This window comes from Eleutherodactylus coqui, chromosome 13 (assembly GCF_035609145.1).
Source record: "Eleutherodactylus coqui strain aEleCoq1 chromosome 13, aEleCoq1.hap1, whole genome shotgun sequence".
In the NCBI taxonomy this organism is placed as follows: Eukaryota; Metazoa; Chordata; class Amphibia; order Anura; family Eleutherodactylidae; genus Eleutherodactylus; species Eleutherodactylus coqui.
In genome coordinates, this window is record NC_089849.1 from 101,873,403 (window position 1) to 101,945,491 (window position 72,089).

Genomic DNA, 72,089 nt, shown 5'->3' on the forward strand with positions numbered 1-72,089 from the left:
AAAATCTGCTATACCTGGCATACTGGCAGTCCACTGTGTGATCCATCAGCAGCACCCTGCTGCTAAACATTTATGTGAGAGATTGCATGATTCTCTGCGCTATGTAATTAATGCTGTTAAGATAAGCTCTGTCACGACCATGACGAAGAATTCTAACGTCTACTCCTACACACCGAAGTGAGGCGGTTGTCAAGAGGAAAGTGCTTGCGACACTTCTACAAACTTTTTGACACAGAAGTCGAGTTTGGCCCAAGCCTTTGTCATGCAATCGAACTACGACGTCTTGACGTTGCATTTCTCGCAGACATATTTGACAAACTCAATGAGGTCAACACAAAGCTACAAGGGGACAAAATGAATTTCATTAAGACTAAAGGTATAATCTCCTCCTTCATTGCCAAACTGGACCTTCATACCAATAACCTGAGTCGATGCAAGCTCTGTCAGCTTCCGAGTCCTCAAGAAATTGCACGCAAAGACGGAGACAAACTTCAAGATGCAAACTTAGATGTTTTTTGCTCACACCTCAAACAAGCCAAAGAAAACATGCAAACCGGGTTTCATGTTCTATGTACCCTTGAAATACCAATGTGGGTACTCAATCCATTTTCAGCAGATGCAGGAGAATTTCATCCCAGATTACAAGAGCAGGTGATCGACTTAAAACACGTTACCGAAGCCCAAGAACTTTTACAACAACGTGGCTATGAATGTTTTTGGGTAGAAGTGAAGAATTCCTATCCTATCATGTGGCAGGAAGTTAAGTTGCTCGTGTTAGCTTTTCCATCTACGTACTTAGTGGAGAGGGGCTTCAGCGCGGTTCAGCAGCTCCTGACAAAAGTGAGAAACAAACTTCAGATATGTATAAGGGGCGACATGAGACTACGGTTGACGAAGACAGAGCCAGATCCCGCAAAATTGGCCCAAGGCAGCCATTAATGTCACATATTGATTGTGGCAAACATTATTATTATTAGTCGAATTTCATTGTTGCATTTTAATTAGTTTTCTGCCCATTAAGGATTAAGGTGCATCTTGCATTTTCTTTATAGGTTGTACGTTTCTATCGAATGATAATTAGAGATAGTATTATTGCTTGCTTCACCCCAAAATTATCTTCTGCAATGAAACCCATTTATTATTGTATCCACAATTAACCTGTTTTTAAATATTTAGCACCTACATTTTAGCAGCTCAAATTTAGCTGACTAAAATACTTCTTTGATCATTTTTAGAGACTTTTTTCACAATTAATGCCCCCCGAATCTTTTTGCCCGAGTAGGCAGTGTCTCGAAAATAGCGATACTCATTCAAGTAATTGCCCTAAGCGAGCACGTTCGCTCATCTCTAATGCTAATCTGTTAAACACTATCAAACTTTCCAAAAAAAGTATTTGCTGTTTTAATTTGTACTTTTAACTTTGTTAAAGGGGTTGTCTCGAGGCAACAGTGATTTTTTTTATTGCCCAGTCCCCCTTCTTAAGCATACATTACTATGCAGCAGTGTAAACGGCTTTTAAGGCCGGTTTCTACTCACAGTTCTGATGTTTCATCAACTTATAAAACGGTTCCCAAAGATGGCCGCCGGTTCTTTTCCCATGGTGCACCGCGCTTGCTGTAGCCCGACGTGCGTGCTCCCGAGACGCTACCAGCTGTGTCTCCCTGACAACCAGACGTCCCGCAGCCGCCGACCGGACCCCACAGCCACCGACCGGGCCTCGGGATTGAACGCAGCCGACCGCGGCACACGCTCTTGGCCACAGTCACCCACCGCCAGCTGTAGGCTCCGGGGCCACAGCGGTAGGCTCCGGGGCCACAGCGGTAGGCTCTGGGACCACAGCGGTACAGTCCCCCCTGCGCACACATCACCCCCGACCCCTCACTTACATGGGCGGCTGGGCGGCTTCACGGCAGGGCTGCTGGGCGGCTTCACGGCAGGGCTGCTGGGCGGCTTCACGGCAGGGCTGCTGGGCTGGGCTGCTCAAGTTTCTGCACCCCTCTTTAAGAGAGGATGGTAGCAGAATGGCCGCTCCAGCGCGCTCCCGAGAAGTTACAGCTCGTCTGCGCATGCGCAGAAGAGCTGTAGCGGCGAGCACGCTGAAGCGGCTCGTGCTCAGAGCAGAAGACCGGACTGTGCAAGCGCGTCTAAAAAAGCAAGCCGCCAGCGAAATTAGATGGAACCATGGAGACGTGGACGCCAGCAACGGAGCAGGTAAGTGAATAACTTCTGTATGGCTCATATTTAATGCACGATGTATATTACAAAGTGCATTAATATGGCCATACAGAAGTGTATAACCCCACTTGCTGCCGCGAGACAACCCCTTTAACAAGGTAAACTTTGACTGGGTTTAAACTAGTAAGGCTTGGGGGGCGCTGGCAACCATTCCAATACCTAAAGGGGGCACTGGGCTGAAAAAGGTTGTTGTAGATGATAAGTATGTTACATGTCAGTTATGTAAGACTTTTGGTGCTGGATGTCGAGTATAGTAGGCGCTGAGAATAAATGATGTTGGGTGTAGTAAGTGATGAGTATTTTGTATGTTGGGTATATATTCGAAGAAGAGTATGTGAGATGTTGGATGTAGTAGAAGATGTATATGTTAGTATGTATATGTTAGTAGTTGATGCATATGTTAGTAGCTAGGCTTAAGTCAAATGTTAGGTGTAGTAGGTGATGGTTATGTTAGATGTTGGATATAGTAGGTGATATGCATGTTGGATATAGTAGATGATGTATATGTTGGATATAGTAGCTAGGGTTAAGTCAAATGTTTGATGTAGTAGATGATGAGTATGTGACTTACTTGATGTGACCGGCCACCCTAGGATGGGGGGCAGTCCGTCACACCTGAAGTCCCTAGTAGCTTATAAATTATCCCATAGGCAATTGTCATAGAATCCCTGGTCATAAGATCATCCAGAATTGGAGAGCATCAATGTGAACCTGATGTAGATCTCGGAAACGTGAAGTATAAAGCTTAAAATAAGTGACCAGTGACCAGCGCTTCAGCCATATAAATAAGGAAGTAGAAGTGAAAATAATCAACTTACTTTACAGGGGGTCTCAGTTGGGAACACCCCCTAATCCTGGTCTGTGATACGCCACAATGGTATTCACTGGGGCTTGGAGTCAATATTTCACTGGTGGAGATGAGATGTCCAAGGTTTATTAGTGGAAATATATATATATTTGAAAATATTAGTACATTAATGAATAAAAACCATAAGGTAGGTAACTGGGGGAAGTGTGCAACGTGTTTTAGAGGATAACCTAGCCTGCTTTTTCGTGTCCAAATGGCCAGCTAGATGATGCACTTATAGAGTTAGAAAGACAGTAGGCGTGTGTTTTAATTTCGTTTTGGCGTATAAAGAAGCTGTGAAAACGAACGTTCACTGACGTAGTGCATCTGGGCACAGATACCTTCACTGGAGCACACGTTTGGTGTTCCAAATGAGCAGAAACATTTATGGGATCCAGCGACTGGATATAGTATGTATATCAACCTTATTGTCTAGGACCAGTTATTAGATTTATGTAATGAGCTTGATTCTGGTAACGTATCTATGTAGTAACCTCAGTTTTGGCATTTAATCTGTATGGTAAGCTTGGTTCTAGTACTGTACCTATGTAGTAAGCTTGGTTCAGTTGTATCTATTTAATAAGCTTGGGTCTGGTACCATGTCTATGTAGTATGCTGAGTTTTGGTACTGTGTCTATGTAGTAATCTTGGTTTTGTTACCATATCTATATAGTAAATTTGGTTCGGGATTTGTGTCTATGTATTAAGCTTTGCTCTGTAATCGTATCTATATAGTAAACTTGGTTCTGGTAACATTGATGTGGTAAGTTTGGTTCTGGTACTGTATATATTTAGTAAGCTTAGTTCTCTTACCATATTTATGCAGTATTCTTGGTTGGGGCTCACTCACAAAGGCGTATATGGTCTGTGTATTACGCACATACCTTTACGCAAATACTACGCGGCAAATACGCATGTAACATGCAGATTTACGGTGTAATGAAGCACCCATAGACTATAATGGTGGCCACACACGGGCGCACATGTGTGCGTATTTGCGTCCACAAAATCTGCATGCAAAATACGCAGTGAATAAAACCCATTAATCTGCTTGGACCAGTGTGCAGTTACCCAAGAAGAGCGATGCTGGCTCGAGTAACTGCCTTAACCGAGCGTGCTCGCTCATCTCTAGTCGATACATGTGCGAAAAGCCTCGTTCATAGCGCAAGTACGCTGCATTGAGATCACACAAAAACACATATGCTCATTTCTTTACACAAGCACATGCGTTTTTGCGCCACCTCAGCGCAACATATTTGCACTATGAATAAAGTTTTTGCGCATGTATCGGCGCGTTTTATTGTATTTTTTGCCCTCAAACTGTGTTTGCAGAATTTTTGAAGACTTGAAGAATTTGGGTTGATTTCTATGTGAAACATCAAACAGCAGTAAATTCTATGTATAAATTTCACACCTAAAATCTGCAACAACATATAGAGGATTTATCACAGAGGCGTTCCGGGTAATCAAAGGTGCTTCAAATGAATGCTAATCAGATGTAATTATAGTTTGCAGTGCGGTTCTGCTTTGGATTTTGCGTCTGTAGCTCTAAAAACCATAGGGGCCCTTTCCCCCGGGACGGAATGACGCCGCAGGACGCAGCCAAGTCCGACAGGTCTAACTGCAGGCAGCTTTTAAGCCATCTTCAATTCCACATCATAGCCTGCATGACTTGCTTGTGTGAATGCACCCTAACTACAGTATATTGCTATTGTATTTCATCTGGTTCATTGTGTGCAAGCCTCCAGCTAGACTATGTTCCTTCTCTAGGGAGAGTCAGGGTTTCCTCAGGTTTCTTCCTTATCAGGGCGAGTACTCCATTTTTCGGTAGGGTCGTATTGTATTAGTAGTTAGGGTCAGATTTCGCATTCGCCCACTTTGTAATTCAAAATTGTTGTTCTCTGTATTAATATATTGTCTTTATATCCATCATTTTTGGACATTTGCATACGTCCGATCCGGACAAAGTGTTTAGCATCTGGCTCAGACGTAATGGTTACATTGTGTCAGTGTAGATACAATCTATCAGCCTGTTTACTTCACAGAGGGTTGCTTAGACTGGATATAATCGTATCAGACAGACAGGGTCAGGGTATCTTTGTTAACTAACTGCAGAGACCTGGAAAATAGGGAGAAATAAAAAGCTTATGGGCCATTTACATGTAACGATTACTGCTCAAAATCCCACGATCCAGCAATAAGTCCTGCTATCTAAACGCTAATGACCTTAGTGGTGATGACAGCGCTTGTGCAGTTGTTTAAACAACAGTCGTCCTGTGTAAAAGGAGCGTTACCTGTCGTTTCAGAAGACTTTCAGGATAAACTGCTGCGAGTGTACAAAGGGATTAATGCTATTTCCAGCCTTCTGTCCTGCATTTATCATTAGTCTTTCCCTCTGAAGTCTGTACCTATACTTCTCCTGGGGCTGGTGGATGGAGATGTAACAAAGTGGAGGGAACATTCTTATCTCAGCCAATTCATAAATCCTGCCTCCACAATGGGATGGCTGTGATTGGTTCTTTAAGTGCCTCAGTTCAGCCAATCAATGCGCTGCTCGAAGAACCAATCCGATAATCAGAAAGTGATCATGTGTGGGCAGTCGAGAACTGTGAGAACCGCGCCACGGCTCTGGAGAGCAGCTTGACGGATCTGGACTAAGTCTGCTAGGTAATGTATTCCTATTTTTAAGTAATGCAGCTATGGCTTATATTTCAAGCCTCTCCAAAAAATCTTGAAAAATCTGACTAGGACTTATTTTTGGGGTAGGTCTTGTTTTTGGGGAATCACGGTAGCAGGTGAAAAGCAGCAATAGAGGAATGAAGTGTGTCCAAACCTTTGAGATTCAGGACTCCTCGGGCCATGAGAGTAGAGGGAGTCTCTCTCCATGCAGTTATCCTTAGAGTAGTCTCATAAGTGTAGAAAGAGGCATTTTTCTCTTAGTTTTGCTTGTATTATTCATTTACAGAAAATAATTAAAACAATTACAATTTAACCCTCTTGTTGTCGCAGCACTTTTCCATTTTATTTTTTTCATCCTCACTTTCAAAAAATTACTTATTTTTCAGGCAAAATCGCTACATGAGGGCTTTGTTTTTTGTTTTTTTTTGCCACTACAGTAGTTGTATTTTGCGGTTATACCATTTAAGGTGACATATCATATATTGAAAAGTTTAAAACATTTCTAAGTGGGGTGAAATAAAAAAAAGCAGGATGGCGCTATTTTAAGGACATTGTTTTAGGGTGTTCACAGTGCAGTTTTGATGTCATAGTAACATAGTAACATAGTATGTAAGGCTGAATGAAGACAATGTCCATCTAGTCCAGCCTGTCTATCCTACTGTGTTGATCCAGAGGAAGGCAAAAAACCCCAAGAGCAGAAGCCAATTAGCCCTTTTGGGGATAAAATTCCTTCCCGACTCCCTAATGGCAATCAGATTGTTCCCTGGATCAACCCCTAATAGTTCCTACCTTCCTATATACCCGGATTGACACTTAACCTAAGATTTATATCCTGTAATATCCTTCTTCTCCAGAAAGACATCAAGTCCCCTTTTAAACTCCTCTATGGATTTTGCCATCACCACTTCCTCCGGTAGAGAGTTCCACAGTCTAACTCCTCTTACAGTAAAGAATCCCTTTCTATGTTGGTGATGAAACCTACTTTCCTCTAATCATAGCGGATGTCCTCTTGTTACCGTCATGGTCCTGGGTGTAAACAGATCACGGGAGAGATCCTTGTATTGTCCCCTCATGTACTTATACATGGTTATTTGGTCGCCCCTTAACCTTCTTTTTTCTAGAGTAAATAGTCCCAATTTGGATAGCCTCTCTGGGTATTCCAGTCCTGTCATTCCATGTATTAGTTTAGTTGCCCTTCTTTGAACCCCCTCAAGCACTGTGACATCTTTCCTGTCATGTTATCTTTATTCCGTGGGTGAGTTTGATTATTGTGTTGATGCTGTTCTACTTAAAAAAAATCAAATACCTTTAACCCTTTTCAATCCAATTTGTATCTTGGTTTTCCTAGGGGGCTTACTCTTTTTTGCCATTATACAACGGTGCTATCTGCTGGATAAAGCCAGTAGTGCATGAGGTGACGCATTGGATAGGCTCTGACAGCAGAGAGGCTGGCAATATATAGTAAGAGAACACCAACAGACGTCTTCAAACATTGGAGCTGTACAGCCTTAAATCATAATGTCTTAAGACGTCAGACAGTGGATTGGAAAGGGTTAAAAGAAAAATAGATTTCTGCCATGATCTTCTGAGCTTCATAACTTTTCTATTTCTCCATCAGTGAGCTTCTGTGAGGGCTTGTTTTTAGCAAGGTGAGCTAAAGTTTCTTTACACACCATTTTGGGGTGCCCAAAAATAAACCTATAATCCTGACATTCATTTTTTTCTGATAATATTCATCATTTGGAATAAATAAACAAACCGATATTAAAATTATGGATCAAAATGTTTTATTTTTCCATGTGATGACTGGGAAAAGTAGAGTTTTTTTTAAAACTTTTAATACTTTTTAAGTTTACTAATACTTTAAAAAAACTTTATCAAACTTATCTTTACTTTATGTTTTAGTGACTTGAACTAGTGACCGGCTGATCGCATAGATGATATTCAATGTTCTTCAGTATTGCAGTATATTATGCTTTTAACATCTTTATGAAAGAAATCCATGGCAGGCTTCACAAGGCCCCACAATACCATGGTAACACAACGGCATCCCATAATCTTGTTGGGAAGAAGGGAAATGCTGACATCCTGCTAATTTCTTGTTATGTTCTGGACACATGGGTTGATCAAGCTGGTTATGATCGCCTGCTGAATTCCGCTGATACATTCATAAAAGGGATTCGAATGCTGATCAATTCATGTATATTGGGCTGCATGGGAAGGGGAGTGGCAATCAGGGGACAGAGGAAGCCCTCTACTTCTGACAAGCCATTTAACCCTTTCCAATCCACTGTCTGACATATTCCTACATTCTGATTGAAGCTTGTACAGCTTCAATGTCAGAAGACATCCGACAGGGTATTCTTACCATCTATTGCCAGCCACTTCACTGTCGGAGCCTCTCTGGCGCACACAATCTGACTTTGGCCAGCAGATGGCACCGTTGTATAAAAGCAAAAAGAGAAAGCTTTTTAGGAAACCCTGAATCCAAAATTGGATTGGAAAGGGTTAAATGCTGATTTCAGTTCTGGCAGCAGTATTTAAATGGTTAAACAACTGGGATCAGAGTCATCGGACATCCACCATGTATGGAGTGGACTGGCTCAGCTCCCAAGCCAGCCACATACACCGACACCAAACATCCGCTCATACAGGTGCTTTTACATGGAATCATTATCAAAAAAAATTGCTGGATCATTCAAAACTGAACGATAATTGTACATTGTAAACACAGCTTGCTTAGCGTTCATCATTAATTCCATGCAAGCACGACAATCGTTGGCTCGTTCGCTGATCGTTTGGCTTAAATACTGATTGTTCCATCGAATTGAAGGATCCTGTAAAAAAATGAAAAAATAATTTGTGTTTAAGCTGAGCTGGAGCGAACGAGTAAACGGTGACACTGTTTGCTCATTCGCTCGATTATCGCTCCATATAAAAGTAGTTTATTAAAATGTCGCAAAGCTTTTCATTCTACAGTTATGACACTACTGACATGACATTGGGGATGGACTATGTGTTTTTGGTTTGGCCTGGTATAATCTATATTTGGTGTGCTCTGACCTTGGTGACTGCAGCGAGAGGGATCAGTACAATCATATATATTATATAGCAGTCTCTAGTAATAAGGGTCTCCAATAGCAGAACATGAAGTTCATCATCACTTGTAGGTGGTCACCTCATAAACCAGAGACTCCCAATAAATGTACATGAAAAACTGTTGGGGCCATCACTCCTTGTGGGCCCGGGTTGCGGGGCAGTTGTCTCATAGAGCTGAATGGTAAATCTACTAGGTTGTGTGTCAATGTGTTGGTAGGAAATTGACCATTTAGGAGTCTAGGAAAGCTGCTTGAATGTCCCAGTTGGAGTAGTAATGACATGTCATTTGTAGGGTAAAAGTACTGAAATATATTTTACACAGTAGTGCCGAGTGCATAGCAAGAAGTACGTGTACAAAAGGCACACATTGTAGTTTCACTGAGAGGGTATCAGATGCTAAGCATGCAGCTTTGTCATAATTAACCTTTGCAATCACACATTTTGTAGACTTTGAATTGTTTAACCTTGTGTGGCGATGTTACACTATATAAGCTCTTGAATTCAAACAATAAAGTAGAAAGAATGCCAGAAACTTACAAGTGTTGTTTCTGTATTGACTTCTCCGGTGCACTGCCCATAATGTGGATTCACTGACTGATGAGGCTTCGATACCCCTTGAGTATTACCTAAAAGCAGTAGTTCAAACATCAGGGAAGACTATTATTGGATTATCATGTCTGATCTTCTTAGAGCAGCCAGATTGATTTCCTGATGGTGTCACAATGATTGAGGCTTTGGTGTGGGGAGCGGGTCACTGGACATTGTAGGCTTCCTAGTGCCGATCTTTAAAAAAATGACTATTGCTCATGACAATTGTCTGTATGCCGGTGACTGTTAATATGTTGTTCTATTCCGTAATGCAGCCCTTCATGAGTGCTAGTGATAATGATAAATGTCATGCAGTGTTTTGCCATGTATATTACCTTTTTGCTCTGTTATATTTGCTGCTGTTGAGTGTTGCTGCTGCCACCATGATTTGGCTCTATCAGCCATAGAAAAGGGCTGACAACAGGAAGAGTAGAGCAGTAGAAATGTTAAGTCCAACCCTTTATGATGAGCTGGGTCTTTTGGTTTAGCTCACCCAAAAGCTCTTTTAGCTCCTGAAGCCTCTTTAATACTGGCTTTTCTGCTATCCTATTGTAGTGGCCCAGAGTTAACAGGGCCCCTCCATAATGTTATGTGTTTGTCCTGTGCAATGGTATTGTCAGTGTCTTCTATATAGCATGCATTTGACGTGTATTGCACCTCTGCAGTACTGAATGGGCTAATGTCTGGGTTATGTCTGAGAAATGTATCATATTGTATGTCATGTGACTATGTTTTTTATATGTGTCTGCAAGAGGTTCTGCAAGAGAGTCTGTCTGAGGAAGAGTCGGCATGTGTGTGGGACACACAGACACAGATTGGTCTGTGGGGAGAGGATGGAAGAAGCTGAGAGTTATCCATCAGCTTGGCCGGAGATTACTTCACCCAGGATGTGTCCGTGTCATTGCTAGAAAACCAAGGGAGGTGCCGCCAGGGGAGGAGATGGTAGAGCCACCGTGACAGAAGTAATTTTTATTTTCCCCGCCATCTCCTCAGCTGTGGGTCTCCTCCTTGAACGCTGCACTATTGTAGAGTCAAGAGAAGGGCAGAACAGCAGACAGGTAGTCCCTCCTCTACCCCTTCATGGCACAGCTCATACAAGGTACTATGACGGTGACAGTAGGGGATGCCTGTCTGCTCATTGTCTTGCCCTCCTCCTTTCAGATTAGAGGGCAAAGCAGTGACTTCTCAAGCCCAATATAGGAGTCATTGAAAGAGCCACTTTCGACTCACTGACTGGCTTCGGTTGCCATAGTTCATGAATGACCCATCATTGGAGAGAAGAGTGTGGATTCTGGCTTGGTTTTTAATTCCCAATCGTTGCTCTACAGACCTGTATAAAAGATCAGGCATTGATTTGAAAGGATTCTACCATCCAATAGGTGGCGCTATAGACGTATTGCTCCATCTTCCTTATTTGCCTATTATGCAGAGGAGCATGCATGGCCTTATAAGTCTCCTCACTCACCTTCTTGGTGCTCTCCCTAAGAAGAGATGTTACCCCTCCTGACCCGAGTATGGTAAAAACATATGTGCTGGTAGATCTTGCTGCTCGTATGGGAGTAAAGATAGCAGTGGTGAAGTGGTGGATGCTTACGTGGTGAAGAATCAGAGTCTGCCTGCTGCAGTGAAAGCTGGCAAGAGAGCTGCCTGTGAAAAGGGCGCAGTGCCTGGAGCATACACCAGGTATCGGAGAGGTGGTCACAGGGTGGACAGCATGGGAAGGGCCGCAGGGGGCTGTAGAAGAGCATCAACCCAACATCAGGACCACTATGTGCTCCTTTGTGCAAGAAGGAATAGGAAGAGCAGTACCAGAGCCAAACTGTCAGAAACAGACCCCATGAGGTTGGCATGAGGGTCCAACATGCCCTAGTGGGACCTGTGCTCACAGTCCACCACTGTGCAGCTCAGTTGGCTCTCCACAGAGAAAACCAGAATTGGCAGACCTGCCACAAAATGGCCATTCTCTACATAGGTGAGAGCAGGTTCACACTGTGCATGTCTTTCATTCCTCGTGATCCAATGGGTGATTTAACCCCTTGGGTGGCATGCCCGGAAGTTTTCCAGGACGAGCTCCACTGCCCATAGTGATAATGCCCGGAAGATTTCCAGGCTATGTATCACCATGGGAGCTGCAGAGCACAATGCCACAAGCTGTGGCAGTGTGCTCTGCCTGCACAGTCCCACAGAGAACCAGTGCAGGACTTTGAAAAACAGAAGAAGGAAGATATTGCTGATCTGCCGGCAATCTTCCGCTTCTGAACTCAAACTCCTGCACTGGTTTGTTTACAGGTTGCCATAGAGACCATTGGCTTGTCAGAATCCAGCCGATGGTCTCTGTGGCAGGGAGAGCTGGTGCTTGGCTGTCAGAGGAGCCAGGCACCAGCTCTTACAGCAGAGATCAGAGAAAACCTCCGATCTCTGCTGCGTTAACCCTTTAAATGCTGCAGTCCATGTGATTGCAGCATGTAAAGAGCTGTCACCATCAGACCCCCGGAATGTGATCAGGGGGTCCTGATGGGTCTCTGTGGAAGTCCCCTAAAGGGACAAAAACAAAAAAAAGTTTAAAAAAATATTAAAAAAATAAAAACAAAAACACTTGTCTTCCTTTACTTTGTAAAAAATTTAAAATAAAATTACACATGTGGTATCCCTGCGTCATAATGACCCAGAGAAGGAGGTTAATACATTATTTAACCCCTTAATGACACCGCCCCTTTTTTTCTTTTTCCCCATTCCTTTTTTTCCTCCCCCCGTTTAAAAAATCATAACTCCTTTATTTATCCATCGACGTCGCTGCATGAGGGCTTGTTTTTTGTGGGACGAGTTTTACAAAAATCTAAGTGGAGTAAAATGGAAAAAAAACGACATTCCGCCATCTTTCAGTGTGTTTTGTTTCTACGGCGCACAAGGTACAACAAAAATGACATGATCACTTTATTCTACAGGTCAGTACGATTACTACGATACCAAACTTGTATATGTTTTTTTTGCTGTAGTACTTGTATTTTTTTCAAAGACATTAAATTTTTTAAAATTATTTTCTGCTGCATCTTCTGCGCGCAATAACTTTTTTATTCTTCCGTCGACGTACTTGAGCAAGAGCTCATATTTTGCGGAATGTCCAGTAGTTTACGATAGTACCAATTTAGAATACATACTTTTTGATTGCTTTTTATTGCATTTTTTCTGGGAGATAGGGTGACTTAAAAAGTGCATTTGTGGAATTCTTTATTTTCTTTTCGGACTTCGTTCACCGTGTGGGATCAATAATGCACTACTTTGATAGATCAGACTTTTACGGACGTGGTGATACCAAATATGTATTTTTCTTTTATGATTTAGATTTTTTTATTATAGATATGACAAAAGGGGGGTGATTTAAACTTTTATTAAATTTTTTTTTTTAAGTGTGAAAAAGAAAACAAAACTATTACAATTTGGTATTGGCATAATGGTACTGGCCTGTAAAATGACTTTAATACATTATTTATACTGCTCAGAGAATGCAGTGAAAAATAAAAGTAAAAAACATGCCAGAATTACAGATTTTGTTAATCTTGTCCCTAGAAAAAATGGAATAAAAAGCAATCAAAATTTTACATGTTCCAAAAAATTAGATAAATGAAGACTAGAGTTCATCCTGCAAAAAACACGGCTGTCTAGAGCTCTGGCAATGGGGAAAAAAATGAATACGGCTCTTGGAATGTGGCGACACAAAAGCAAACCTTTAAGAAAAAAAATGTTTTAAATGTACAGAAATAGCAAAACATAAATAAACTGTATAAACTTGGTATTGGTGGTATCGTGCGACTCAGAGAATAACATTATCACACTATTTATTCTGCATGCTGAACGCCGTAAAAACGAAATCCAAAAAACAAATGGCAGAATTTCTTTTTTTCCCCCAATCTCCCTACTAATTTTTTTACAAAAGTTATGCAATAAATTATATATATCCAAAAAGTACACTTTGTCCCGCAAAAAACAAGCCCTCATACGGCTGTGTTAAAGGAAAAATGAAAACGTTATGGCTCTTGGAACGCAACTGCAAAATTAGTTGAAATTAAATGATTAGACCATTTAAAAAACCTGCCCTGGTGGGGACGACAGGGTGGTAAGAAACCTGCGACTGAAGGGGTTTAGTGACAGCAAGCTAGACATTTAGGAGGGTTCCACATGGGATTACGAAAGCCCCTTGTGGATTCCACTCAGACCTTTGGTGGGAGTTTTTTTTTTTGCTTTTTCTGACCACCTCTGGGCTGATAATTCTCCCTGGAGATGGATCAGTTGATAGGTCAGATCTTTGCTATCGGCTGCTGTTACTGGGGGTCAGATTTTGCTGCCCCCACTGCTAGAGCAGAGCATTGTGGTTTACAGTAAACCCATGTGACTTAGTAAGGTTATAGAACGTGGGGTCAAGGCTGGTGGCTGCCACTGCTCAGCAGCCTCGATTGTCAGCTGTAAAGAAAATTTTCCATTGCCCTTCAACCCATCAAGGACACGGCCTATTTTGGCCCAAAGGATACAATGATTTTTTTGGAATTTTCATCTTCTTTTTAAAAAAGTCATAACTTTTTTATGTTTCCATCGACATGGCCATGCGAGGGCCTGTTTTTTACATGCAGAACTGTAGTTTCTGTAAATTTTTTGACATTTTTTTAGAGGGCAGGGAGAAAAAACACAGTAATTGTGCCAATTTTTTACAGCGTTAGGCTTCATTCACATGAGTGCATATCGGCCAGCCGTTTTCAAACCCAGCCGATATGCGCTTTGATCTGATGCTATGGATTCCAATGCATCAGATCACTGGGTGTATTTGTGACACGTAAAAATGCCTGGCTGGCCAATATAGCACTGGGCGTTTTTATGTCGGACCCAAAACATAGTCCTGGAACTATGTTTTGGGTCGTAATGCATCGGCTACTGCATAGGCTCCTATGGGAGCCCATAACAGCAGCCATACGTAGGAGGGAGTTTAGCAGCGTGCAGGCTCACCTCTTTTCCTCGTTCTGTGCAATGGGAGGGGGTGGGATGGGGGCGGAGCTAAGTGCTGATGTGTCCCGCCTCCTCCCATTAATGGCTATGGACAAGTGCCCAACCCCTCCCCGCCTCTTGTCCATAGCCATCAATGGGAGGAGGCAGGGCGGACCAGAGCTTAGCTCCGCCCCCATCCCACCCCCTCCCATTGCACAGAATGAGCGGGGAGGAAGAGAGGTGAACCTGCACGGGAAAGGGAAGGGGAAATAGGAGATGGCCTGGTGGGGTCGGCCATATGAACAAGTGGACAAACGTTTGATTTGTGCACCCGTTCACCAATTTTTTCGCCCCCAATTCTTTGTGTAAAAGAAGCCTTAATCATGCAATAGAAATTATATGATAATTGGTTTCTGCGGGCCGGTACGATTACGACAATATCAAAAATATTATTTTTTTTTAGGTTTTTCCACTTCTGAGCCCGCGCCATCCACAGGATATAAGTTACATCCTGTTGCATTAAGTGCCCCCCCAGCCAGAACATAAACTTACCTCCTGTGGTGTTAAGTGGTTAATGTTTGAAGTTTTTAATCCTCATAGCCTTTTTAAATGGAGCTTGGGTAAAGTATTCCCTTGATGAAATTAACTATATTGTAAGTTTGTAGAAGTCTAAAGGCTAGAGATGAGCGAGCATACTCGCTAAGGGCAATTACTCGAGCGAGCATTGTCCTTAGCGAGTACCTGCCCGCTCGGAAGAAGAGATTCGGAGGGCGGGGGAGAGCAGGGGGGAATGGAGGAGAGATCTCTCCTGCAACTCACCCCTGCCGACACCCGAATCTTTTCTTCCAAGCGGGCAGGTACTCGCTAAGGACAATGCTCGCTCGAGTATTTGCCCTTAGCGAGTATGCTCGCTCTTCTCTACTAATGGCCCTTTTACACACAAAGATGATCGTTCAAAAGATGGCTTTTGAGCGATCATTTTGCATAAACTACTAATTGGTACTAATGCCAATGAGTAGTTTATTAGTGCATTTGAGCCGCTGGGAGCTATATTCAGAGAACAGTTGGTGGTCTGTTCTCTGAATGCATTCCCTTTGTTCTACCGCGGGGCTGACAGCGGAGACTATGCTATCAGCGCTCCCCACAGAGAACATAACGTGACGTCTCTACTGTCAGCTTTTCTGCCAAACGATAGATTTTATGCCGAACATGAAATCATTGTTCGGCAAAGAAGTGAAAGATGGGCACATTTACACGCACTGAAGATGGCTTTTGAGCGAATTTTGAGTAATCATTGTTGTGTGTTTATGGTCATGAAGTAGTTATTATTCAAATTGGTGTTTAAGCTTAAAGGGGTTCTCCGGGAACATAGTTTTATTCAAATACTTTGCTCATCCTGCAGTAGTAAATTTATACTCATACTTCCCCGCTCCCCCCCCCCCCCCCGCTGCCATCTCGCTGGCTCACGTGACCCAGTGTCAGGTCATCATCGCTCCCTTCCAGGAAGTGAAGTTCAACACGGACCGGAGAGCCGGCAGCGAACCGTAGAAGGGTGATTATGTATTCTATCATTTTACTACTGCAGGCTTGGTGAACTTTTTGAACAAAACTATGTCCCCGGATAACCCCTTTAATAAAGAAGGCTGGAGTTATTAAATATCCTCCACCTTTATTATTTTATGTGTATTATATTATTCTGGGTAAGCTTATGCTATAGTATGTTCTATAGTCCCGTGTTCCCTTAGCTGATATCACACACTGATTATACTGGTATCCGGTCTGATGAGGACAAATGTCTCTAAACTCGCTGTAATAAGCATCGAAATCAGGAGAGGCGGGGTTTACAAGAGATGTATAAGATCTGCTGGAGGTGACCACATGATAACTTTTGGGGTACAGGTCAATGATACCTCAAGAAATCTCATCTGGGACATAAATTGACCTGCGGTGTCGATTTTAAGTCCACAGCATGAAAATGAGGGAAACATCCACAATGAATCTGAATTTGGTAGATTACTGTATTTTGGCTGCCGTTTTGCATCCGTAATCCGAAAGTGCACCCTAGCCTGACCGCAGGTCACCTGACTCAAACTACAAGCAAGAAATGTATGATGCTCGTAGTTTGGTTCAGGAGACTCGCGGTCACTTCTATATGAGGCCCATCTTCTGGCAGCCATAACTTCTTTATTTTTCCATCGACATAGCTATGCGAGGGCTCTTTTTTTTGCAGAATGTCCTGTAGTTTCTATTGGTTCAATTTTGGAGTACATGTGACTTTTTGATTGCTTTTTTGTAATTTTTTTCTTGGAGACGCGGTGACATTTTTTCCAAGCAACATTCACCATGTGGGATTAAGGCCTCCCTCACACGTGCAACAAAGTCGTGCGATTTGATCGTGCTGCTACAATGCTACAACTTTCATGTATGAGAAGCCTATCCTTTCCTATGGGTTACTTCACACATGTGATGTTTTGTAGCATGCAACAACCTCGCGAGTCCAGCGATATGCACGCGACTCGTGAGGTTTTGTAGCCCATGTTTCCCTATGGAGCCTTCCTCTCTGTTGCATCGTGTCACACGAAAACGTGATTTTTCAGCTGCAGCTTCTCCCCGGGTCTTGGCACTGTTTCTCTTCATCATTTTCTGACAGTGATTGAAAAATTCCCGCCTCCTGAAAGCGCTGGCTGTGATTGGCTGATGCTTAGCCAATCACAGCCAGCGCTCAATGAACCAATCATAGACATTCATTGAGTGCTGGCTGTGACTGGCTAAGTGTCAGCCAATCACAGCCAGTGCTTCCAGTAGGCAGGAATTTTTCAATCCCCAGCCAGAGGATGATGAAGAGAAAAACTGCCAGGACCCGGAGAGAAGCTGCTGTGGCATCGGAGAGTGATTGTAGGTGATGTATGTTTATTTTTTTTTTTCTGCAGTCGGAGCTTAGCTTAGACTTTGGCAGTAGGATTTCCTAATGTCAAAGTTGCATTGGAATGCATGACGCAACAGAGAGGAAGGGTCCATAGGGAAACATGGGCTACAAAACCTGCAAGGTTTTTGTGTCGGGTCGTTGCATGCAACAAAACAATCGCATATGTGAAGGAACCCATAGGAAAGCACGGGCTTCACATACATGATATTTATAGCAACGCGACAAAATCGTGCGACTTTGTCGCCAATGTAAGGGAGGCCTGATAGCGATGATTTTGTTCGAGATTTTGTAGCCCATGTGAAAGAGGCCTCACTTTGATCAGACGTTTACGGACGCAGCAATACAAAATGTGTTTTTTTTGTTTTTGTTTGTTTGTTTTGATTTTTTATTATAAATTTGGGAAAAGAGTTAAAAAACAACAACTTTTAGGGCTAATGCCCACGGCCGGATTTCTGCTGCGTTTCACGTGGCTGAAATCTGCTGCGTTATGGCAATGTTCATGCTGCGTGAAAGAACCCGCTGAATGCTCTAATTGCCGTGGGAATACGTGCGGCTGGCCTCCATTGTAGTCAATGGAAGCCGACCATCACGGTATACTTTTGCTATAGCACAGCGAAAGTATTGCATGATTACATGTCCTCGCCCATCGACATCCGCGTCAACCCGCAGTGCCGGCGCGCTGCGTGCTGTACTGTGCATGTAGCCGGCTTGCCAGGCGGGACGTGCACAGTGGATCTGAAGAGGTGAGTATGGGGTCTTTGGGGGGCACCTTGACGGACTCCGCTGCAATATTCCGCTGGCAGAGTCCGTCACAGCCGTGGGCATGAGGCCTTAATATCTCTTAATTGTTCTAATAATTATTAAAACTTTTTTAAACACACTTTTTTTTAGTCTCCGTAGGGAACATGAACTTGCAATTGTTAGATGGCTCATGCAGTATAATGTAATACCATATCAAACTACCAAGTCATGCCACAGGGATGGCTTAATGGGCAATTAGCCATGGCAGCACTTGGGGGCTTCAGAAGGCCCCACGCTGCCATGGCAATGGAACGGCACCCCGCCATCTCATGAAGGGGGAGGGGCATTCAGTATACAGCAAAACCAATTAGGGTTTGTTAATGCCGCTGTCAAAACTGTGTGTGCTTTACACAGGAGTAGTGATGAGTGAGAATACTCGCTAAGGGCAATTACTCGAGCGAGCATTGCTCTTAGCGAGTACCTGCCCGCTCGAGAGAAAAGGTGCGGGTGCCTGCGGCGGGCAGGGAGCTGCGGGGGAGAGCGGGGAGGAACGGAGGGGAGATCTCTCTCCGCCCCCCCCCCCCCGCTCACCCCTGCTGACTGCTGCAACTCACCGCTCCCCTGCATCGGCACCCGAACCTTTTCTTCCGAGCTGGCAGGTACTCGCTAAGGGCAATGCTCGCTCGAGCAATTGCCCTTAGCGAGTATGCTCGCTCATCTCTACACAGGAGCCACAAGTGAATGAAGGTGGAGCCGCCGGGGATCATTTGACAGCTGAGCGATTTCTTTGCTTCCAGTGGACGACATTACACAAAAACACCAGAAATAAACAGTAGAGACCTGACGATACAAAGACCTCTAGGTCCCCCCCATTTCCATTCAGGGGTTCCACGTTTATCATAGAATCCTAGACTGGTAGAGTTGGAAGGGACCTCCAGGGTCATCGGGTCCGACCCCCTGCTCAATGCAGGATCACTAAATCATCCCAGACAGATATTTGTCCAGCCTTTGTTTGAACATTTCCATTGAAGGAGAACTCACCACCTCCTGTGGTAACCTGTTCCACTCATTGATCACCCTCACTGTCAGAAAGTTTTTTTCTAATATCTAATCTGTGCCTCCTCTCTTTCAGTTTCATCCCATTGCTTCTAGTCTTTCCTTGTGCAAATGAGAATAGGGCTGATCCCTCTGCACTGTGACAGCCCTTCAGATATTTGTAGACAGCTATTATGTCTCTTCTCAGCCTTAATATTCCCAGATCCTTTAACTGTTCCTCATAGGACATGACTTGCTGACCGCTCACCATCTTGGTAACTCTTCTCTGAACTTGCTCCAGTTTGTCTATGTCTTTTTTAAAGTGGGGTGCCCAGAACTGGACACAGTATTCCAGATGAGGTCTGACCAAGGAAGAGTCGAGGGGAATAATGACCTCACGTGATTTAGACTCTATGCTTCTCTTAATGCATCCCAGAATTGTGTTTGCTTTTTTGGCTGCTGCATCACATTGTTGACTTATCTTCAGTCTATGATCTGTAAGTATACCCAAGTCTTTTTCACATGTGCTGCTGCTTAACCCAATTCCTCCCATTCTCTATGTGCTTTTTTCATTTTTCTTGCCCAGATGCAGCCATTTATGACCACTCTTTGAGTACGATCGCTCAGCCAGTTGTGAATCCACTTAACAGTTGCCTTGTCAATCCCATATTTGGTTATTGTTTCAGTAAGTATGGTATGAAATACTTTGTCAAATACTTTACTAAGGTCAAGATAAACTATATCTACCGCATTTCCCTGATCAACCCAGTAGGGTTTTAAATTTCCTACCTTTAAAGAGACTGCCTTTTATGCTGCCACTTTCTACAATTTTCCCAGTAGGGTTTTAGACATAAATCCTGACACAATGTTTGGAAGTAATAAATAATGAAATGTGAATGGCCCTTAATAATTCTATATTTATTAAAGTTTACGCAATAATAATAGTTATATGTATTAAGGGTCCTTTTAGAAGAGCCAATTGATCGTTTGAATGAACGAACTTCGAATGGTGTCAGAGTTCGCTCATTCTCTCATGCAACCTGTATATACAGGTAGATACATCGTTGGTTCGTTCAGACGAGAAATTGTAAAGTCCTTAACATTCGCAGTATAAGTGAATGAGAATGACTGAATGAGCGCTGGTTAGCCTGAACGATAAGTGAACGAGCCAATGATGATTTTTATGCCTCCAGTGTTTTTACTATGTTTGTAGTAAAATGTGGCAAAAACGCACACAGTTTTGCAAATGCACTTTTTGGTGCATTTTTTTATTGCAACCGAACTGCCCTGTGTAAATGGAGCCTTAGGCCTCGTTCAGCCGAGCAAGTTTTTTTGCGCACAAATAGCCGCGCAAAAAGATCACATCTATTGGAACCAATGGTTTCCTATTAAAGCGTTCACATGAAAGATTTTAACCCCTTGCAATCTAATTTTGGATTCAGGGTTTCCATGGGGGTTTTCTCTTTCTGCCATTATACAATGCAGCTATCTGCTGGCTAGAGCCAGTACTGCGGTATGCAACATGCTGGAGAGGCCTGCGACAACAGTGGCCAGTAATATACAGTAAAAATTCCCTGCCGGACGTCTTCCGATATCAGAGCCGTACAGCCTTCAATCAGAATGTCTTCAGACGTCAGACAGTGGATTGGAAAGGGTTAAGACTTGCAAAATATTCACAACTGTGAAAGATAGGACATGTGTGGCTACAATGCACCCGTCTAAGGTGCGTGCTGCGAGAAAAGACAGGACTGACCTATCTTTGGTGCGCATTGCGCAGGAGTTCCCATTGATTCCTATGGGAGTTGGATTAAACACGCAGCATGCACCACGGATTGTGTGAACGAGCAAATTATGCGCAAATGTGGATCGCGCCGTTAGCTTCGTTCACGTGATTTTTTTCCCCCTGTGCGCTGTGGTCGTTTTGCGCAAAAAACGCGCTTGTTTGAACGAGGCCTTCAGCTGAACAATTATCATTCACTTTCACTCGTTTGAATGATTTTCTGAATGATAATAATGTATATAGAATTATAGTAATATTAATATGGAATGCATGCGCAAAACCAGGCGGATCGCACCTTTTCTTTTTGCAAGAGCGCCCATGTTTGCAGAGATAATAGGAGCAGATTGTGAGTGGCGCGGGCTATTATTTAGCATTGCTGCAACGGTCACACAATGGGAAAGAAAGGTCAGGTGTGCAGCAGTTATGCCCGCAGCAGTGATGCACCCTTCATTCTCTGCCAGTCTTTGTTTACATGGCAGCAGCAATAATGATGCCTCTAAGGATACTTTGACTGACCGCCGGAGTGAACGAGCAAACAATGTCACAGTTTACTCGTTCACTCCGGCCACCAGTTTAAATACAAAGTTAAAAATGTTAATGAATGCCAACAACTGAATGCTCGCTGTTTAAACGGAATGATCACGGAACGAGGCGACAAGGATCTTCATGCTTGCGTGAAATGAACAAGGAATGATAAACAAACAGATTATTCGATCAAGTGTTGGCCGTGTTTACACTGACTATTATCATTCCAATGCGAACAATCCACCATTTTTTTTTTATGCTAAGCGTTCCATGTAAAAGCACCTCAAGTTTGGCATCAGTAAGCATCCCTGCTTCTATGTAAACATAACATTGGCGCTGTCGCGGCAGGGTATGTAAATATTAAGAATTGTGGGTTATTTTTTATCATGCTACCAGATTTTATTTTTCTTTATTTGGCAATAACTTTATTTTTGGGGTCTTGGAGTTTCAAGAGCATTATATTGAATACCTGGCACTACTTTATCTGCGCTTACTCCAGGTTCATATTTGTATTCGTTTGTTTGCGGCCTCCCGGGCTTTGAATGGATCCTGTCTCTGTCCTCGTAGTCTGTCCCTCTGTATCTTGCCCTTGTCTGTGTGCGCTTGTTTATTGCCTTCCTGTCCCTGCACCGTTCCCATGTCTGTGGTTTGTATCGCCCTGTCCTGTGTCCTATCAGGGATAGTCAGGCTGAAAGGAAGACACTGGAGCCGTACTTGTTAGGGCGCCTACCCTGCTTTTAGGCAGGGGTGCCGCTGCCTTCCCGACTAGCAAAGGGTAAGATTTCCCCTCTGACCACCGAGGGTCAGCTGCCAAGCCTAACCGCTAGATTGCGACAGTGAGCCAGCACTCATAGTCCATAACACTTTGCATTGCTAAAGTTCTGTATTTTTGTAGCTCCCTGATAAAACTCCTTTTGAAGGACAAGTGGAAATGTATTACATTATGGTCAGTATTTCCCAGGTGCCCCCCCCCAGTCTGCTCCCCTGTTATTCTGTCAGGTCTGTTGATTGATATTAGGTCTAAAATGGCCATCCCCTGGTTGGTTTCCGAACAAGTTGGGTAAGGTAATTATGTTTATGTTTTCACAGAAATGTGTTTCCTTTAAGAGATCTGCAGGCTTCCCAGTTTAAAGTCCCCATAATAATTACCTCATTGTGATTTGCTACTTCAGTGCCTTCTGTTAGATTTGATTGGTTATAGAAAACTACAAGCAGAATTTTATTATTGTTTTCTCCTCCATGTATCTCTAGAATCATAGAATGGTAGAGTTGGAAGGGTCCTCCAGGGTCATCGGGTCCAACACCCTGCTTAATGCAGGATTCACTAAATCATCCTAGAAAGATAACGCCAGCCTCTGTTTGAAGCCTTACATTGAAGGAGGACTCACCACCTCCCGTGGTAACCTGTTCCACTCATTGATCACCCTCACTGTAAGAATTCTTTTTTCTAATATCTAATTTATGTCACCTCCCTTTCAGTTTCTTCTTATTGCTTCTAGTCATTCTTATCCATAGAGACTCCACATGTTTATCTCCCTCACATATATCTTCCCGTAGTGTGGGCTTTAAACAGGATTTTACATAGAGACAAATCCCTCTCCCTTTCCGGTTTCTGTGATCACTTCTGAACAGACCCTGTAAGTTCAACGTCCAGTCACAGCCTTTATTCAGCCAGGTCTCAGTTATTCCCACTATGTCAAAGTTTTCCACAGACATTATTACTTCCAGTTTGTGAATCTTATTGGTCACACTTCTAGCATTAGTCATCATATAGTTTACAAGGTTTTGGTTATTTTATATGTTAAGTGTATCCCTATTAACCATTCTGACAGTTGTAACTGTACTTACCCCTCCCTGGCTATATTGTTTCCCCCTCTACTCTCCAAATGCCCTCCCCCCACACATCCCTAGTTTAAGTCAATGGACTCCCAGCCATTCTCTCACATTGGTACTTGCTGGTGCCTCAAACTGGCCAGTGGCGGTAATCAGATGAGAGCAGGCACTGTCAGTTTAGAATGACTGTTGACAAATGTAAAATAATGCATTTGGGGAGAAGGAATCCTCAGACTATCATATCAGCTGTTCTGCGCTATCCAGGACTTCAGAAGAGAAGGATTTAGGGTTTCTGATTTCTAACAGCCTCGAACTGAGTCTACAGAGTGGTCAGACAGCAATGAAAGCAAGTAGGATGCTCTGCTGCAGAGCTAGAGGTATGTTAATATTAGAAAATATTATACTTAAAAGAGTAGTAGATTCTTGGAACAAACTTCCAGCAAAGGTGGTTGGAACATTGACAATAAATGAATTCAGGCATGACCAAGATAAGCATAGATCTATCCTAATAATTGAAGGACAGACTAGATGGATCATGTGCTCCTTTTCTGACGTCAATTTTCAGAGTTTCTATGTTTTAATGACTATTGATCAGAAGTGTGTAGCTACATCTGTTGTTCCAGATACCTCTGGTTCTTCAGCAGACTGTTGAGTGATGCCAGGATCTCTGCTGAATTCCGAGGCTCAAATGATGCTGTTTCTGGATTCAGTTTACTCCTTTGCGCTAGACCACTGTCTTCTGTAGTTGGTGAACTGAATGAATACACTTGATCGCCTTCATCAGAGCTGTTCATTTCACATTCTACGAGTGATGTTGACTTTGGTTGTCTCCTGGAGGAGCTCTGTAGGTCTGCTGCTCAAGTGGAAGATAGCCACAAGGTAATAACAGATTATGGAGCAGAATCCTTGATCTGTTGCCTCCTGGCTCTGGTTTCACCTAAAACACTGGACTGTTTCCATGTTTTTGTGATAAATTGTATCTTCTTAATAAGAGCGAAGCTTTCAAAGTCTTCCTTTTTCATTGAAGTTCTTCGCTAGGACATGTCTTCTTGGCACAAGGTCATTGTCTTTGTGGCTGAGTCAGTATCTGTGACATTATCATATCTGCAGGTTCAATCACTGTATTGTTGCCCGTATCAGCATCTTCAGCTATATCGGCAGGTGTAGGCTAATCTTGTATCCCTTTGTCTTGCAGGTCTCTATCTGCCCCCTGTTGGACCTGCTGCTCTGTGGGATGGGGTTCTGCAGCAGGAAAGCCCTGACGTTGCTTAGCAGTGTATTCGCAGTGTGTGCTCTGGGGCTTCTGGGGATTGCTGTCAGCACTGACTACTGGCTCTACCTGGAAGAGGGGGTTATCCTCCCCCAAAACCAGACAACCGAGATCAAGATGTCACTGCACTCCGGGCTGTGGAGGGTCTGCTTCCTAGCAGGTACAAGGAAGATGTCACACTGTATATAATGATATCACATCACTGTATATTGTGACATACCCCTGTATACTATATAGTGACATCACAGTGTATACAGTGACATCACACCTCTATATATGATGGCAACATGTGGTATATCATAGGGTATATAGTGACATCACACCCCTGTATATAATGACATGATGCTGCATGTAGTGACATCATATTTCTGCATAAAATGACATTACATCTCTCTAATTATATCACACTATATATAATGACATCATATTGCATATAGTGATATCATGTGGTTAGTAATTACATTACACTCTAGTGTATAGTGACATCACACCCCTGCATATAGTGGGACCCCCTCCTCTGAGTCACAGAGTCTGTGTTGCAGGTGAAGAGCAGGGGCGTTGCTTCACCATAGAGTATGTGATGCCAATGAATGTCCAGATGACCTCTGAGTCCACGGTCAGCGTCCTGAGTAAGTCAATACCTGAACACGGTTCATATTTAACCCTTTAGCTACCAGCCACTTTCAGGTTTTTCCTTTTTTTTCATCCCCAGCATTCACTGTGTGAGATAAATAATGTAATACTTATTGTTTTTTGGACTTGGCAATGCCAATTATATTTATTTTTATTGTTTTGATCATTTTGGTAGGGAAAATGGGAAAAGGATTTTAAAAAAATCAATTTTCCCCTTTTTTAATTTAACATTTTTTTGGTCCCCTTGGGCGCCTTTCATAGAGGCGGAATTAGTCTAGAAGATGCGCTGCAACGCGCAGTAAATTCTGCACCAAAATGGCTTAAATCTGCCAACAATTCTACAATAAAATACGCAGTTAGACCTGCAGATGTTCGTGCGGAATTCTGCAGCAGTAGCTTGAGATGCATCTTGTGGTGAGTCCTGGTGGAAATATTCCACTCATGTGAGAGGACCCTTAGGTCATTTGATGGCTTCCACAATACACTGCAATACTTCAGCAGGGCTTAAGGGGTTGTACTATAATTACAGGTTATCCCCTATCCACAGGATACGGCATAGCTTGCTGATCAGTTTTGGTTTCACCACTAAGACCCCTACCGATCTTGACAGCAGCGCTCCCGTGTCCTGCTCTCCTATCACTGCAGGCATTGCTTCTCTCTCCGCAGTGACGACACTCTACGTGGAGCACTGGTCAACGCACCATTCATTTCAATGGGGCTGATGGAAATTAAAAGTGAATGGATCACTGGTGAGCTTGTGGAACCAGCGCTTCATGCTCCTCCTCCCTGCTGGGGGTGCAGTAACCCCACAGTGAGGAGGACGGAGGACATAGAACCCAATTTTTGAGATTGGCAGGGGTCTCAACAGTGAGACCCCTACTGATCAGCCAGTTATCCCATATGCTGTGGATAGGGGATAACTTGAAATTCTAGTACAATACCTTTAACACACTTAAATACATGACAGCCCTGGGAGCCTTCACTAGCCTTAGAGCTGCCATGGCAACCATCAGCACCCCACGATCACATCACAAGGGTCCAATGGTGAGTCGAAGGAGGGATACCCCCTTCCGGCTGAGAGTTCATCATATGCCACAGTCAGGATTGACTGCACTACAGCGTCCGAGGAGCAGGCCCAGAGCCGAGGAGACAGCGGGGTAGAGAAAGGCCTTGTCACAAGACTCTACCATCTCCCACCCTGAGGGTAGCTCAGGACCTGACCGCATTACTGCTGGGGGAGATCAGAGGGATAGTAACCGGGGGTTACTTTAAGTCCAATTGTCGCTCATGACGCCACTGTTCTGTCCTCCAGATGGCGGATCTCCAGATGTAATAAAGTACTCTACACACAGGGCAACTTTCTGAACAAGAATCGGGAGCGGTCGATTCTGTTCGTTTACTGAACACTTCTGAACTCGGAACCAATTAAATAGTCTTTTTTACAGCAACAAATTGTAGTGGTGTAGCAGGGAGGACTCTCGGGGTATTTAGATCATTCACAGTCCAAGTAATCTGCGAACTTCCTTTCCTGGGAAACACTCTACCTTCTTCTCGCAGTCTAGCTGTTGGTCCTTCTTTCAGCATTCAGCAGAAGTGATGAGGGCTCCTGGGTCAAACGAGGCCAGACTGAGCATGGGGAAGTCACTCGGCCTCCTCCATGTCCCACACACACACAGACTGACTTGCTGACGTGCTCCTCTCAGGCTCCCTCCAGCCTCTCACACAACTCTCTCACATTGCATTCAGCAGAAACCTATATGAAGCAACATCACTGAACATAACTGATACACACAAAATGATACATCTCTCAGACAGGACAGCACATTCCAGACATTAATACTTTCATTCCTGCAGCCATGCAATACGCATAAACCTGATGCATGCCACGAACAAGACACTGACAAAACATTGGCACGAGACAGACATAGAACATTATGGAGGGGCCTTACCAATGTGGGCCACTACAGCACATGTAAGCTGTCAGCCACCTGCCATCTGAGCCAATTCTGACCACGGCTAGTTGTGGCTGGTGTTGACTTTCAGAAACAGCTGACACTTGCTGAGTCTGAAGTAGGGTCAGCTCCTGAGCCCGCTTCATACCCACCCTACACTTCTGTGATGTACATCACAAAGGGGTAAGGGGGTAAATAGAACATAGAACCCCAGTGTAAGGACATAGGGGAAGCGTCACTGGCACGGATCCATCTAAGCTGTGCTCACTGGAAATGATAGAATTAAAAAATCCTCCACAGGTATGCAGGTAGATATTTCTTTAATTTGGCTCATTGAGATCATTAGTTTGCTGTTTTCCTCTCCAGATTTCCCAGTTTAAAGGGAACATTAAGGTTGGGTTCACATGAGATGGAATTGCCGCGGAAATTCCGTGCAAAATTTCTGTGGCGCAGTTCCACCCGTGGCTTTTTAACCCAGGTTAAGCCAGCCATGTAGATGAGATTTAGCAAAAATCTTGGGTGGCCAATCTGTCACGGAAAAGCTGGGCGGAACCGGAGATGCGGCGCAGAATGTAATGCCGCGGCATGTCAATTCTTTTTTTTTTCTCTGTTGCGGCCTCTTTCCTCAATGGGGAGAGCAAGCTGCAATGAAATGCCGGCAGCAAGACCGATCCAAAACCTGCAGCGAAATGCAGCGGGTTTTGAAGCAGCACTTATCCTGCGGAAATCTTGCAGTTTTTCGGTGTCGCCAAGCCACGAGATTTCCATCCCGTGAGAACCCAGCCTAAGAGGGGAAGAGAAGCAGCCATCCTTTAGATTAGGGCAGCGGTTCCCAACTCCAGTCCTCAGGGACCCCAACAGGTCATGTTTTCAGGATTTCCTCAGTGTTGCACAGGTGATGTAATTATCGTCAGTGCCTCAGACATTGCCACAGGGGTTCTTACAATAGGATGTCCTGAAAACATGACCTGTTTGGGCGCCCTAAGGACCGGAGTTGGGAAACATGGGATTAGCATATGTGTAAGACATAAAAACTGAACTAGGGGGAAAGTAAGCCGCTCTCTTTAAAGGGAGCTTTCACACAGGACGGAATGTTCTGCAAAAGTGTTGCAGACTACATACTCTCCTGCGGAATATTCAATACCAAAGTCCACGCTGCTCCACATGTGCAGATTTTGGTGCGGAATTGAAAATAGGGGAATCCTGCCAGTAATTCCACATCAAAATCCATAGTTAACAGTGCGGATATTGGTGGGGAATTCAGGGATGGCATATTCCGTAACTTCCATCCTATGTTAAGGAACCCTAAAGCCGCTTTCCCATGCGCCTTAGTTTAACGCTCCAAAACACTTGTTTGTGCAACCAAAATGTGCAGGAAAATACTTGCATGTGAACAAACCCATTGAAATCCATGGGCTCTATTCTTTGTGTATTGCGTGTGCAAAGTTTGCGTGCAGAAATACGCCCTTTTGATGCCAGTCTTATGAAAGCCAAACAACCACAGCAGTCAATCAATATTGTTTGCAACTATTAGCAGTTGGGATGGGCAGAGTTTAAGCCCCAAGCATTTCTTCCTGCATGGGAACACAGCCTTATTGCCTTTGGTCGTTGACTAAACCTTCCCATTCACAATTACAGCAACAGTGTCACCAGCAGATTATAAGGAAAATGGCTAATAAATAATCGTACTGTACCCCCTCTATGTGGGGAGTTTTATCATTACCCTCCGCACAGGATGCAGATGACCTCTTCTCTCTTACTATTCCAGAAATGATCCGCTCTGCCACCCCTTTCCCGCTTGTCAGCCTCTTCTTCATGTTCATTGGGTTCATCCTGAACAATGTGGGGCACATCCGCCCTCATAGGACCATCCTCGCCTTTGTGTCTGGGATTTTTTTCATTCTTTCCGGTGAGTGCGTATAATAGGACTAGTAATCAGTAAGAAATTATATTGTACCAGTGTTTCTTGTGGCACATAGCACCACACAGCTCTGCTACATGCACATCACACACACACAGCCCCGCTACATGACATGCACATCACAGAAACAGCCTTGCTACATGACATGCACATCACAGACACAGTCCAGCTACATTAAATGCGCATCACAGACACAGCTCTGCTACATGACATGTGCGGCACAGGCGGAGCTCTGTTAAATGACATGTATGGCACAGACCAAGTTCTGCTAAATGACATGCGTGGCACAGACACAGTTGTGCTACATGACATGCGTATGTCACAGACACAGCTGTGCTACATGACATGCGCATGTCACAGACACAGCTCTGCTACATGACATGCGCATGTCACAGACACAGCTCTGCTACATGACATGTGCATGTCACAGACACGGCTCTGCTACTTGACATGAGCATGTCACAGGCACGGCTCTGCTACATGACATGTGCATGTCACAGACACGGCTCTAATACTTGACATGAGCATGTCACAGGCACGGCTCTGCTACATCACATGAGCATGTCACAGGCCCAGCTCTACTACATGACATACGCATTACAGACCCAGCTCTGCCACATGACATGCGCGTCACAGACACAGCTCTAGTACATTACATGAACGGCACAGTCACAGCTCTAGTACATGACATGCGCGACAGTCACAGCTCTAGTACATGACATGCATGGCACAGTCACAGCTCTAGTACATGACATGCATGGCACAGTCACAGCTCTAGTACATGACATGCGCGGCACAGACATAGTTCTGCTACATGACATGTGTGGCACAGACATAGCTCTGCTATATGACATGCGTGGCACAAACACAGCCCTGCTACATGACATGCGCGGCACAGACACAGCCCTGCTACATGACATGCGAGGCACAGACACAGCCCTGCATCATGACATGCGAGGCACAGACACAGCCCTGCATCATGACATGCGAGGCACAGACACAGCCCTGCATCATGACATGCGAGGCACAGACACAGCCCTGCTTCATGACATGCGAGGCACAGACACAGCCCTGTTTCATGACATGCGAGGCACAGACACAGCCCTGCATCATGACATGCACGGCACAGACACAGCCCTGCATCATGACATGCGCAGCACAGACACAGCCCTGCATCATGACATGCGCGGCACAGACACAGCCCTGCATCATGACATGCGCGGCACAGACACAGCTCTGCTACATGACATGCGCGGCACAGACACAGCACTGCTACATGACATGCGCGGCACAGACACAGCTCTGCTACATGACATGCGCGGCACAGACACAGCACTGCTACATGACATGCGCGGCACAGACACAGCACTGCTACATGACATGCGCGGCACAGACACAGCTCTGCTACATGACATGCGCGGCACAGACACAGCTCTGCTACATGACATGCGCGGCACAGACACAGCTCTGCTACATGACATGCGCGGCACAGACACAGCTCTGCTACATGACATGCGCGGCACAGACACAGCTCTGCTACATGACATGCGCGGCACAGACACAGCTCTGCTACATGACATGCGCGGCACAGACACAGCTCTGCTACATGACATGCGCGGCACAGACACAGCACTGCTACATGACATGCGCGGCAGAGACACAGCTCTGCTACATGACATGCGCGGCACAGACACAGCTCTGCTACATGACATGCGCGGCACAGACACAGCACTGCTACATGACATGCGCGGCACAGACACAGCACTGCTACATGACATGCGCGGCACAGACACAGCTCTGCTACATGACATGCGTGGCACAGACACAGCTCTGCTACATGACATGCGTGGCACAGACACAGCTCTGCCAAATGACATGCGCGGCAAATACACAGCTCTGCTACATGACATGCGCGGCACAGACACAGCTCTGCAACATGACATACGCACCCTCAGACACAGCCCTGCTACATGACATGCGCGGCATAGACACAGCTCTACTACATGACATGCACAACACAGACACAGCTCTGCTACATGACATGCACAACACAGACACAGCTCTGCTACATGCACGTGTGACACACACAGCTAAACTACATACATTCTTTGTCAGCCTGTGCTGGTGTAGGATCTGTGATGCTATTATGTGACCATGGACTCCTCCCACACAGGTGACTGATCACATGATGGTGACATTACAGGTCCCGTGAGCGCACGGTTGCTGGCAGGCTCTGTGTTTTATATATGCTTTAGGACCTGTGATGACTTCACCATCATGTGATCAGGGGCTAAGTGCTGGTGGCTGATCACATGATGGTGACATCATCAAAGGTCCTATGAGCACATGGCTCTGCATGTTTCATACTGTAGGACCTGGGATGATGTCACTGTTATGTATTCAGGGGCGGAGCATGAGAAGCAGTCACACACACTCAGGGACAAGTGGTCGTTAGTAGTTTGATTACCAATATACAACAGCAGCACAGAGTTTTTAAGGAAAATATTGCACATTAATTACTGGTCCTGCCCTACAATTCTGGCATAAGTTTCACCTTGTTTTTTTTAGTGCAAATCAATTTAGATCGATTTGTGCCAAAAAGAACAGATTTCACACCTCTGACTCCACTTTTCAGCAGGTCTACATCTCTAGACATATTTAACCCCTTCCCGCTGTAGGGCGTAAGTTTACGTCCTGGCAGCCTGGTACTTCCCGCAACAGGATGTAAACTTACGTCCTGGAGATAGCGCGGGATCATATGTGATCCCGCGCTATCCCGCAGCGGGAGCCGGCTGTCAGTCACAGCCGGCGTCCCGCTGCAACAGCGGGGGGGGGGGGGGGGCATCTCTAAGTAGATCACGGCAGGGAAAGAGTTCACATAGGGAGCGGACTCCCTCTGTGTCTCCGGCCGGCTCTCGTGATAACATCGCGAGAGCCCGGCCTGTCACCATGGTAACAGGACACCAGACACTGGCGTCCTGTATTGCCTATGCCTGAGATCGCTGTATAAGCGATAAGGCATGGCAGAGCGCCTTATGACAGTGATCATCAGGGCAGTGGTTAAAGTCCCTCAGAGGGACACAAACAGTGAAAAAAAAACAAAGATTAAAAAGATGAATTTTTTATGCTTTTTCTCAGATTAGCATAAAAAAAGGTAAAAAAAAAATAAAACCCCACATATTTGGTATTGTCGCGTCCGTAACGACGTGTACAATAAGTTGCACATGCTTTTGACTGTGCACGGAAAAAAACGCTAAAAAAACTGAGGCAAATTGCTAATTTTTATTATTTTGCCTCACTAAAAACGCAATAAAAGTGATCAAAAAAGACATATGTACCCCAACATGGTACAAGTAAAAACTACAGCTCGTCTTGCAAAAAATAAGCCTTCACAGAGCTCCGTACATCGAAAAATAAAAATGTTACAGGACTTTGAATGCAGCGATTTAGAATAGAAAAAAGATTTCCAAAAAAAAGGGTTTTTATTGCAGAAAACTGGGAAAACCTAAAAAAATGTAAGAATGTTTGGTATCGTTGTAACTGTACCGGTCCGCAGAAAAAATGGAATGTCTCATTTATGCTGCATGATTAACGCTGTAAAAAAGAAATAAAAAAATCTATGGCAGAATTGATGCGTTTTCTCTCCCTGCTATCATAAAAAGAAAAAAAAAAAGTTTTACAATATAGTCTATGTACCCAAAAGTGGCACCGATAAAAACTACAGTTCGCCACGCAAAAAACAAGCCCTTATACGGCCGCGTTGACGGAAAAATAAAAAAGTTATGACTTTTGATAAACGGAGAAGAAAATCCGCCAAAAATTGTTGCGTCCTTAAGCCCAAAATAGGCCATGTCATGAAGGGGTTAATGGTGTCTTCAAACAGTGCATATCTGCTACGGGCTTTCTGCTGTTGAAAAGCCGTGGCAAATATGCTTTAAATCCACAGTGGCTAAAGTTGCAGTTAAATGATATAGATTTGGCCACATTTTTAATTGCAGAAATGCTGCAGATTTTAACCCAAAAAATCCACATCAGAAATCTGCAGCAAAAATTGACATGCCGTGGATTTAGAATCTGCAGCTTTTTTTAAAAAATGCTGTGGATTTGTTGCAGGACTTTTCCGCAGGATGTGTAGCAGATGTTAGATGTCTCCTCAACATCCTCTGTACTGTAAATGCAGCGGAAATTTTCCAGCACTCGCAATATACATGGACTCTGTACACATTGGCCTGGATTGGCATGCTTTAGCGCTCATCCGTGAAACAAACAGGAATAATAAACTTTATTTGTATAGCGCCAACATATTCCGCAGCGCTTACATAGACAGGGGATACAGAAAGACAAAAGTACAAACATTACAGAACCACGGTTACATAGTAATCAATTGATGGAAACAATAGGGGTGAGGGTCCTGCTCCAACGAGCTTACATACTACAGATAATGGGGTGACACAGAAGGTAAAGGGGCTGGAGATGTGCACGGTATGGCGAGGTGGAGAGTGAGGGATGCTATACACATAGACAATGGTCAGACATTTAGCCGTGTGACAGCAGAAACAGTATGACTGCAGGCGCAGTTTATGATGGCTAGCAGGGATTGCAGTCAGTAGGTCAGGGAGCATGTTATCAGGCGGAGTACAGAGGGGTTTGTTTAGGGAATGCGGTATGCCTCCCTGAAGAGGTGCGTTTTTAGAGCACGCCTGAAGTTCTGCGAGTCCTGGATTGCTCGGGTAGCCTTTGGTAGTGCGTTCCAGAGGACAGGTGCTGCTCTGGAGAAGTCTTGGAGGTGGGAATGAGAAGTTCGAATTAAAGGGGCGCTCAGTCTGGTTTCGTTAGCAGAGCGGAGAGCCCGGGCTGGTTGATGGATTGAGATGAGGGAGGCGATATAGGGGGGCGCTGCACTGTGGAGGGCTTTGTGGATGAAGGTAACGAGTTTAAATTGAATTCTGTATTTAACGGGCAGCCAGTGCAGTGACCGGCACAGGGCAGAGGCGTCCGAGTAGCGGCTGGACAGGAAGATGAGCCTGGCTGCCGCATTTAGGACGGATTGGAGAGGGTAGAGTCTGGTGCAGGGGAGGCCGATCAGCAACGAGTTGCAATAATCGAGCCGAGAGTGGATGAGGGCAACAGTAAGCGTTTTTAGCGTGTCCACAGTGAGAAAAGAGCCGATTCTTGCGATGTTCTTGAGGTGCAGCTGACATGTTCGGGCCAGAGATTGGATGTGGGGGGTAAAAGAGAGATCAGAATCAAATATGACTCCAAGGCAGCGGGCATGTTGTCTAGGAGTTATGTTGGCGCCACACACTGAGATGGAGATGCCAGAATGAGGTCGGTTAGTGGAGGGTGGAAATACCAGCAGGTCAGTTTTAGAGAGGTTTAGTTTTAGGTAGAGACAGGACATAGTGTTAGAGACAGCGGACAGACAGTCGGTGATGTTTTGGAGTAAAGGTGCAGAGATGTCACGGGAAGAGGTGTATAGCTGGGTGTCATCAGCATACAGGTGGTATTGGAGGCCAAATCTCCTGATGGTTTGTCCAATAGGGGCTGTGTAGATAGAGAAAAGAAGGGGGCCGAGGACAGAGCCCTGGGGGACCCCAACAGCAAGGGGAAGAGGAGGGGAGGTAGAGCCAGCAAAGGAGACACTGAAAGAGCGGTCAGATAGGTAGGAAGAGAACCAGGAGAGGGCAGTATCCTTTAGGCCAATGGAGCGTAGCATACTGAGGAGGAGTTTGTGGTCAACAGTGTCAAATGCTGCGGAGAGGTCGAGGAGGATCAGTAGGGAGTAATCGCCCCTCGATTTGGCTGTCAGTAGGTCATTGGATACCCTTGTAAGGGCAGTTTCTGTCGAGTGTTGAGGTCGAAAGCCAGACTGTAGGGGTTCTAGGAGAGAGTGCTCTGATAGGTAGCTTACAAGGCGGGAGTAAACCAGCCGTTCTAGTAGTTTGGAGATGAAGGGGAGGTTTGAGATGGGTCGGTAGTTGGCAGCATCAGTCGCGTCCAGAGTCGGCTTCTTTAGCAGTGGGGATATGATGGCGTGTTTGAAAGAAGAGGGAAAGATGCCAGAGGTCAGAGAGAGGTTGAATATAGTGGTGAGATGGGAGATGACCACTGGGGAGAAGGAACGGAGGAGGTGTGAGGGGAGGGGGTCGCTAGCGCAGGTGGTGGGGCGAGCAGAGAAGAGCAATTTGGAGACTTCTTCCTCTGTCGCTGGTCTGAGTACAGACAGTGAGCAGGAGCTAGAATCAGTGCTGACAAGACTAGGGTCAGGGCTAGTCTGGGGTTGGGAAGTTATTTCCTGAAGAGGACATGCCATGGTTTTTTTTACATAGACCATAGACCATAGAGTTAGACCATAGATTTGAAGACACGTCCGTAGGCCTACTATGGGGATTAGTGCTGCTAATGGATTAACATGGACAGCATACAGACCCAAATACAGTAGTGCGCCAGACACCTTGCATAGTGGAAGGAGCAGGATCACCCAGCAGCAGAGTCTTGGAGTGCATACAATGTTATTACATGTTACTTTGTATTTTATCCCCTCTTTATCGTCTCATAATCTGATGTTTCCGGCCTCCTGTAATCTCGGATTAGCACAGTTGTGGATTTCTTATAGTGTAAGGGATTCTATGACAATTAATATACATTGAATGCCTGAATCTCAAGGAAAATCTCTTAGTGGTCACCATCTGCTGTCAACCCCAAGATGTCTCATGGACTAGAGCTTCATAGTGAGATTTGCATTAGGGTAGGGGTAGACAGCGACGTTGGCTGCAACAGAGGTCATCCGACTAAAGATCACAGTGCAGCCATGCAAGATTTTACAATCATCTAGAAGTCAACGTGGTTGCTTTGCAACTCGCAAGTATCTAAAACCATGACCCGCATATTGCAAAAGATCCAACAACCATATCGACTTCTATGAGATTGCTAGATCGCAGGGCTACATTGCGATCTTTGGTTGTGCAAGCACTGTGTTAGCCAAAGTAGCTGTCTAGACCTAGCCTAGAAAGTGTCAACAGTTTACCCTTACCTAGGACCCCCTATAAATAACATACTCTCTATAAATAATACATACAAGTCATGGCTGGAGAATGTCTTCATGGTGGTCTGGGCCCAAATAAAGAACAAAAATAAAAATGAGCACTACCAATCAGAAAAGACATCACATGTGATCACTGGAGGTAACTGCACTATAATCACTATCCCCGTGTAGAGCTGACTATTATGTGGTGATTGCTTTGTATAGAGATATACTAGAGCTAGGCTCTAGTATATCTCTATAGCGACTAGAGCTGTCACTAATATAATGTTGTTTGGAGGGGTACAATTTTGAGTTTTGCTATGGGGCCCCATGAGTTCTACTGTATGTACACCCCCTTCTTAGAATCCCTATGAACAATACCTCCTTCCACAGAACCCTCACCGTGTGTCTCTCTGCTCATCATAGTTCTATAATGTAGGCATCTCTTGCCCCCCCAGGTCTCTCGCTGGTGGTCGGTCTGGTTCTTTACATTTCAAGTATCAACGATGAGATTCTGAACAGGACAAAGGATTCGGAGACTTACTTCAGCTACAAGTATGGCTGGTCCTTCGCCTTTGCAGCAATATCCTTCCTCCTGACTGAGGTAACTGGGAGATATTCTGGCGGGGCGGTCAGAATTTATGCTGGGGTGTGAATGACCTTCTAGTCCTTGCCTTTCTTCCTCTATGACCAAGTCAACAATTCTAGGGTTCTGTAAAACAAATGCAGCCCATACAGAACTGACCTTGAGGGTAAAGGAGGGAGACATCAAAGAGTTCTCAAATGAAGCTGCTGCGTGTCTATAGATGGCCAAAGTTGTGGGTACTTGGGGAGGGGTCTTATAATTCTAAGACATTGATCAGATTAATAACCAAGTGTCCAAGATGTCCCTACTATATGTCCATTAAAGCAACCCTTTGATCCTAGAGAAACAAAGATGGCCGCATTGCTTCTCTGACTACCTGATGCACACTATGTACCAGCATGCATTTCGAAACTGGGATTGCCCAGTGCTGACCACATGAGCAGTGCTGACCAGTCAGAGGAGCACGAAGTGTCTTAGACTATGGAAGTGTAGTGGCCCGGAGTTTGTGGTTCCCTGCAGCACTGTAGAATGTATGTTCTATGTATGTCTTATGTTATTGTCATGAGTGTGGTATGAGTCAGTATTGTGTGTATTAGTACTTCCAGGCGTGAAAGCGTTAACGTCTGATAATGTGTGGTGATGTCTGGAAAATGTATCAATTTGTGTAGCTATGTGTTGGTCTATGTGCATGTGGTATGGGTCTGGAGTGAGGTGTGTGTAGAGAGTGGAAGGTGGTCGAGTGATGGAGATGGAGAAGAGAAGGGCTGCTGCTCTTGCCGCAGCTCAGCCATGGTGGACTCCCTCCTTCTAGGATTTTGCCCTTTCAGGGTTTTGGAACCCAGGACATGCTGAGAACGCATGGGAGTGAGAGCGCAAGAACCGCATGTTCCTATTCAGAAAACTGCAAGTCATGCAGTTAACCACAAGTGTGAAAGAGTTTTAGAGTCCATCTATCTGAGAGGGTTTCATCCAAGTGAAAGAGATCCAACAGATAACTGAGATTGTGGATGTGCATACCTTGGGAAACCCGAACTGCACAAATGAAAGGAAAACAGGCGAGGAATGTAAACTTACTACTAATCTAATACCGTACAAGTTGCTTCATACAAGTTGTTCTTCTGTGGATTGAAAAAGACGTTGAAGTAAAAGGACAAGACCGCACGTTCCCGGTTCTTGTAGAAATAGTACTTTCTATGTGTGGAATACTCTTTATTCAAGTTAGGTAATCCGGTGCTGATTCAGGAACATTGGCGTCACGGTGACAAAACAGGAACTTAAGGTAACCCAGGTTACTAAACATGATCTCCCCCGATTAGTAACGAGGTCGGGTTCTTAGCCACCCCTTTAGAGGAGACAGTAGAGCTACGTGACAAGGTTGCTACTTCGTTTACCCTACTATCTCCTTGGCCTGCTCCTTGGACACTGCAGAAGCATACTAATACACAGTATGCATAAGGTACGGTAGTCAGAGAAGCAGTGTGGCCATCTTTGTTTAGCTGTGACTGGAGGGTCGCTTTAAGTCTTCCCTGCCTATAATGTAACAGGAATATGACATCCTGCCAGTGGCAGAGCTCTTACATGTTGGTGTTTGCCTGGAGACATGGCATGAAATGTCCATGATGTGGATGGCTTTGAGGCCATCAGGCAGAGCTCAGGGGTTTGGCAGATGATGACGATAATTGTCACTTGGGAGTCTATTATGTTTTACCCATAATGTATACTACATGCGTGTTTATATGATATAATGCTATTCTAATAACTGGGTGTCTACTGCAGAGTGCGGGAGTGATGTCTGTCTATCTGTTTATGAAGAGATACACAGCAGAAGATGCCTACAGGCCCCATCCAGGATACTACCGACCGCGGCTCAGCAACTGCTCTGACTACTCCGGTCAGTTCCTGCACCCCGAGGCCTGGGTGAGAGGACGGAGCCCTTCAGACTTTTCTAGTGAGGCCTCTTTGCAGATGAACTCCAACTATCCGGCATTGCTCAAATGCCCCGATTATGACCAGATGTCCTCATCGCCATGCTGAGCGCATGACATGCATCCTATCTGGAATCTGCATAGTGTTCTGCTGGACACATCAACCACCCTCAACATGAGTCCTACAGCTCACTCATTGTGCCACTTATCTCTAAGACATGCCAAATCTGGCAACCTGGACAGGGGGAGGTTCCTGACAGCTCATGTGTCTTTCAGTAGTTTAGCAAAACCAACTCTGCTCAGTTATGTCCTGGCCAAGGTTTCCACTAACACAACCTGAAGCTCATTGGCCGGTAGAGTTAATGTAATCCGTATCTCAGTTTTATACTCATGGTATAAAGTGAGGACTGAGATTGCAACTTCATGGTCTCCACAGTAGTTGGACATGTTTCTCCATACATGGTCGTGCTTTCTTGGTGCCGATATACATGGTCATGTTCTCTTGTTATCGACATACATACTCATGTTCTGATGATGTCATCATACATGGTGATGTTCTTATGGTGTCATCATACATGGTCATGTTCTCCTAATACAATCAAACATGGTCATGGTGTTATAATAAATGGTCATGTTCTTATAATGTCATCATACATGGTCATGTTCTCTTGTTGTCGACATACATACTCATGTTCTGATGATGTTATCATAGATGGTGATATTCTTATAATGTGATCATACATGGTCATGTTCTGGTGTCATTATACACGGTCATGTTGTTATGCCGCTACCACCGCCTTTATGTAGTCTTGCCATTCAGTATAGGTCTGGGGAGGGTATCCTGTACTAGACATTGGGAGAACTTAAAAGAATGAAGACGTTCTTAATTCCGCTGCAGGACTAAATGTTGCGGTTTTTAATTAAAGACGTGCAGATTTTAATATGTGCAGAACTCAGACTAACGCTAATGTGAACGAGCCCTTACCATCTCAGGATTGATGAGGGCTGTCCTATGAATGATGACACAATTCCGTATGACGCCCCCTAGGGCTGAGTTCTGGTATATGGCTGCCTGCAGACTAGTGTCACAGTCATTCTCCAGCCTCTGCCCGATGTGACATCTGACAGCTGCAATCATGAAATAAGCAACTGAAGACTGTTGAGTATCATCTGTAATGCATCAGTGGGCGCCCAGATACACCATTTGTTACCTTTTCGCCTCTTTCAAATGATCCTAAGATTCTGTAAGTCACACAAGATGACCAGTTTTGAATAATCCAAAAAGAAAAAAAATCTTTCATCAATCCCCACTTACACGTAATGATTATCGCTCAAAATTTGTCCAAATGACGGCTTTGGAGCGATAGCCGTTGCGTGTAAATGCACGCCCATCGTGCATTTACCGCACACTCTTCGTTCATCGCTGACTTCAAGTCAGCATAAAATCCTGGTCCCTGATAACAGGGATGCTATGGTGTGTTCTCCGTGGGCAGCGCTGATACAAATCAGATGTATTTAGAGAACAGACACCCCGCTGTTCTCTAAATTCAAGCAAATTAAGGTAGTTACCTACTAATGCGCTGATTAGCCCATTAGCACTGAATGCAAAATGATCGCTCAAAACTGTCAGTTTCTGACAAATTTTGAGCAATCCTCTTTACGTGTGAATGGGGCTTTAATTAGGCTGTATTCACACCTGCGTTAGGGTCAGTTCAGGGCTTCTGTCTTTTTGCTTCGTTTTTGAGATTAAATAGAAAAAAATGTATGCGTTTTTTCTCCCATCGTTTTCAATGGGGTTTTAAAACTGCAGAAAGCAAACAGTAAGGGCGCCCACCCACTGGCGATTTTTTTTTCTTTGCGTTTTGCGTTTTTTCTCAAGAGCAATTAGAATTGAATGTACTCCTGTCCACTGGCGTTTTTTTTTGCGGTGCGTTGTGATTTTTAACATAGGAACTGTCAGTTGCATATGTGTCCTTATTTTTCTCCTAATGCACCCATGAATGTCAATGGAAATTAATGGAAAAGGCGCGAAAAAGCCGCGAAAACGCCGCGAAAAACGCGCCGAAAACGCTGCGTTTTTCACGCACGAAAATCGCAAACGCCAGTGGGTGGGCGCCCTAAGGCTTCAGTTTGCTTCCATTCCTGCAGATTTCTGTTTTTTTTTTGGACTGCGCTATTTTCCTGTCCAAAAACAGAAACCTAACAGAATGGAAGCAAACTGAAGCCTTACTGTTTGCTTTCTGTAGTTTTATTAAACCCTACTGAAATGAATGGGGAAAAAAAGGATCCATTTTTTTTCCTGTTTTATTTCGGTTTCTCTTCAAAAACTGAGCAGAGACACTGAAACTCTGAACTGACCCTAACGCAGGCGTGAAAACTGCAGCTCTGCTAAAACCACTAGGTAAATCCTCTGTTTTACTGATTCTGGTTTACATCATGTATTTTATTCCAGTCACATCCAGAGCTGCAGTCACAAATCTGCCAATACATTATGTTTTATACTCCATCATATCCAGAGCTCTGGTAGCAGTTCTGTTATTACATGTTTTATACTCCAGTCCCATTCCATTCTTACATCATGTCTCATGCATTAGTCACATCAAGAGCTGCACTCACAATGTTAGTATTACATCATGTCTTATGAGTATACTCCAGTCACATCCAGAGCTGCACTCACAATGTTACTATTACATCATGTCTTACGAGTATACTCCAGTCCCATCCAGAGCTGAACTCACAATGTTACTATTACATTACGTCTTAAGAGTATACTCCAGTCACATCCAGAGCTACATTTATTTTTCTGTTGTCTGACACTTGGAAACAGTCACCGAGTGTTGACAGACATAGTCCTAGCGGCATACCTAAATGCCCATAATGCCCTGTCTTATAACCATGTGGTTGAAGTGGAATTTTCGAACATAGTAAAGTTTAACCTATTAACCCCTTCATGACACGGCCCTTTTTTTTTTCAATTTTCGTTTTCCCCTCCCTCCTTTAAAAAAATCATAACTCCTTTATTTATCCATCGACGTCGCTGTATGAGGGTTGTTTTTTGCAGGACGGGTTGCATTTTTCAATGGTGCTATTTACTGTACCATATAATGTACTGAAAAACTTTAAAAGATTCTAAGTGGAGTAAAATGAAAAAAAACGACATTCCGCCATCTTTCAGTGCGTCTTGTTTCTACAGCGCACAAACTAAAACAAAAGCGACATGATAACTTTATTCTGTGGGTCAGTACGATTACTACGATACCAAACTTGTATAGTTTTTGTTTACTATACTGCAGTTTTTTTTTTCAAAGACATTTAATTTTTTTTCAATTATTTTCTGCCTCATCTTGTGCGCGCAATAACTTTTTAATTTTTCCGTCAACGTAGTTGAACAAGGGCTCATTTTTTGCGGGATGTCCTGTAGTTTCCAATAGTACCAATTTGAAATATATAAGACGTTTTAATCGCTTTTTATTGCGTTTTTTTCTGGGAGACAGAGTAACTGAAAAAGTCCATTTCTGTCGTTCTTTTTTTTTTTCGGACGACGTTCACCGTGTGGGAAAAATAATGCACTACTTTGATAGAGCAGACTTTTACGAACGCGGTGATACCAAACATGTATTTTTATATGATTTTTATTTTTTAATAATAGATATGGCAAAAGGGGGGTGATTCAAACTTTTATAACTTTTTTTTTTTACAATTAATAAAACTTTATTGATTTTTTTTAACTTTACTTTTAAGTCCCCCTGGGGGACTACAATATGCGATACTTTAATCGCTCCCGCAGTATGACATAATGCTATAGCATTACGTCATACTGCCATTTGACAGGCAGTCTATCAAGCCACCCTACATCGTGTTTTTTTTTTTTTTAGCTTTTTACCCCCAATAATCCTAAAAAAAACCTGAAAAACAGTCAGTGAAAAAAGCTATTAAAAATAGCCCTATATGTCATGGGGAAAAAAACAGGAAAAATAATTTTAGTAACTAAAGAAAAAAATAAGGCCATAAAACCACCACATGGGAAAAACCCCTGAAAAGTGTCTAGTCTTTTAAGACCGAAACACCCTACTCCTTAATGTGTTAAAAACTACAGCAGAGCCATGTACACTGAACCAGGAATGGGAAATGGAGAACTACAACCTGTTGCCTAACAGGAATGTAGCAACTCTGAGACAGAAGCTCATGATTTGACTAGAGCAGAATACATGATGTAACACCAGACATGTAAGTGCAGCTCTGGATGTGACTGGAGTATAAGGCTCTACAACTCCTCAACTTCTTTTCAAGTTTTCAGGACCAACCAGGTGATTTTCTAGAAATTTCTTTGTAGGGTAACTTCTGGTTTTTCTTAGTTTGATTTCTTATATGTCACCTGATGTTCTGGATGAGTCTCCCACGTGTCGTTTGCTCAGACCATGCCGCCGTTCGGTGGCATGTAAATAAATGTCGGATTTCCTATTTATTATATAGCTGTTTGTCCAAAATGAGAGACTGAAAAATTGTGGAAAAGGAATAAAGTGAGTTTAGTAAAATTTATTTAATCCTGCGTCAACAAGAACTGAAAGTTGCTGGATTACCAGAGTGTTTGGCTCATCAAGTACCAGATTATCAGATTTTCTGGTTTATCGAGCACTGGATTATTAGACTTCTTAGACTACCAAGTGCTGGATTATCGGACTTTTATAAACTATCAGGTACTGGATTATTGGACTTTCTGGATCATCAAGTGCCGGATTACACTACATGAATGTCCCTGTATTTGCTATTGCAGCAGAGGTCTCTGCAGTGTAACGATGTTATATGATTTCCTGTTGCTCTCGGCTTCATGAGCCTTCAGAATAGTATCATTATAGGATCGTATCACCGGATGCAATGGGCTGATCACAGAGACATTGAGTGTCATGGAACGGTAACTGTAAAATATAAACATGACAGAGATTATAAACCCAAATAAATAAAGTTGTGATGAGGACCAATATAGATAAGAAATGCATATGGTTCTGTACATGCGGGTATATATATATATATATATATATATATATATATATATATATCTCCAGCGCTGATTACGTGGAACTGGATTCTAATTCTGAGAGCTTCGCCTTTGTTAGCTGAGGCTAAGAATTAAGATTAGCTGTCAATGGACTGCACATATCCTGCTACCATGAGGTGCATCATGGAAGGTGAGTACACAAGAGGGAAGCCTGTCTGTAACTGCTGGGAGGGAAATCCTTGCATGACTACTGGTAAAGAGAGGGAAGAGCTTCTGTGACTTCTGGGGAATTAAGAAGACTTCTGCAACTACTGAAGAAGTAAGGGAACTGCTGCAACTACTGAAGAAGTAAGGGGACTGCTGCAACTACTGAAGAAGTAAGGGGACTGCTTCAACTACTGGAGAAGTAAGGGAGCTTCTACAACTACTGGAGAAGTAAGGGGGATCGCAACTACTGGAGAAGTAAGAGGGCTGCTGCAACTACTGGAGAAGTAAGAGAGCTGCTGCAACTACTGGAGAAGTAAGAGGGCTGCTGCAACTACTGGAGAAGTAAGAGGGCTGCTGCAACTACTGGTGACGTAAGGGGGCTGCTGCAACTACTGGTGAAGTAAGAGGGCTGCTGCAACTACTGGAGAAGTAAGAGGGCTGCTGCAACTACTGGAGAAGTAAGAGGGCTGCTGCAACTACTGGAAAAGTAAGAGGGCTGCTGCAACTACTGGAGAAGTAAGAGGGCTGCTGCAACTACTGGTGACGTAAGGGGGCTGCTGCAAAAACTGGTGAAGTAAGGGGGCTGCTGCAAAAACTGGTGAAGTAAGGGGGCTGCTGCAACTACTGGTGAAGTAAGGGGGCTGCTGCAACTACTGGTGAAGTAAGGGGGCTGCTGCAACTACTGGTAAAGTAAGGGGGCTGCTGCAACTACTGGTGAAGTAAGGGGGCTGCTGCAACTACTGGAGAAGTAAGTGGGCTGCTGCAACTACTGGAGAAGTAAGGGGGCTGCTGCAACTACTGGAGAAGTGAGGGGGCTGCTGCAACTACTGGGGAAGTGAGGGGGCTGCTGCAACTACTGGAGAAGTAAGGGGGCTGCTGCAACTACTGGGGAAGTGAGGGGGCTGCTGCAACTACTGGGGACGTAAGGGGGCTGCTGGAACTACTGGGGCAGTAAGGGGGCTGCTGCAACTACTGGAGAAGTAAGAGGGCTGCTGCAACTACTGGGGAAGTGAGGGGGCTGCTGCAACTACTGGAGAAGTAAGGGGGCTGCTGCAACTACTGGGGAAGTGAGGGGGCTGCTGCAACTACTGGGGACGTAAGGGGGCTGCTGGAACTACTGGGGCAGTAAGGGGGCTGCTGCAACTACTGAAAAAGTAAGGGGGCTGCTGCAACTACTGGAAGTAAGGGGGCTGCTGCAACTACTGAAGAAGTAAGGGGGCTGCTGCAACTACTGGTGAAGTAAGGGGGCTGCTGCAACTACTGGTGAAGTAAGGGGGCTGCTGCAACTACTGGTGAAGTAAGGGGGCTGCTGCAAAAACTGGTGAAGTAAGGGGGCTGCTGCAACTACTGGAGAAGTAAGGGGGCTGCTGCAACTACTGGAGAAGTAAGGGGGCTGCTGCAACTACTGGGGAAGTGAGGGGGCTGCTGCAACTACTGGTGAAGTAAGGGGGCTGCTGCAACTACTGGTGAAGTAAGGGGGCTGCTGCAACTACTGGTGAAGTAAGGGGGCTGCTGCAAAAACTGGAGAAGTAAGGGGGCTGCTGCAAAAACTGGTGAAGTAAGGGGGCTGCTGCAACTACTGGAGAAGTAAGGAGGCTGCTGCAACTACTGGAAGTAAGGGGGCTGCTGCAACTACTGAAGAAGTAAGGGGGCTGCTGCAACTACTGGTGAAGTAAGGGGGCTGCTGCAACTACTGGTGAAGTAAGGGGGCTGCTGCAACTACTGGTGAAGTAAGGGGGCTGCTGCAACTACTGGTGAAGTAAGGGGGCTGCTGCAAAAACTGGTGAAGTAAGGGGGCTGCTGCAACTACTGGAGAAGTAAGGGGGCTGCTGCAACTACTGGAGAAGTAAGGGGGCTGCTGCAACTACTGGGGAAGTGAGGGGGCTGCTGCAACTACTGGTGAAGTAAGGGGGCTGCTGCAACTACTGAAAAAGTAAGGGGGCTACTGCAACTACTGGTGAAGTAAGGGGTCTGCTGCAACTACTGAAGAAGTAAGGGGTCTGCTGCAACTACTGGTGAAGTAAGGGGGCTGCTGCAACTACTGGTGAAGTAAGGGGGCTGCTGCAACTACTGGTGAAGTAAGGGGGCTGCTGCAAAAACTGGAGAAGTAAGGGGGCTGCTGCAAAAACTGGTGAAGTAAGGGGGCTGCGGCAACTACTGGAGAAGTAAGGGGGCTGCTGCAACTACTGGAAGTAAGGGGGCTGCTGCAACTACTGAAGAAGTAAGGTGGCTGCTGCAACTACTGGTGAAGTAAGGGGGCTGCTGCAACTACTGGTGAAGTAAGGGGGCTGCTGCAACTACTGGTGAGGTAAGGGGGCTGCTGCAAAAACTGGTGAAGTAAGGGGGCTGCTGCAACTACTGGAGAAGTAAGGGGGCTGCTGCAACTACTGGAGAAGTAAGGGGGCTGCTGCAACTACTGGGGAAGTGAGGGGGCTGCTGCAACTACTGGTGAAGTAAGGGGGCTGCTGCAACTACTGAAAAAGTAAGGGGGCTACTGCAACTACTGGTGAAGTAAGGGGTCTGCTGCAACTACTGGTGAAGTAAGGGGGCTGCTGCAACTACTGGTGAAGTAAGGGGGCTGCTGCAACTACTGGTGAAGTAAGGGGGCTGCTGCAACTACTGGTGAAGTAAGGGGGCTGCTGCAAAAACTGGAGAAGTAAGGGGGCTGCTGCAAAAACTGGTGAAGTAAGGGGGCTGCTGCAACTACTGGAGAAGTAAGGGGGCTGCTGAAACTACTGGAGAAGTAAGGGGGCTGCTGCAACTACTGGGGAAGTTAGGGGGCTGCTTCAACTACTGGTGACGTAAGGGGGCTGCTGCAACTACTGAAAAAGTAAGGGGGCTGCTGCAACTACTGAAGAAGTAAGGGGGCTGCTGCAACTACTGGTGAAGTAAGGGGGCTGCTGCAACTACTGGTGAAGTAAGGGGGCTGCTGCAACTACTGGTGAAGTAAGGGGGCTGCTGCAAAAACTGGAGAAGTAAGGGGGTTGCTGCAACTACTGGAGAAGTAAGGGGGCTGCTGCAACTACTGGAGAAGTAAGGGGGCTGCTGCAACTACTGGGGAAGTGAGGGGGCTGCTGCAACTACTGGTGACGTAAGGGGGCTGCTGCAACTACTGGTGAAGTAAGGGGGCTGCTGCAACTACTGAAAAAGTAAGGGGGCTACTGCAACTACTGGTGAAGTAAGGGGGCTGCTGCAACTACTGGTGAAGTAAGGGGGCTGCTGCAAAAACTGGTGAAGTAAGGGGGCTGCTGCAACTACTGGTGAAGTAAGGGGGCTGCTGCAACTACTGGTGAAGTAAGGGGGCTGCGGCAACTACTGGTAAAGTAAGGGGGCTGCTGCAACTACTGGTGAAGTAAGGGGACTGCTGCAACTACTGGGGAAGTAAGGGGGCTGCTGCAACTACTGGTGAAGTAAGGGGCTGCTGCAAAAACTGGTGAAGTAAGGGGGCTGCTGCAACTACTGGTGAAGTAAGGGGGCTGCTGCAACTACTGGTAAAGTAAGGGGGCTGCTGCAACTACTGGGGAAGTAAGGGGACTGCTGCAACTACTGGTGAAGTAAGGGGACTGCTGCAACTACTGGTGAAGTAAGGGGGCTGCTGCAACTACTGGTGAAGTAAGGGGGCTGCTGCAACTACTGGTGAAGTAAGGGGGCTGCTGCAACTACTGGAGAAGTAAGTGGGCTGCTGCAACTACTGGAGAAGTAAGGGGGCTGCTGCAACTACTGGAGAAGTAAGGGGGCTGCTGCAACTACTGGAGAAGTAAGGGGGCTGCTGCAACTACTGGGGAAGTAAGGGGGCTGCTGCAACTACTGGGGAAGTAAGGGGGCTGCTGGAACTACTGGGGAAGTAAGGGGGCTGCTGCAACTACTGGGTAAGTAAGGGGGCTGCTGCAACTACTGGGGAAGTAAGGGGGCTGCTGCAACTACTGGGGAAACAAGGTAGCTGCTACAACTACAGGGGAAGCAAGGGGGCTGCTGCAACTACTGGGGAAGTAAGGGGACTGCTGCAACTACTGGGGAAGTAAGGGGGCTGCTGCAACTACTGGGGAAATAAGGGGGCTGCTGCAACTACTGGGGAAGTAAGGTAGCTGCTGCAACTACTGGGGAAGCAAGGGGGCTGCTACAACTACAGGGGAAGTAAGGGGGCTGCTGCAACTACTGGGGAAGTAAGGGGGCTGCTGCAACTACTGGGGAAGTAGGGGGGCTGCTGTAACTACAGGGGAAGTAAGGGGGCTGCTCTGACTATTGGGTAAGAAGGCGACTGCTGTGACTACTGTGGAACCAAGGCGACTCCTGCGACTACTGGGGAAGTGAAGAGACTGCTGCAACTACTGTGGAAGAAAGGGAAATACTGCAACTACTGTGGAAGGAAGAGGATTCTGTGACTACTGGGGAAGTAGATATGGGCTGCTTTGTAAGATACTGGTGGATGTTATGTGATGGCATGGTGATGGCAGACAGAGGTGGAGGTAGTTCACTGAAGCAAAATAAACTTTATACTAAACAGAATATCGCAGAATTTTTCACTGAGTAATCGACGGCATTTCCGCCATGTGTGAACACACCCTTAAGCAATTAACCTTTTAACTGCAATTTTCCATTTAGCAATTAACCCTCTAACTAGCAGTACTCTAGGTCCAGTAGGTTGAACACTCTACATATTGGCCTGTGGGCCTAATTAAATCTAACTTCTAATTAAAGGGGTTTTCCGGGACTTAACTCTGATGACCTGTCCTCGGGATAGGTCATCAATAGTTGATTGACAATGGTCCACTGCTTGGGATTTCCACCAATCAGCTGATGTGAAGGAATTTGCAATTAATGGGAAAGAGCTGTACTTCCACAATGGACCACTCCAGAATGGATAGCGTTTTTAGACGTCTGGCTAAAGACTCCTTTTCATTAGCTGATCAGTGGTTTCTGAGTCGGTGGTCCCCTGATAATTTCCTATTGATAACCTATCCTGAAAATAGCTCATCAATAGCTTTGGGCCCGAAAAGTATTCGGAATTCCATGATTAATGAATAAGTGGAGGGACTGTTTTAACTACGGGGGAGGTATGGGCTCTGCTTTGACTACTGTAGAATTAGGAGGCTGCTGTGGCTACTGGGGAAGTAAGGACGCTGCTGTGATTTGGGGAAAATAGAGGGCTACTGTGAACAGTGAATTAGTTGGGTATTCCATTAGCTCTGGGAAAGTAAGGGGGTTGCATTGACTTTTGGTGAAGCATGAGGCTGCAGTCCCTAACACAGATTTAGGGGGCTGTGTTGAAGTAGGCAGTTGTTGTGAATAATGGATAAGTGGTGGGGTCTGCTGTGACTACTGAATAAGATAAGGTACTACTGTGAATACCTTGGAAGTAAGGGGGCTGCAGTGACTACCACGGAAGTAGGGTGTCTACTAATACTTATAGGGAAGTAGGGATGCTCTTCTGATAACTGGGTAACTAATAATTATGGGGTTTAATGTGACTACTGGTAAAAGGTGTATTATGAGATTTTTACCATTGATGACCTATCTTCTGGAGAGGATTTGAATAGTGGTGTGCGTCACTCTAGATCCCCACTAGAGATGAGCGAACGTACTCGGTAAGGGCGATTTCGCAATCGAGCACCGCGATTTTCGAGTACTTCACTACTCGGGTGAAAAGTAGTGGAGCGAGGGGTAGCAGCGGGGAACAGGGGGGAGCCCTCTCTCTCTCCCTCTCCCCCCCCACTCCCCTCTGCAACCCCCCGCTCACCCCCGGCGCACCCGAGTACTTTTCACCCGAGTAGTGAAGTACTCGAAAATCGCGGTGCTCGATTGCGAAATTGCCCTTACCGAGTACGTTCGCTCATCTCTAATCCCCAGTCAACCAGCTGATCATTCTGCCTGCTCTCAGTGCAGACGTCGTCATTGGTGGTCAGGGCCAGAATGAGTCGGTAGCGAGGGGGTGATAGCAGGGGTAATAATCATGATGATTGCTCACATCAGGGACTAGGTATATCCAGGGGTGAATCCGGGTGGGATCTGCCACGATTCGCTGGTAGTGATTCACGGGGTGACTGTTTGCAGCAGAACTACGTTGCAGGGTCCTCATCGCTCTCTTAGTGGTCTGCAATAAGCAGCAAATAGCGTTCTTTCTGGTGTGGTGTAACCAAAGAGCAGCTGCTAAGCATAGGTCATCAGTAGTATAAGTCCCAGAAAACTCTTTTAAGGCCTCCTTCACACTGCAGAATGCGGCAAAATCGGGACTTCCCGCAATTTTTGAGCGTCAGCGCTGCTTTTTCCCGCAAAAACATCACCGTCGCCTGCATTTTTCTTGCAATTTTTTTTTCGCGCAAAACTCAGTAGGACTTTCTAATATTAAAAATGCGTCGCACAAAAATCGCAAGTTCATGCTTTGTGATGGGATAAAAAGGAGGCTGCATAGGGACACATGGGAGGTAAAAAGAGCAAAAAGATAGGACATGCTGCGATTTTATTTTTTCACGCAACATCGCATGAGTGAAAACATCTCAAATGTGAAGGAACCCGTTGAAAATAGGGGTTTAATAATTCTGCATTTTCACTCACTTTTGCGTTGCGTGAGAATCGCACTATTTTCCTGCAAGTGTGAAAGCGCCTGCCCTTAAGGCCTCTTTCACACGGGCTACAAAATCGCGAGATGTGACATTGCTACAAAACGCAAGCATGTGAAGCTCATGGTTTCCAATGGGTTCTTTCAGGCTACAAAACATCTCATGTGAAAGAACACGTTGGAAACCATGGACTTCACATGTCTGCGTTTTGTAGCAATGTCACATCTCATGATTTTATAGCCCATGTGAAAGAGGCTTAAAGAGGAGAGTAGGTGTGGGATGCTGTGACTTCTGGGAAAGTAAGGGGAACCCATGAACTCTATTCTGATTTCTGTAGAGGGGACAAACCTGCAGGGGACGTGTGCGGTCAACCTAGTATGTATGTATGTATAGATATGCGGCAGCTGATCTGGGTGTAGATGAACGAGGGGGCTTTGAGCTCCAGTTACATGTAAGTGAATGCAGCTGGAGGCTGGTATGACCTCAAAACCATGAATATGGATTCCATAGATATGCTGTATTGTTGCAAAGTTAAGCATCCCATCAGATTTTAATATATCAGCGCCCGGCTCCTCGGAACAGAATAAATCTGCATCATTGCCCAAAGCTCCAGTAATGAGAGCGGCTTCATTAGTGCGGGGATGGTAAGGAGATGGCGTCACGGGAGCTGTGCCATTCTCCACACATCAATGACCAGCGGCGCCAACATCCCAAAGAAATCAAGCAGAAAACAGAGACCCTGAAACTACTGGAGATGAGAATCCCAGAGATTTACGCTCCCCTTGGTCCCTCGCATAGAGAAGACTGACGGGCACCCGGACTAGGAGAATCAGGCCTCATTCACAACATAATGTTAGTCTTGCGCCGGTGAAAATCGGACTTAAAACATAGTCGTCCGTGCGCTGTTCAGATTCATGGGCCCCGCTATTACATGTACTATTCTTGTCCGTGAAAACCGATGCCAGTAAGACATACAGCAATAAACTGTTATGGATCTGTGCGCTCTCCATGGAACATACGGACAGCTCATGGCCTGAAAGTATGGCCGGCTGAATGTTACAGGGCAGGAGTACAAGAAGGAGGATGGGGAGAGGGGTATCATGTACAGGGGACACATACGGGGTGTATGTGAAGCCTGGGTGCAGAGCATCGTGTAAAGGGTTGAGGGGGCATGCTGGAGGGTGCATATGAGAAATCAGGGTGCAAAGTATCATGTACAGCACACATGTCAAACTTAAGACCCGCAGGCCAAATCCAGCCTGCAATCTCATTTTATGTGGCCCGCTGGCCGTGTAGCAACCTAGATGCCATTCCACTCACCCAGCCTACAGTTCCAGGCTGGCAATGGCAAGGTGACTGCCGACCTCTCCCCTCTAGCATCTGCGTGCGCTGTCCTGTACGCCAGGCAGATGCAGAGGGGAGAGGTCAGCAGTCACAGACTGCGCTGCTGTCACCGGCCAGGCTGGGTGAGTGGAATGCCTGTAGGGATGCTTCTTGTGTAGAGGCCAATAGGGGGGTGCTATTGCTACTGGGACTAGTATAGGGATAACCTATTACTACTGGGGTCAATATAGGGAGCACTATTACTACTGCAGCCACTATTGGGGACCCTATTACTTCTGGGGCCACTATCAGGGTCATTATTACTACTGGAGCCACTATGGGGAACACTATGGGGGTCACCATTACTACTGGAGCCACTATGGGGGCACTGTTATTACTGGGGCTACTATGGAAATCACTATGGGGGGCACTGTTATTACTGGGGCCACTATGGGGAACACTATGGGGGTCACCATTACTACTGGAGCCACTATGGGGGAAACTGTTATTACTGGGGCCACCATGGGAGCCACTATTACTATACAGCCTTACAATTACAAGTGGCCCTTTGGAGGCAACGATAAGGTCGATGTGGTCCTCAGTGAAAAGGAGTTTGACTCCCCTGATGTACGGAATGAAGGGGACACAGAGGATTATATCACAAGTGTAATATTCCTCTTAACCCCTTGAGTGGCGGGTTTCCTACCACCCTGTCGTGCCCACCAGGGCAGGTTTTTTAAAATGGTCTAATCATTGAATTTCAACTAATTTTGCAGTTGCATCTCAAGAGCCATAACTTTTTCATTTTTCCATTGACATGGCCATATAAGGGCTTGTTTTTTGCGGGACAAGTTGTGATTTTTTTAAACGGGGGAGGAAAAAAAGAAATGGGGAAAAAAGAAAAAAAGGGGCCATGTCATTAAGGGGTTAAATAATGTATTAACTTCCTTCTCTGGGTCATTACGACGCATGGATACCACATGTGTGATTGTATTTTTGATTTTTTACAAAGTAAAGGGAGACAAGTGTTTTTATTATTTTTTTTTATAATTTTTTAACTTTTTTTTTTAAATTTTTTATTTTATTTTAATTTTTTGTCCCTTTAGGGGACTTCCACAGGGACCCATCAGGACCCCCTGATCACATTCCAGGGGTCCGATGGTGACAGCCCTTTACATGCTGCAGTGACAGCCCTTTACATGCTGCAGTCACATAGACTGCAGCATGTAAAGGGTTAACACAGCAGAGATCGGAGGTTTTCTCTGATCTCTGCTGTAAGAGCTCGTACCTAGCTGTCCTCTGACAGCCAAGCACCAAGCTCTCCCTGCCACAGAGACCATCGGCTAGCTTCTGACAAGCCGATGGTCTCTATGGCAACCTGTAAACAAACCAGTGCAGGAGGTTGCCGGCATATCGGCAATATCTTCTGCTGGTTTTTCAAAGCCCTTGCTTTGTTCTCTGTGGGTCTGTGCAGGCAGAGCACACTGTCACAGCTTGTGGCATTGTGCTCTGCAGCTCCCATAGTGATACATAGCCCGGAAATCTTCCGGGCTATGTTGCTATGAGCAGTGGAGCTCGTCCCGGAAAATTTCCGGGCGTGCCACTCAAGGGGTTAATGGGAATAATTTGGATGAGTGAACGAGCTGGTGACGTCATCGTTAGCTCGTTCGCACAATTATTTTGAACAATAATCGTTCCGTCTAATTGCTGCATAAGGGATTCATATCAGTAATTGATGCCCCCAGATAACCTGACGTGACCCTGTTGCATTGCCCTTTTGCATAGCGGATGAATGGAGTCAATGACTCAAAGCCTCTGCGGTGCTTATATTGCTGGGATTACATTCCGTACAGGTTCTATGCCTCTGTGCTGCAGCCTTTATGACCTGGCATTAATGTTCGTAATGTTCTTGGCTTCAGGAAAATTTGTTCTGGGAGATTTCATAAAATTTAGATGATGTTTCGGGGAAGGGGTGGGGGTGCGACAAGGCGCCTCGGTGAAGTAGGTCATGTTGTAAGCGATGCTGGGCGGAGCCGGTCTGGGGTTACAGAAACGAGGTCACTGCACTCCTACTATGGATTTATCATCGTCCGGATAAAAACATTAACTGGCTAAGCTCCGAACTCTCAAAGCCGAACGGAAACACATTGTCAATGTGCCATTCTGTCCGCCAAACCTTCACCTCTCCCCGGCCTGTTTTCACCTGTCCACCAATCAGCTTCTCTCAATGGCTGATGAAAGAGTAGTAAGTTGCATTCACCTGTCCTATATGGCTGTAAAGAGGGAGTACAGGCGCTAATATCTCTTCTACAGTCAGCCTTAAACAGTAACTGCACTTTAGAATATTTTGACATTTTTTAGTGACACATTAAAAGTTTTGATTGGTGGGAATCAGGGGGTCGAGACCCGCACTGATCGCTTAGATAAAGGGACAGAAGCAAGTTGTCAAGTCCACGAGCCCGTCTTCAGCAAATAAGGAGAGTCAAGATGTCCTGATCATGTCAAAGGGGCACAGAGCTCATCCGATCACTTCTACCTCGTTGATATAATGATCGCTGGTGACCCCAATGACTAAAACTTGATAGAGGTCACTATGACATGTCGAAAGTATTCTTAAACTGTAGCTATTCTTTAAATGGCAGGCACAGGAAACAGTAGATGATATTCCTGTCCCATAGTCCGCTTCCTTCTGGCCTCAAATGACTGATAATGAGCAGCGGCATTCGCCTTCTTTCAGTCAGCGCTTTTTCAGCCCTAGGGCTCTTTCACACGGGCATCCTTTTCGCACGCTAATAGCTGCGCAAAAAATGACGTGATTGGATGATTTCCCGTAATTAAGTCCTGAGCTTAAAAAGTGGTGAAATTGCCCATTTACACGCTTTTCCGAGCGTTGGACGCAGCTAAACTCCCTCCCTGTTTGTCCTGCTACCATAAGAGTCTATGGAAACTCCTGCGCATCACACACTAAAAATAGGTCAGGTCCTCTCTTTCAACGCAGCTCGGACCTTAGATGCGTGTATTGTCGCCACGCATGTCCTGTCTTTTTAAGGGGTGAGTTTCTTGTGCGGCTAAAATTTTTTCTTCTGAATGTTTTTATAGGAAACCATCAGTTCTACTAGACACGATTTTTGACGCGCCTATTCTATGCAAAAACAATGCCCGTGTAAAAGAGCCTTTAGGCCTTATTCTACGCTGTGTCCAAAGATAGGTCTTGTCCTATCTTTTGCCAAAACACGCTGGAGGCTCCGATAGACTTCTATGGGAGCTGAAAAAAAAGCGCGTGGAGGGAGTTTAGCTGCGTCCGGCGCTCAGAAAAAATGACGTGTTTCTATTTAAGCATTAAAAGTAACTTCGGGGTTTTCTGCCAACTAAGGGATTTCCGCGCAGCAGCATATTTTATCGCTGATATGCTGCAGCTGCCCGTGTGAATTTAGATCAGGAATTGTTTTTTTGCCCGCAATGCGGCGAATGTAAAAACACATGCGCTCATGTGAACATGAGAGACCTTGCATCGCACGCTGTGCGATGCGTTTTCCGACCCCATTGAAAACACTGGACGAAGCATTCTGAAGGAATGCCCAAAGATAGGCAATGGCGCAATTTTCTTTCTCGCACTGCGATGTGGGAAAAATAAAATCGCTTATGTACCTGACCCCGTTCTAAAGAATAGGGTTCATATTCATGTAAGAGTCGTGTGTCTCACAACGCGCAAATCTCGCATGATTTTCTCGCCCCTGTGAAAGCGGCCTTAGCACTTACTCGCATGGGCATGTGTCCTCTGTATTACGCACATATTTTTCACTCGCGTCAAATACGTAGTATGCAGAGAATACTCATGAACTTGTATTTGCTGTGTATGTTAAATCCCCATAGCCTATATGGGTGCATATTATGCATGCAATATGCACCAAAATCGGAGCCACGAAGATAAAGACGGAGGTGTGAGTGGGCCAATAGTAATCAATGAGCAATCATTATGTCGTGCAAAATATGCATATAACGTGCGAGCCCTTAAGTGGGTGATATCCGGAAACAATAGATTGCACTATTAGTTCTCACACTTGGTTAGTACATTGCCTGGTGCCAGCGGGCACACATTGTCAGCAGATCTGGGGCAGATGAAGTGACGGCACAGGATGCCGACTCTAGCAGTAGCCACTCCACCGACTTCATCACATACCGATCACGGATTCCCACTTCTGGAAAGTTCGTGCCCACTTTTTGAGCTAGACTCTGATGATGGTTTAGAATAAGGCTCCTCTCTGGGAAAATGCAGTTCTGAATGCCTGAAGCTGACAGACCCCATTATACTTAATGGGGTCCATCCAGCGCTGTTCGAGTATGGCGTGTGTTGGTTCTGGTAATTTTGTTCGGCTGAGCAGCAGAAATCATTCAGGAACACGGGCGCCACTGGGAACGTGCCTTAATGTGGTGTCTCTTACATGTCTTTGCTGTCCCCTGCTGGTTCAGTGTCTACTGTGATGAACAGTTGAAGTGTGTAATCAGGGCTCAGAGTCCTAGTGGGAACTCAGGAGGATAAGACCCAGGAACAACCTGACCGTGGGGAGCAAGGCTGGACTGGAACGGAAATTCAACGCTGGGATTTGATAGCACACAGGTCCACTTGCTATATGACAATGTGAAATATGTTTGTGAATTTGTGGGTTGGAGCTAATGGGGCTGTATATCATGCTTACAGAATACAAACTGCTGTAAACTGCATCTATAGAGAAAATCAGAGTGATACAGTGTGAATATGAATCGCCCTCAGGAAAATTATGATTGCTCTTGACAGGAGGCAGGCCTTATTTACGATATAGACCCCCATTGTCTCTACCGTGTTTCCCCGAAAATACGCCCTACCTTGATTTTTCGGGATTTTTTTTTGGGGGGGGGGGGGGAGGGGGTTCTTGAAATATAAGCCCTGCCCTAAAAATAAGCCCTAGCTGAATTACACACAAAAAAAAACAATGCATTAGCTAGCAGCCAGGAAGGGATGGCTCTGATTGGTTCTTGAGTGCTGCCAGCGGATCAAAGCATTGCTGGATGAAACAATGCGATGGCTTCTTCTCACTCCGCAGCAAACATCGCTATCGCCACCGGAGATGCAGAAACAAATGCTGCTTAGCAAATTCATAAATCTCGCCTCCACAACGTGATGGCTGTGATTGGTTCTATGTGCGCTGCATTGATTGGCTGGCAGCGCTTGAGAACCAATTAGAGCCATCGCTTCCTGGAGGCGGGATTTATGAATCCCGGAAAGCAGAAAGTGATTTGAAAATTCGACTTTGCTACAAAACGCATGTATGTGAAGCCCATCGTTTCCAATGGATTCTTCCACACACGCGATGTTTTGTAGGCTGCTACATTGTGAGAATACAATATCGTGGCAAACTGCGATTTGCGATGTTTTATAGCCCATGTTTCCCTATGGAGCCTCCTTGTTTATCACATCACATAGCTCAAACTTGGAATGCGATTTTAATATTAAAAAGTCCTATTGACCCCTTTCCAATCCAATTTGTATTCTGGTTTTCCTAGGGGGCTTACTCTTTTTCTGCCGTTATACAACGGCGCTATATGCTGGCTAAAGCCAGTACTGCATGAGGTGACACATTGGATAGGCTCCGACATTAGAGAGGCTGGCAATATACAGTAAGAGAACCCCGACGGATGTTTTCAAACATCGGAGCTGTACAGCCTTAAATCATAATGTCTTCACAGGTCAGACAGTGGATTGGAAAGAGTTAACTTTATCGCTATAAAATCGCACGAGAAAATCACGGGTTGCAGCAACGCGATGCTACATTTTTCCCAAGAGAAAAGCATCACTGACGCTACAAGATCACGTGAACATAGCAGATAGCAGCGATATCGCTGTTGCCCGAATGAAAGAGGTATTAAGGGAATGAATAATTCTTCACTTTTCGCCATTCATTAAGGCCCAATGCACACAGGCGTATTTGCACTGCGGGATCCGGAGCGAGCGTTTGCCTCCGGATCCCGCAGCAAATACTGCCGATAGACATGTTATGCAAAACGCTTTTCCATTTCCACGAGCGGAAATCAACTGCAACTGCTCACAGGGGGAAAATCGCAGCATGTCCTATTCTAGTGCGAGGCTCGCATGGACAGCTTCCATTGCAGTCAATGGAAACTCTCCGTCCCGTGGCGATTCCGAAATATCAATTTCGAAATCACCACGGATCCACATGACCATCAGCATGTCATTCCTTGCACTGCGCATGAACGCCGGCGTGCCAGCGGCACATCCACAGCACAGAGAAGAAGACCGCACAGGTACGCGGGGGTCACCGCCGGGGGACAGGGGCTGATTGTGCTGCGAGATCTTGCAGTCAGAATCCGACCCGGCCGTGTGCATTCCGCCTAATTCTGAAACACAATTTAGGTAGTACTTCCGAATACTAGGTAACAGCTGTTCAAATAACAAGTGTGCAATTGCTCACTAAAGTTTTCGTGCTGCTGATCACAGCAGGCCTACTCACTATTTAGGTCCTAGTGGTGTGCACACCTACGGATTTACTGAGGCCGGCCTCACTTATGACTTGTTCACAGCAAACCTTCAGTGTCCTCTTTGGTCTTGGTTTGTTGCTGTGCTGTGTAGTCCCATGTTCTCTCAGTCCTGCAGACAACTCCTCTTCCTGCATCGCAGCGTTCACTCAGCCCAAACAGCAGCAGCAAGATGAACAGCCCCTCTTACATCCACCACTCAAGTTCCCATTTCTTTTCCTCTCTGGCAGCAATACAGGCTGTTGCCCCTCTCTAGCAGCAGCACTTCTAGTTACTAACAATGTCTCTACACTCTGTCTGTGGTGCAGCAGAAATTCCTCTTGCAGTGCTAACATCATCTCACTAGAAAGTTCCCAGGGAGCATGCACAGTTCTGTTTGCAGCAGCCTTTGGCAACTGAAGATTCTCGGGCAACCTGCGGATTAGAGTAGCGACATGTTGGCCCAATCTATCAGCAGTGTCCTGTGGCATGTTCTGCTGCTGTAGCAGGGCCAAAACCTCCTTCTGCATTTCTGCTTGGTGGCTGACCGCTGCCACCATTTTGCAGAACATGGGTTGAAAGGCCAAAGCCCTCATCCATGACAATTACGAATGGGGCAGCTGGACCTGAAGAACCAGGAAGCAACCGTGGCTCTGGCAGGGCCAGCTGGTTGGCAAGAAGCCACTGCCCCATTCTGGCAGCCCTGAAAATGCGAGCATCTGCAGTGCTTCCATAAGCCCTCATATCAACCAGTATGAACTGGTAGTCACTATCGGCCACCGCCAACAGAACAACGGAACTGTACTGCTTGTATTTGAAAAATCAGTACCCTGAGTGCGGCGGCTTCTTCACACAGATGTGATTACCATCCAGGGCCCCAATGCAATTTGGAAACTACGCCGCTGCTTGTCCACCCATTGTTGCTGAGAAGGCGGCGACATCACGGATGGCTTCAAACACTCCCAAATGATGTTGCAGGTCCTCCTGATGATCCCACTGATGGTGGTATGCCCAAACCGGAACTCAAAATGCAGGGATGTAAATGAGTTCCCGGAGGTGTGGACTCTACATAGATACATATATTTTTACACATTCCAAAAGAACAAAGGGATCTAAAGGACAAAAACCACATGGTAAGCAGCTTGATCTTACCTCGGGTTGACCAGCAGATGCTCCTCAGTGGAGATACAGTGACTCATGTTGGTGTTGGCGAAGCTCAATCCGGGCCGCAAATCCTCCAGCAACTTGTCAAACAAATCAACGGACATTCGGCAGAAGGCTGAGAATTTCTCTGGGTGAGTGCGAAAGTCGGCATAAAGGCTGGCAAAGTGACCCTATTTGGGTCGCTGCTTCACCAGAGGGTGAACCCAGAACTTTCTCTTCTTCCTCCGGCGTCTGTTGCAATTCATCGAAACACTGGTGTAAACCAGCCACGCCAACAAAGCTTGATTCTCTTCAGAAGGCATGTTGAAATGCAGCAGTTCTCACCACAACACAAGCACTGCGAAATGGCGTCTGGGCGTTTGCCTTCACTTAAAAAGCATTTTCCTAGAAGGCTGGGCAACTTTTTCGTGGTTGGGCAACTTTTTCCTTGGGCTTGTGATCTTTTTTCCGCTATGCATCCACAAACATCTGTGCAGAAAAACTATTGAATCCACAATTGTTCGCAAGCATTTTATATTAATTTACGCGATGAATGGCAGGTCTTCCACAGCGGAATTTGCCTCTGCTGTGTGCAGGTGGCCGTACACAAGTCACTGCTGCCTGGTGTACAGCCAGGTCCTGGAGTTCAGTGGTGTGGCTTGTGCTCCCCAACAGTCATCTGCCATGTATCTGCCATACCATGCTGTAGCAGAATCCGCATGGCATCTGTATATGTGAATTAGTTCAATCCAAAAAATATATTCACTGGCTAAATATTGCTACCATATAATTTGGGCGGCTTCACACGGGCATATGCCTTTTTTACGAGCGACTCAGTGCAAATGCTATGAACGAGTCTTTTTACTGTACTTTTTGCACTCACAGGGCATGTTCATTTGCACATGGCAGACAGATATGTCTCAATTTAAATGGTTATTCAGCCTAATGAGTTCCAGATCGTGGAATTGCGCAGGACTTCACGCTTCCCTTTGTGCAGGTTATATTTTTTTGCGCACAAGAATAATGCACAAGCAAAAAAAAAGGAAATGTAAAATTAACCCATTGAAATCAATGGGTTCTATTCTTTATGTATTCTGTGCGCAAATATGCGTGTATATACGCCCGTGTGAAGACACCCTTTCTGGACTACACCACCATGCTGTAATTGAATAACAACATTATGAACCCCTGTGTCCACCCATAAATCAATACAAAATAAACAATAACTTGGACAATAGCATAAATATGCTTCTTGGTGCAATAAAATAATATAGTAAAAAGTAACATAACATAGTAACATAGCTTGTGGCCGAATGAAGACAATGTCCATCTAGTCCAGCCTGTTTATCCTCCTGTTTTGTTGATCCAGAGGAAGGCAAAAAAAACCAAGAACAAAAGCCAATTAGCCCTTTTGGGGGGAAAATTCCTTCCCGACTCCCTAATGGCAATCAGACTAATCCCTAAGATATATATTACTAGCGTACCCGTCGCGCGTTGCCGCGAAGACAGACATACGTACATACATTCGTTTTTATATATCTAGATAACAACCAATCACAACGCAGCTTTCAAGTTACCTCAGCGGTATAATATATAACAACCAATCACAGCACAGCAGCTTTCATGTTACCTCAGCAGTATAATATATAGCAACCAATCACAGCGCAGCTTTCATGTTACCTCAGTGGGATAATATATAACAACTAGAGATGAGCGAACGTACTCGTTTCGAGTACTTACGCACCCGAGTACCGCCATTTTCGAGTACTTCAGTACTCGGGTGAAAAGATTCGGGGGGCGCCGGGGGGCGGGGAGAGGCGTGGCGGTGCGGGGGGTAGCAGCGGGGAACAGGGGGGAGCCCTCTCTCTCTCCCTCTCCCCCCCACTCCCCACTGCTACCCCCCGTGCCGCCACGGTGCCCCCCGAATTTTTTCGCCCGAGTACGAAAGTACTCGGAAATCGCGGTATTCGGGCGAAAAAGGGGCGTGGCCGAGCACGTTCGCTCATCTCTAATAACAACCAATCACAGCACAGCTTTCATGTTACCTCAGCAGTATAAGAAATAGCAACCAATCAGAGCACAGCTTTCATTTTACCTCAGCAGTATAAGAAATTGCAACCAATCACAGCACAGCTTTCATTTTACCTCAGCAGTATAAGAAATTGCAACCAATCACAGCACAGCTTTCATTTTACCTCAGCATTCTCAATATCCAGCAATTGTCTTGTGATACGTTCGGCGGATGCATCATTTTGTAGTTGAACACGCATCCCGTTGCTCGTAATGCCTTTTGCTTTCGTGCTTGAGATGGAAATCAAACGATCTTTGTCTGGGGGGCATAACTGTTGACGATGCTCGTACGCGCGCCACCTATCGTAGGATAGATGTACTATGCCAGTAACCTTCCCAGGAGTGTACTCAGCAACTTCCCAAAGTCTCATGGCAATTGGATGAATGGTGTAGTAATGCATAAAGGACAGACAGACAGACATACATTCATTTATATATATATATCAGGAAGTGAGAGAATTAGATTCCGTACGTAAAATTTGGACGCTAATTCTTTTGCGCATAGAATTGAATAATTGAGTTGGGACCCATTAGCGTTTCCTATTTGTGACATATTCAATGCCCGTGCCAAATTTCAAGTTTCTATGTGAGAAAATTACATTCCGTACGTAAAATTTGGACGCTAATTGTTTTGCGCTTAGAATTGAATAATCGAGTTGGGACTCATTAGCTTTTCCTATTTATGACATATTCAATGCCCGTGCCAAATTTCAAGTTTCTATGTGAGAAAATTACATTCCGTACGTAAAATTTGGACGCTAATTGTTTTGCGCTTAGAATTGAATAATCGAGTTGGGACTCATTAGCTTTTCCTATTTATGACATAATCAATACTCGTGCCAAATTTCATGTTTCTATGATATTGAGAAGGGAGAAAATTACATTCCGTACGTAAAATTTGGACGCTAATTCTTTGGCGCATAGAATTGAATAATCGAGTTGGGACCCATTAACTTTTACTATTTATGACATAATCAATGCTCGTGCCGAATTTCATGTTTCTATGACATTGGGAAGCGAGAAAATTAGATTTCAAGGGCGTCGGATGTTGATGACATCACAATGGCAGTTATGACATCACAAAGGCAGTTATGACTTGGGGCATGTTCAAGGGCGTCCGATGTTGATGGCATCACAATGGCAGTGATGACATCACAATGGCAGTGATGACATCACAATGGCAGTGATGACATCACAATAGCAGGTGGCTTACTTATTCGATCTACGTGAGGGGGGGTCGTAACTTTCGACGACGCTCGGGCGCGCGCCACCTATCGTAGGGTAGTTGTACTATGCCTATAATCTTCCCAGGAGTGTACTCAACAACTTCCCAAAGTTTCATGGCGATCGGATGAATGGTGTAGTAGCGCATAAAGGACAAACAGACAGACACACAGACATACATTCAATTTTATATATATAGATTGGGTAAATAGTCTAGCATGGAGCCAGTGACAAAAAAAAGATTGTGAGACAAATAAAATGCAAGTGGAGACAATATATATCTGATGACACGGATAGCACTAATTCAACACTAATCCCCCCTCATATGTACTTTGACCGCCCCATGTCCCCCTTCCAAATATTTACTATAAACTCATGTTAGCCTTCCTATATAATGACTTTTGTCCCCTCTTCCATATACTATATATTGGGCATGCTGGACCGTCTCCTCTCACAGGTGATCATCATCTACGCTGCGCTCTGAAGTCTTGCACTGCGCTGTGCGGTCTTCTCATGGTGCATATGCAGGTAAATTCTCCTTTCTGTGGGTAGAACTGAGGTGCTTATCTGAGCATGTGCTGGGAGAAGACCAGGCGACGCAGTGCGAGACTTCAGAACGCAAAGTGGACGATGTCATCTATGTCAGAGGGTGCTAGCGGGGTGGACCTGGGTGGAAAACAACTTGTGAGAAGTAACGGTCCGGCACGCCCATCGGACCTCTTGCCATCATTTACATGTTGTGCGGGTAATTGTTAAACCTCTACTACACAGGTATGCCTTTATCAGCATGGATGGCAAAAATAGTGTGGGGATGATAGATAGTGTACAGTGGAAGCACTGCTATTGGTTAACTGGCCTAAAAGCTGGTGGCAGGTTCCCTAGCAAATAATCTGACTACATAGATATCATAACAGCATAACTCCAATTCCCCAAAAAGTTAGGACTGTGTAAAATGTAAATAAATGTAAGGAAAAACACAATGCAATGATGTGGAAATCTCATAATACCACATTTTATTGACAATAGAACGAGGAGGCAACATTTTTTCCATTTTATTTATAAGATTAACTCATTTAGAAATTGATTGCAGCAACACGTCTCACAGAAGTTGGGATGGAGTAACAAAAGGCTGGAAAAGTCCTTATGAAAAACTGGGGGGTCAATTTTCTATTAAGTTACATGACTGTGTGTAAAAAGAGCATGTTTAGATGGCCAGAGGTTCACCAATCTCTGAAAAACTGCATCAAAAAGTTGCGGAACTATTTCAGAAAAATGTTCTTCAATGTACAAATGTGAAGACTTTGACTATCCCACCATCTACAGTATATACGATCATCCGAAGAATCAGAGAATCTGGAGACATTCATGTGCACAAGGGACAAGGCCGACGGTCAATATTGGATGCTCGAGATCTACGGACCCTCAGGCATCATTTCATTAAAAACAGTAAGCATGGGCTTAGTAATAATGCAAGTTAAAGCTGTATCATGCAAAGAAGAAGCCATATACGAACACAATCCAGAAATGCCGACATAATCAGACATTTACAATAGACTGAGGCAAAATGGCAAACTGTTCTGTGGGCAGATAACTCGAAATTTTGAAATTCTTCTTGGAAACCCCATAGGCCATATCCTGCGGACTCAAGAGAAGAGGAACCATCCAACTTATTATTGGTGCACAGTTCAAAAACATGCATCTCTGATGGCATGGGGCTGTATTATTGCTTATGGCAGGTGCAGCTTATGTAGTGGCCAGAAGTCTATGTTGCTGGCCCCTCCAAAAGTGTCATACATGTCATGTCTTTTGTGGGATGCGCTGTGCAAAATTGTCTAGTCTCTGGTTATGTGTATTGCACAGCTGCAGCAAGTGAGAGGTTAAGGTTTGCATGAGACTGGGAGATGCTTGCAAATGTATCAATATTTGTCACGAGATTTGTGTAGTCTATAAGTATGAGTGTTTTGGGTGTGGTAGTGGTTGTTCCTCTTCAACAGTAGAGAGGAGTGGAGTGCCGGCCACATGGGGGTACCTTTAACCCTCATGTGGTGAAGAGAGTGGAAGAGGAAGAGAGCTACCCAGAAGATCCGAATGCCAGGGACCGAATAGAAAGGAGGAGAGACTGAGAGAGAGAAAAGAGAGAGAGAGCATGAAAGCAAAAAGGCTAAATTCATTGTGAGGGTTATTCTGGTGGGTAACGGAACGGTCGCATCACCCGTGACAACGTTATCTCCTGTTCTTATGTTTATTGGCAATCCCTCTCCTAGGGGTGTCCGGAAGACGCCCAGCGCTTCTCTGGCCGAGGCTACATGTGTCCCTCTGTGATGGAGTCTGGTAAGTGCCACCGTGACAAGTGACCACTCTACCCTCCCAGCTCCTCAACGTATGCCCTGTGTCTGAAGTCACCCTATGGGACACTGCACTTACACATCTTAAAAGGCATTATCAATGCAGAGCAGTGTTTCTTAACCTGGGTTCGAGTGCACCCCAGGGGTTCAGTGGGTCAGTCTCAGGGGTTCCGCAGAGGTCAAGACACACACACTGTGTGTACATTCTGTTTATCCCACTTGTATGATTGATGATGCCAACCACTGCGCATATGCGGGCTAGGGGAATCAGAGACATTTCCTTCAAGGGCTTAGTGTTGCGACAGCAGATGTCAATGATGAATACCTCTACAAAATCATTGAGCTTCAGCAGAGCCAGGTTCAACAGCAACTCTTCAGAACAACAACGCTCTCAACATTTTGCTGTAGCCAAATGGTAGCGAACCCTCTTATTGCTAGGAAAGCCCTTGAGATCCTCGAACTGTTTGTTACAACGTATCTTTGTAACCAATCCTTGGTAGACATCAGAACAAAGAAAAGGAACAGACTTTGTTATGAAAAGGATATGAGAGTGATACTTGCCAAGGTGAAGCCGCGCATTTCTGAACTTGTCTCTAAAAGGCAACATTGATTTGCAGTAAACATTAATAGAGATCATTGTGTACAGCTGACGCACGGCTCATTCTGCGCACCAATAAAATATATACCGATGTTTTGAATTTGAAAAAAAATCCTATTTTATTTTTCTAATTACGAAGGGTTCGGTGAGTTTTGTTCAGAACCTCCAACAAGGTTAAGAACCATTGATATAGTTTTTATCACATCATATGTTCCCATCCAGACAATGTCTCTTTCAGAGAAGGCCTTGTGTATTTAGCAGGACAATGCTAAACCACATACTGAATCACTAAAAAAGAATCTTAAAGGGGTTGTCCCGCGGCAGCAAGTGGGGTTATACACTTCTGTATGGCCATATTAATGCACTTTGTAATGTACATTGTGCATTAATTATGAGCCATACAGAAGTTATAAAAAGTTTTTCACTTACCTGCTCCGTTGCTAGCGTCCTCGTCTCCATGGTTGCCGTCTAATTTTCGCCGTCTAAAATGGTCGAATGGCCAAATTAGACGCGCTTGCGCAGTCCAGGTCTTCTTATCTTCTCAATGGGGCTCCGTGTAGCTCCGTGTAGCTCCGCCCCGTCACGTGCCGATTCCAGCCAATCAGGAGGCTGGAATCGGCAATGGACCGCACAGAAGAGCTGCGGTCCACGGAGGAAGAAGATCCCGGCGGCCATCTTCAACCGGTAAGTATAGAAGTCACCGGAGCGCGGGGATTCAGGTAAGCGCTGAGCGGTTTTTTTTTTAAGTCCCTGCATCGGGGTTGTCTCGCGCCGAACGGGGGGGGGTTGAAAAAAAAAAAAAACCGTTTCGGCGCGGGACAACCCCTTTAAAGCATAACCTTTATTAATAACCATTAAAAAGAAAAATCTGAGCAGATACTAGTACATATCACAAATGCCATAAATGCAAAAGACTATAACATCTGCAGCATGATGAGATACGATGCAGATATTATAGTCAGATCCACAAAAAAGATGGAAAGCATCAATGCTATCCATAGAGTGGGGTAACGCATACATCAATGTCCATGCCCATACAAAGTAAAAAGGAAAGCACAAAGGTGTAAAAGATATCCTGTAAAAGTTAGGGACACAACATAGAGAAAAGTATCGCCAATAGTGTCTCTCTATGCAAAAGTGTCAAATAATAAAAATACCTGATTATGTACACCCTATAGCTGAAACAAGAGATTTGCTCTTAGGGCTCAGTCACATGGGCACTGATCCGCCCGTGTTTCAGAACGGGAAAACGGCCGCACCCCGTATGGACAAATCTCCGCATGACCAGCTCCATTGCCAGCCATATGTTCTTTTTCTGGCAGGTGCAGAGATTTGTCCTGACACACGGGCGTATCGTCGCCCATGTGACTGAGTCCTGAGGTACAAGTTAAAGTTAATCCCCAAATCCAACTAGTATCAACCCACCAGGACTCATACTATCATACTAATATTATAAATGCAAAAGTAACTCTGTCTGAACGTCTGTTTTGTTACGTTTTTACAGCTAAACCGCTAAACCATTGCCGCACGTATGCGATTATTAAGCTAGCAAGAATCTGATGACCACGCTGAGACAAGAAGGCATTGACAAGCTGCTCTTAAGGTAGCAGGTGTACATTTAGAAGAAACCTGTTTTTCTCCTGGGCAGCTGTAAGTGGCGGCTCACATTATACAGCCCGCAAAACCTTCATGTCCTAGCAAAAGATGACAAGAACAAAAACGTACAGAACTGCGCTGACAGCAGATTGCAGTTACATTCCTTTCACTATTTCAACTTTTTATGTGTCAATAAACAGCAAATAAGGGAGATGGAATAATATCTCCACAGTGCAGGATTCTTTCCTATAGGTAGCGCTGTGGAGGTTTTATTCCATCCCCCTTATTAGCCTATTACCCAGAGGAGCATGAATGGCCTTTTGATTCTCCTCACTCACCGTCGAGGTGCTCTCCCTAAGGAGAAAATAAACAGCAAAACACAGATTAGATGATAAAATACAAAATCCACGCCGACGAAGTCGCAGGTAGCAAGCTAGTATAGATAAAAAGCTACCGTCATTGATATACTATCCAAAGAGGAGCAAAACTCTATTCCCTCAACTTGGCAGACTCAAAATGGCTATGTTTTTAGAGCTCACTTAACTCTCAGCTCACACTTACTGTGGACAGGTGGAGGCAACATACGTTTTTGCAGCACTTAATCAAACTTTTAATATACATATTGTAGTGGCCCGGAGGGTACTACACGGTATTCAACAAGTCAGAAAATCCTTAATACCTGGCTATCAGCTTCTGTGGAGGCATAGAGGGTATTTCACAAGAGGAAGACCCTGTCTTCCTCCTAAATCACGGGTTTAAACTATTCTGCCCGGCAACAGCTTGCTTCACATTGGCTGCTCACTAGTAATTTCCTGATTGGTCAAGGGGGAGGAGTCAAGGCAAGCCCAGGGAAAATGAGCAGGGCAAGACAGGAAGTGATCCAAGGAGGTAGAAAGAAGTGCAGGAAAACAACAGGAAGTGAAGGAGAAGTCGAGTAGGAGCAGTTGTAAGGAGGTGGAAGAGAGAGGAGGTCGTCTGCTGAGATGCAGCAAAAACGACATGCTACCAGAGGCTTAGAGTTGGAGGAAAGACCAGGACCAAGCCACAGTGAAAAGAAAGGACTCAGAAGAGTGTCAGGACACGAACCTAGGACTTCTTGTGCTCCAGTTAGCAGCTCTCTCCTCTGGGCTATCCAGGATTTTGGACAGTTGCTTTCTGAAACCTAGCCTTGTTCTATGTTTCCTTGTTCCTGCTGAATCCACTTCCTGTCTCCCTGTTCTGGCTCCACCCTGCTACTAATTAGGACTTCATATAAAAGCCAGACCATGCCTCAGATACAGTGCATGATTATTGTGCTCCATTACCTTAATGAAGCTTTTCTTTCTCTTGCTCCTCTGTGATTGTACCAATACCTACTGCTGATGACCCCTGGCTTCCATTTGACTATGCATCCATCTCATCCCATTGTACTGCATACCATGACTTCCAGATAACGACTCCTTTCTATCTTGACTACTCTCCAGTGACCAGCACGGCTACTACACCTACAGCTCCAATCCAGCATCGGTAAGACATAACACAGAGTCTCCAGAACAGTGAGTGCAACGTACCCCTGAAATAAATCAAACAACAGAGGAAGTTCAGTTTAGTCAGCCTGGTTTCACCATCCCATACTTCTACCAAATAGCTCCCTTTGAAACCCCACTGATAACTGAGACTGGCGGGTTCATCCTTGTTAACAGTGAGAGTTAAAGGAATTGTGTGTGATATTTTTACCTTTGGATCTACTGTGAGATATAATGATTAAACAAATTCTACAAAGTATGAACTGTTAAATGCATTTTCATGAACTGTTAAATGCATTTTCATTACCAGCGTTGAGTAAACTGTGTACCTTTTGGTTTACCCCAAAAGCTTTGTAAACTCATTTGGTTATTTCATCCTCTATCCACATGAAGTCCCCCTCAAAGGTACTGGCGTCACGTGTCACTATATTCACATACTCCAACTTGGATATCAGCCATTACTACTGCGCGCAGCCAAGTTAGGCCCTGCACAGCCATTGCTGTGGCTATGAAGCCACCATTGACAACACCATCATACTCCCTGAGGCCTCCTCTTCAGCAGTTAGGCACATGCTTGGTCGCCACAATATCATACATGTGGGATCATTCCACGGGAGGGTACAATTACTTTTAAAGTTGCAAAATGACCCAAAAAATTATAACATAGTAGCCTCTTTGTGTGGCACACAGTAATAATACTGCTGCTTTATTGCCCCCCACTCAGTAAGGATGCCCTCTTATTGCACCTTCACGGTAATGATATCCCTGTCAGCAACTCCCTACACAGTATGATGCCCCTGTAGTTCCCTCTCACAGTAGTGATACCCCCACACAGTAAAGATGCCCTCTTAGTGTCCTCACAGGAAAGAGTCCCTAGTCATGCCCTTTATGTGCATACCCTTTAAAATAAAAGCACGACTCCCCTAGCCCCACTTACAGAAGATACCACTCAGGAGGTCTACTTCTCTCTGTCACTGTGCTGTCTGTGGCTTAATGCACAGATATATAACCTATGTCTGTATGCAGGCTTTACTTCTCTTTCCTCTTGTGGGGAGGCTCCATCCTCCAGACACTGACTTCAGTTTCTCTCGGATTCACACCAGATGGACTCCTCTCTTCCAACAGAGCCTTTCATGATTTAGGGGATCTCACCCACACCCGCTCGTCTCAAGCATCAAAAACTGTGCATTCACACTCTCTGTCAGGTCTCATGTCCAGGGGCGGGTCGGATTCTGCCTGTGGGAGCCTGCAGCAGAATCCGACTCTGCCAGCGGACGGCGACCCTGCGTACCTGTGCCTGTCTTTTTTTTTTTTTGTACTGCGAATGTGTGTGGAAGTGCACATGCGCGGTACAGTTTCTTTTTTTTTAAACTTCTGCTTTCCCGCGGATTCCGCGGCCTGTCTGCAATGTCAATTGCGGACAGGCTGCAGATCGGCCGGCTTCCATTGACTTCAATCCATACTGAAATGGAGAATGCTGCGATTTGTTTTCCGCATGAGGAATCCGGAAAACAAATATGCATGTGTAAATTGAAATGCGGACTGCCTAAGGCTCCACCGCTTCGCTTGGCCAACTGATGCAATCAATATACATCTCAAGCTTCACTTTTTTGGAGGAAAAGTCGTAACTTTTGGCCTAAGTCACTCTATCCTTCATTGTCCTTTAAATGTCCCTCTTTTTGACCTGGTAGCTTTGCAGCCTGAGGAATAAACAAACCAAAAGAAGTTCATGCTTACCTGCTTCAAGATACAGAGTGAGCGCAGATCATTCTCCAGCTCTTCTTTCGGAGTCTTTATTGCATCAATCCATAATGTTATTGCTCTCGGTAAAAAAACAACAAGAACTGATCTTGTAGATATGATACATTTTAATAGCGAACAACAACAAAAAAAAAGATGTTAACAGCGCAAGCTTTTAAGACTACTTAGGTCTTTTCATCAGGCTTGGTATCCGAAAATATATCAGAAGAAACATATATACAGGGATATACACAAAAGAGTAGACACATGGTGTGATTAATTAGCATAAAAAATAACGAGAGTAAATCCTTAATTAGTCCACAGGTAAGAGTTCTAAATTGATGTACGTTTACAGACCTGGTGCCCCCACTATCCTTGGACCAGATCTCTCCAATCTTATAACCCAGCATAAATCTATTAGAGAGATTGAGTCCTGTGTTCAAGGTATCAAACATTTTTATAAATGTACTAGCTGATTTACCCGGCTTCACCTGAGTAAATTTGGTACTGCTGTTTACCTCTTGTTCACATGTAAAATTTCATGAAGTCGTGGTTACTTCAGAGGAATAAAATCTGTATACACATCAAGGAGTGTTAGATTCTCCTCAGACTGCATGTACCGATGTCCCTCTGCAGAATTTGCCACCCCTCTCACTCTGCTCACTTTTTACTCTTAAAGGTAAGACCCCTTTTTATTGAAATTTACCCCAGACTGGAGGTTGCAGCCCCTTCTTAGCCTTAAAGGCATGCTCCATCCCTGCAGTCCATGGCCGCTTCCTTATGTACTTTACAGCCTTTCAGGATATGTACACAGATGTCAGTTAGATTTTCTTTCGTATATACAGAGAGAGGTCAGTTAGATTCTCTTCCGTATATACAGAGAAAGGTCAGTTAGATTCTCCTCAGTATATACACTGTGGTTATGTAGTAGCAAGAGTGGCCTGTAGAGGGACTCTGAGCGCAGTTACCGTGTTCGGTTTAGTTAACCTGGACCTGTAAAGGTGTGGCTACACAGGTTAAATTTACCCTCCCTCACAAGCTCAATGTCCCTTGAGGCCTCTGGAGCATGAGGCCCTGAGGTCTATGTAGACCTGGTGCTGTTCTGTGAGAGACCCAGAAGCACAGAGTGGACAAGGGATAGTCAGCCCCTCACTTGTCGCCTGTTGGGGCGAAGTCACCTTCCTGGAAGGTACGCTGAAAGAAGTGGTATACGTTGCTGCTACGTTTAAAATGCGGAGCCTGTGAGAACTGTGACCTACAACAGTGCGGAGCTGCATGTAATATGCTGGACTGTATGTGTATGTTAAAGACATGTGCTATGCGAAAATTAACGCTGGAAGAGCCAGCATTTGGACTTTACCTGTGTTTCTGGACATCATTGTGGTGAGGCAACCCCTGGGCAGGGAAAAGTAAGCGAGACATCTCGGGCAAGTAAACAACACTTGCCACAACACATAGAGGTCCATGAGATTTTCCTCAGTATATACACAGGGATGAGGTATATTCCCCTCAGTATATACAAATAGAGGTGAGGTAGATTCTCCTCAGTATATACACATAGAGGAGGAATAGATTCTCCTTAGTATATACACATAGAGGAGGATTAGATGCTCCTCAGTATATACACATACAGGTGAGGTAGATGCCCACCTGTATGTGTATATAATAGTGCACAAATAGTGTATGTCTAAGTCTATATGTA

At 45.0% G+C, this 72,089-nt stretch overlaps 1 protein-coding gene across 1 annotated transcript; it reads left to right on the forward strand.

Moving 5' to 3' along the window:
* Nucleotides 1–24,496: 24,496 nt before the first annotated feature.
* CACNG5 (calcium voltage-gated channel auxiliary subunit gamma 5) lies at nt 24,497–39,124 on the forward strand. Its single transcript, XM_066586049.1, has 5 exons — nt 24,497–24,692; nt 25,075–25,161; nt 28,886–29,026; nt 36,521–36,666; nt 38,425–39,124. Exons 1-5 carry the CDS (start codon nt 24,497–24,499, stop codon nt 38,680–38,682), a joined length of 828 nt encoding a protein of 275 aa, XP_066442146.1. The 3' UTR covers nt 38,683–39,124.
* The last annotated feature ends 32,965 nt before the right edge of the window (nt 39,125–72,089 follow it).

Bases quoted from the DNA above. Each gene is read 5' to 3' on its own strand.
- CACNG5 (XM_066586049.1), top strand. From the start codon at position 24,497: ATGGGGTTCTGCAGCAGGAAAGCCCTGACGTTGCTTAGCAGTGTATTC. The intron at 25,162-28,885 runs GTAAGTCAATAC...TTACTATTCCAG, and splicing joins GTCCACGGTCAGCGTCCTGA to AAATGATCCGCTCTGCCACC. The intron at 29,027-36,520 runs GTGAGTGCGTAT...TTGCCCCCCCAG, and splicing joins GATTTTTTTCATTCTTTCCG to GTCTCTCGCTGGTGGTCGGT.